A 72,089-nucleotide genomic window follows, 5' to 3' on the forward strand; every position below is an offset into this window, starting at 1 on the left:
TGCTCACTCAAGCTTTTTGAGATCACCCCTTGGGGGCCTTAGTGAGAGCAATGGCAAGACTAAAAGAGTGGGCCAGCCTGTCATTTTAGGGGGCATGCTCTCCCTGTGGGTGGGATGACTGTTGACGCTAAAGTCTCTGCCCAAATCTCGCCCTGCTACTCTCACTCCACAGGCTGCGTGATCTAGGCTAGTTCAGGCCCTAAGGCAAAAATGTACTTTTTTTCTTGCTTACAAGGCTATTTTTTTTAAAGATCTTTTCATTTTTATTGGTGTATTATAATTATACAGAACAGTGGGACTCATTGTTCCATATTCATACATGTATATGATAAAACAATATAATTTGGTCTCAATATAATTTCATTCTCCAGAACCTCCCCTTCCTCTTCCCTCCTTCCTTCCCTGAGTCCCCTTCCTCTACTCTATCCATCTCTCTTCTCTTTTCATGAGATACCACCTTCAAGCCCATATTTTTTCCTTTTTTCTGTCTAGCTTCTACATATGAGAGAAAACATATGACCCTTGACTTTCTAAATTTGGCTTGTTATTATAATGCTCTCTAGTTCCATGCATAATTTCATTCTTCTTTATGGCTGGATAAAATTCCTCTATGTAGTATATAGCCCATTTTCTTTATCCATTCATCCATTGACAGACACCAAGGCTGGTTCCATAATTTTGCTACTGTGAATTGTGCTACTCCAAACTTGGGTATGCATGTATCACTATGGGATGCTGATTTTAATTCTGTAGGATAAATACTAAGGAATGGAATAGCTGGGCCATGGTTCTATTTCTAGTCTTTTGAGGAAATTCAATACTGATTTCCATAGTGGTTGTACTAATTTACAATCCCACGATTAGTACATAACTGTTCCTTTTCTCCATACCCTCTGCAGTATTTATCATTATTCGTATTTTTGATGGCTGCTATTATAACTGGGGTGAGATGAAATTTCAATGTATTTTGGTTTGCATTTCCCTGATTGCATTAGTATGCAATATTTCCATATGAAATGTAGCTCTATAAGAGATTTTAATGGTGTTCTCATGGGAATTGCTATAAATTCAGTTAATCAAAACTAACTTTCATGGAATGGACTCTTTTTCTGATACAGCATCATCCTATCCAAGATCATAGAAGTCTACTTTTGTTTCTTTAGGTAGGTTTTCATATTTTTCTCAGAAATGCTTTGCATTTTTTTATGTTTTATGCTATCTTAATTTTCTTTGCTGTTATTTAAGTGCTTTCTACCATTATTATCTTATGACTGCCTTTCTCTGTGTGTACAAAAGTTATTGATTTCTGTATGTTAATTTCATATTGTGATTAACTTTACAATTTTAATTTGTTTTGTCACTGATTCTCTAGGGTTTTACAGGTATATTATTATATAATCTGAAAGAAGAAATAGATTTATATTTTCTTTTTCTTTTAAGGGAACTTTCTCTTGTTAATTTTACTGGCTTTTATGCCTCCAGCTCAAAGATTGTCCTACTGTGGCCATCTGCAGGTGGGAGATATGGGGAAATATAATCACTTCTAATTGTGTAAGTCAATTTAATCAATCCCCATTAGTGTGTGTGTGTGTGTATATATATATATATATATATATATATATATATATATATATATATAATTGTTATATATTAACTGATATATATGTGTGTGTAGACATACCTATGTATGTTTTGTTCCTCTGGAGAACTCTAACTAATATACTTCCTTTGCCTGCTGGATTTGCCTTATGCTCAGAATGCCTTGTTGAAGTCTTTTATTATTTTCATGTTTCTATTTTTGTCTCCTTGGATCACTTACAAATTTTGCTTCAAAACATATTGCTATGTTATTTGTAACTACTCTATTTTTATTGTCAATTGCATCTTTTAGAATGAAAAAGTGATCTAGTCACCACATACAAGTTGCTGCTGTTGTAGTTAAACTCTACTTTGTACAGCACCAATTTCAATATACTTGGTTTCTGGTGGTTTCCATTTATTGGAATACTTTGTCCATCCACATTTATTTTCTGTAAATCATTTGTTTTAGAGTTGTTTTTTGAACAACAATACATAGTCGGTTCTTGTTTTTTAGACAGAATAAAAAATATTTTAATAGGTGAATTAAACCGATCCCATCTTTCGATAAGAATGATATGTTTGGTTTAAACTTTGTATTATTGATATTTTGTCAGAACTTCCAATTCATAATCTATGGAAAATACTATACAATATCCTATTTTTTTTCCTCATGTTCTTTTTATCTTATATTGACAATTAAATAATACTTAAAGTTTACTATTGGCAAAGTTTCCCTATTAATCTACTATTTTGATAAATTCCATTTTCAAGTATATTTTTCATGAAGAGCTCATGGATATAAAACTTTCTGACACTTCTATGATTAAAATTTTTTTATAACTTTGATATTTAAAAGCTTTTTTGCTTATCTTTGAAATATGATCATTTTGATAGGATAATTTTAGTTCCTTGATTATATTCCTGATTTAGTTTAATACCCCTTATTCTGTTATCATTCAAATTTAGTCTTCCTTTGGTATCTTGTAATTTAGTCTCTTTTGTATATGAATTTTCTCTTTGTCTTCTATTTCTTTCCTGAAGGCAATAACTCATTTCTGTCTGGTTTCTTTTCAATTCCTAGTTGCTCTTTGTATGTGTATTTTATGTTTCTGATTCCGGGTGGGCTTTGACAAATGTTTGAGGATATTTGGTTCAGCTTGGAGAGCTTTTTTCTTCGGCTTTATCATTGTTTTGTCATGGAGGAATTTTCATCAGCTGCAATATTTTGACACTTGTTTTCTTTTTTCTTTTGAAAAGAATTTTGTATACACGGAAATTGTTTGCGCCTCTACATTTCTGTGGATGAGGCTGGTGACTTGGAGTGGTTTATGAGATACATTCAGGAATGCTCCCATCTGTCAGTGTAATAACACAAGGCTTCTATACCAGTTGATGTTGGGGGGCATAGTGGTGGAAAGAGGGGTTGTGTATCCTTCCCTTTTAAAATTTATCTTTATATTATTTTTTCTTTTGACTTTAGTCATCTTAATTTTTCCCTTTTCTTTTTACTATGAAACTGGCTTCCCAAGTCAGGGTGGCCCCTTTCTTCTAATGTACTTATTTAAATCTCTTCTCTGTGCTCTGTCTGTAGTCGGGGTTCTATCACCAGGTTCCCAATCTCCTCCACACACCCTTGGTTTACATTCAGGGTAGACTTTTTTAATGGTGTTTTTTCTTTTCTTTTTATCAGTTTTAGCGTGAACAGTAGCTTGTTTCTCTCATTCATACAACTTTTCCCTGAATTTTATTTGATTTCTCTCAAGAATTGAGATGGGAATTTAGTTGATATTTTACTGGGATGTGGTTCTAACATTTCTGTGTACAAGCAATTCTAAGTTTGAATCTCCTTGTCTTTTAGTTATGTTGATATATAGGTTTTTCATTTCTTTTTTTTTCTTCTTTAGTATTTTTAGTATACATTGGGAATTCCAGATTTATGAGTTAGCCATTACCTAAACTATCCACTTACTAAATATTTTAAGGTCCTTTTTCATAGATGTTGGCAAATTAATCTAACAAAATTATTCTGTATACTCATAGAAGTGTATGAGAGTGCCCATCTCATTATATCCTATCAAGAAGAAGGATTCAATTTTAATCTTTCAAAATAGTAAAGTTAGACATGTGGTGAATAAAGGTTTTGATCAATTAACAAATAGAAAAATATTATTTCCCCAAATCATATTTGTCTGAAATAAAAGTCAAATGTTATTATCATCAGAAATTAAAATTTGGGAACAAAAGTGTTATAAAATTTTTCTTATAAATGTAATTATCATAATAAATTTTTTTATTGAAATATGGCAGTTAAAGTTTGAGTACAAGAATGGTAGTTTAGTCAGCTATTATATAGCTCTTGAACTCATTAGCTGGACATTTGTTAAACTAAGTAAAACCTCTCATTCATGATTGTTGGGAAGTAATGTACTCTTGGTGTATGTAATTTTTCTCTAACATTTTCCTTTTTATTCAAATTTAAATTCTTTATTATACCAATATAGAGCCAAAGATGTTGTTCTTTTCTCCTTAATATATTTTAAGATGACAAAGTAAGCATTCTGCTTTTAATCCAGTCTCATAATGTATAATAAATAAATAAATCATATGATTTGTGACCTAAATGAAATTTAAAACTAAAATCAATATAGTTTGTAAAGGTTATTTGATTTGGCTTCATATTAATTTATTTTTAATGAAACTATACCAAAAATTCCAAAAAGATTAAATTATTTTCTGTTATATACCTATTCAGAAACATACATATTATAGTGATTCTTTATTACTGAGACTTTTTAAGTGCATGGCCTCAAAAATATACAATGCTCTTTCTACATTTATCTGGCTAAGATGTGATTTCAATACAGATGTTCCTCCACTTGTGATAGTGTTGTGTTCTGATAAATCCATCGTAAGTTGAAAATATTGTAAGTTGAAAGGAATTTGAAATATCTAACCTACTAAACATCACAGCTTAGCCACACAGCACACTGGGGTATCACATTAGTTGCTTTCCTTCAAGATCACAAGGCTGACCGGGAGCTCTGGCTCACAGCAGAGGCCCAACATTAGAGTACATTATGCTGCAAATCATTAGCCCAGGAAAAGATCTAAAGTCAAAGCTCAAAACAGCAACTCTACTAAATGTTTTTCACTTTTGCACCACTGTAAATACAATATATATATATCTATATATATAATCATTATAAATCAGGGGACTGTCTTTATTCATATTAACTGCAAATATATTTTCCTATTTATTTGGCTCATTGGATGTTCTGTGTAATTGTTTTGTGTTCATAAAATCAACAGCTTTCACAATCACTATAATCACTACAATATTTTATTCTTTCAATTTATCATTTATTTGTCTACTTTGAACAAAGTACAGTTACAACATAAAAAGCACACAAAAAAAATCATCATTGAAGGTCAGACCTAGAACTTTCACCTGTTTTGCACATGAATACACATTGTTCCTATTACCAGTGCTCTGCTGATTTTCAGATCTACTACAGTTCAGGCATGCAGGATTGATGTTGAAGAAGGAAGAAATTGAAGCCGAGTTGCTGATCTGGTGAAGAATATCAAGGCTCAAGTCAACTTTATGCACCCTTACAATAGATTATTTCAACTTAACTCATTTTTTGCATACTGGTAAAGTTTGAATTTATTATGTTTAATAGCACTATTTAATTCTATCACCTTCAAATTATATGCATACCTCTTTTGTTTGAATTCTATACTTACAGATGTTTGGAGACAGAGGCAAGCAGGTGTCATTCAATCTGTGGTACAGCTCTACAGACAGAGCTGATGGAATCTTGTAAAGTGGACTGTGATGGAAAAAGCAATTCTGCTAATGGATTAAACTAGAAAGCTCTGGATCAAAGAATTCTTGTATCATTAAAATACGAGGGAAAGAGTATTGTAGTTTCTTGAAGCAGGTGCCCCGGTTACTTTCTTAAGGATTTTCATTTTGGAGTGGATTAACAAATTAGCCATTCAAAGTTGAGTTTTCCCTAAATCATTCAAAGAAAAGAACAAAACCTTGCCTGGTAAATCTAAAAACTTGACTGATGAATAGAGCTGCATAAGACTTTATGCTGTTTGGTTTTCTGCAAGCTTAATGTAAGTCAATGTCAATCTAACCACCAGTAATTAGTGACACAGAGTGGAATGTGCTGGGCTTAGAGTGACGGCTTCCAACTACATGTATGTGTGCATGTGCACGTACACACACACACACACACACACACACACACACATACACAAACACACCACATCTACAGTATTTGCACCACATCTACACTATTTGCACCATCCCAACACCATGCTTAAGTACTATAAATTCTTTTGAATTCTGAGTCTAAAATACATGCTTTTGTCTGCTATGGTTAGTGATGTGGGGAACATTTGGGGAACATTTAAGAATTTTAGTATCTCTTCTCCAGTCAGGTTTCTGAAAACACCAATAGAGAAGGAATTCAAATTTGAGAAACTACGACACAATTTGAAGGATAAATGAGTTGAGAGAATGAGAGACACAGAGACGAATCTTTCATAATTACTGCATCATGGCAGGAGGAATTGGAAATGCTCCCCATCACTTCCCAGTGGGGAACTGTTAATAGGAGTAACTCCTTTGGAAGCAGCACTCCCCCAGGTACCCAGAAAGCAGCCATTCAAGACCACAGCTGCTCCTTTGTGATAATGGCAGCCCAAATGGAGTCTGAGGAATAAAAATACAGGATACCAGTGAAATTTAAATTTCAGATAAGCAATGAATAACTTTTTAGTATAAATATGTAAGTCTCATGCAAATAATGAGGTTACCCACCCCCATACAACATTTAAAGGAAATATTGAATGGAACATGGTCCTACTAGAATTTAGCCTCAGTTTATCCAAAATTCAAATTTAACTCTGTCTCATATTTTATCTGGCAACCCTAATCCCAATACCCCTCCTCCAGCCTTTTCGTCAAGAAAAAAAAGATAAAAAGAAAGAAAAAAAAGAAAAGGTGAGGGCTTTTTTATGCAATACAGATAAATCCAGGTTTTTATAACTAAAATAACATTATTTTATCAATAAGGATTAACCTGTATACTCTCTGAAAGAAATGCATGGGCTTAAAAAGATTAATCATTTAAAGTGTTTTTAAACAAATGTATGCTTGGACAATTCACACTCTATGCAAAGAAATTTCTTATCACTTACTACTATTCACTGACCTCCAATCCCACAGCTTCAGAGTGGCCAATAGTCACTGGGTGTGTACAAATGCACGTCTTTGCTACGCAGTGCATTGTGTACACATGTATAATTCCCTTTATTGGAATTGTGCTACTCTGAAATCTGATGTGGCCTCATGCTAGAGGGGCTGGCAGATTGGAGTTCACCCTGAGGGCGGATGCTGGGATTAGCATCCTTGTTCTATCATTCTGTGCCTCAACTGTAGACACATGTCCAATGTCCCCTGCTACTCTCATTTCTCCTGGAGTCATAATCCTCCAAGCCCATAACGGCCAAAACAGTTGTCACTAACAAATTGAGCATTCAGAATGTGACTTTTTCCAAATGGAGATGAGCTGTGAGGGTACAGTACACACCGGGTATAAAAGTTTTGTTGTGAAATAAAGAATTTAAAATATCTCATAAATAATTTTTATATTGAGTACTCATTGTAATGACAGTATTTGGGATACATTGGATTAAGTGCAATGTACTATTAGAACATATTCATCTTTTTTTATGTTTTTAAAATGCAACCAATAGAAAATGACATCAGTGAACCCTGGGGGGTGCATAAAGGGTATGGGAAGAGAAATGTAACTTACATTCTTGTGTCTTTTATCTTACCCATTTTAAGTCGTATTTTTGTGAAAGTTTCATAGTGTATATATCAGCATGGGAGCAAGTGTGGATAGCCCAGCATCAATAAACATACATTTATTTGAGGATGTATCAAATGCTTACTGACAAGAATACGCAATAAGAAGTTAAAACAGGCAGTCTTGGCTCCGCTTGGTGAGGGTGAGCTTAGGATCTTTCCTGGTCTCCCTTGCATTTCTCCTTTTTGTAGTGTCTCCCTGGGGAGGTGAACACCCTTTCACTCCTCTGCGCTATCTTTATTCATTTTCTCTCCTGTGTCATATCCAAAGACTTCCCAAGGAGGAGAAAGGGAGCTATACACCATTGGTTTCCTGGTTTCTGGATCTTTGGGTTTGATGTCTGCTATGGTTTGGATATGGCTTGTCCCACCAAAACTCATGTTGAAATTTGATTCCTGATGTAGCATTATTTAAAGGTGGTGGAGGCTTTAAGAGGTGATCAGATCCTCAGGAGGAATTGATTACAGTAGTGGGTTCTCACTCTGGGATCTAATCTGGGGCTGAATCAATTACAGTAAGAACAGGTTGTTATCAAATGAGGCCATCCTCATGCTTTGTCCCTTTCACATATGTCTACCTCCCCCTCCTCTGTGTCAATTTCAACACAAGGCCCTTGCCAGAAACTGTGGCCATGCACTTGGACTTCCCTGTCTCCAGAACTATGAATTAAATTAGTTTCTATTCCTTTTAAAGTATCCTATCTCAGGTATTATGTTATAGCAAGAGATAACAACCTAAGACAATGTCCTTCAGGGCTCCAGAGATGACCTGGACATTCTCTCTCAGAAGGTCAGACTGCCACTGACCTTTCCTGCATCACTTCCTCTTGGAGAGACTCGTTCCCACTCCAGGACACATCTTTTCCCATCAGAGTCTCCTCCAGCACCTCCTCCTTCTCCTCCCTATGGGGTCCCACTTGGAGAGTGGAATTAACAAAGGAGAAAGACCAATTGAGATGAAAAGATAGATTGATCCCAGGGACTCTGACCATGGGATGATTCACTCTCAAGTCAATTCCCATTGAATCAAAACCAACATGGTCTCAACCAAGATCAGTAATGTTAGAAAGGAGTACGTGAGTTCATTAGGGCTGTCACACTTTCTTCAACAGAATGCCTGTTCAATCATGTCTTTCAAAGGTGGTAGGTTGACACTGTAATAAAAGACAGAAGGCTACTCGTACCATAGTCTAATCAAGTCTGGTGACCACATTCAGAGAATTCTGGGTGGGTATTTGAGGATAAACCCTATGTAATTGCTGGTATTAGACAAAATGGTCATTCCATATGGTTCGACTTAATGTCATTTATGCAGACATAAATATTTTGGGATTCATAACTATATGGAATAGTTGTTAAGAATACCACTTTTGGATCCAGACTTATTATTTACTAGTTTTGCAAACTTTTCTCTTTTTTAATTTAGATGGAATCTTTCTATGATACCAGGCTGGTCTCAAACTTGTGATCTCAAGTGATCCTCTTGCCCCAGCCTCCCAAATAGCTACCACTCCTAGCGTGCATCACCATGCCCTGCTTAGTTTTCACTTAAGTGACTTTTAACTATCTAAGCCTCATTTTCCTCATATGAAAATGGAGATGATAATAGTCTCAGTGGAGTCATAGTGAGAAGCAAAGACCTCATCTTTATTAGGAATTTGACATAACGTCCCACACAGAGTAAGTACTCAATAAATGTTACCATTGCTATTGGGAGGTACTATCACTGTCTCCTGAGGTCTGTGCATAAGTATTTCTATTTACAAAACAGTAAAATATACCTGTTTAAATGAGAAAAACTTTCTTATTTGACCCCATATCAACAAACACAAGAGTTCATCTGAATCATAAAAATTCAACAAAAGTTATTTTTTAAAAGTAGCCTAGTGTTTGAATTTTTAATAGAGAAGAACAAAATGGAAGTGGGAAGGGAGCCAGGCACAGGGGGCAGGAAGACAGGAGGCAGGTGCCCTGCTGGCTGCTTCACGGGGCTGGTTTTAGCAGCTACAGACTTGCCTGTGTACTCTGAACCAGGGCCAAGGGCTAAGTGCCCTTGCAGGGAGTCTGTTGAGTTCTGTGTCTGTGCAGGGACAGCCTGAAGGGCACAGCAGCCGGGAGACAGACAGACAGATAGATAGAAGCATCTAGATTTATGATGAGCAGCTGATGACCAGCTCCGATGCTCTGTTGAGGACACACAGTTACTTCCACACATACCCAAAGCCAGAAGTCGAAGAAATCATTGGTGCCATTAACAATCTCCTGGCAGGAAGGCAGCCCTGGTGCCCTGTCTGTGCCAAGACAGCAAAGATTCTCGGGTGTGACTTCCAGGGGCACATTGAATCTGTCCCTACAGACACGCTGTACATTAGAAGCCCCTTGTCTCATCGCCACGAGAGGCCACCAGGCAGCGTTATCAGCCACTCCAACAACCAAGGGGCCAGTTTACTAGCGAGAGAGTGAAGCAGACGAGAATCAGACACATAAACGCTGGACTAGATTGGCTGGTGCAGCTGAAAGGGTGGATTCCGAGGTGACTGAACAGAGCTCAAAACCAGACTGAGAGCACCGGCAGCAGGCGAGGCGGGCGGGGCAGAATCACATCTAGCATGGACTTCCTTTGTGCCCCAGGGCCTATCTTTCCACCTTTGGCCTCAGTTTTACTCTCTGAGAAACAGTGATGAAAATCTGCCTCCTGGGGTAACTGTCACGAGGTGGACAGGCAATGGTGAGTGTGCCCATCCCGGTGCACCCGAGTCATTTTCCTGTTCCCCGTCAGGAGAAAGTCCCTCCAGGGAAGAGTCAACAATTCTGGCCCTGACAGGCACACGCAGCCGCCCAGCCTGTAAAAACAGCTCCCCTCCTCCTCTGGCCCTCCCTCACTCTGTCCTCTCTACTTGGCTTTTCCCCAGAACACCCCAGGGCTCCCAGGCCAACTGCCAAACCAGGAGGATGCTGCAGTTGGCTTTCAGAGACCTCCTCCCCTACCCCTCCAGAATCTGCGTGGCCCTCCTGTCCCGCTCCCTCCCAGGGAGGGAAGGCCTGATGGCGGCCCCAGCTTGCTCTGCCAGAACTTGCAGCAGGATTCATCTGAAACCAGCAGCAACAATCTGTGTTTATTTGGGGCATGCAGAGGAGCCAAGGGCTAGGAGAGGAGCTGCCTTCCAGAACTCTCCATGATCGCCATCAGGCTCTGTCAATCAGGACCTTTACCTGGAAGGAGAGCAGGGCTTTCTCTTTCCAACGTCTCAAAAAGGGGACCACACATTAGCTGCAATCTGAAACTCTTCTTTTCACCCACTGACAGTGTGGCAACCCTATGCCTTATAAGGAACAAGAACTATTTGAGAAACGATGATGAGAATCAGGGACACGAAATCTTATATATTTGTGGTTGCAAGGAATAGAAAGATTTATTGGTTTTATATTGCTTAAATATTTCAATTTTTATTAAAATAGAATATGTACACAGAAAAAAATGTACAAATTATAATTGGAGAGGTGGGGATGGTTGGCAGGGAAGAATTTCCCTAGAAGTGGATCCCACCTCTTTTAGCTGCACCATGCAACATCTTGAGGAACAAGAACTGGTGGAAATCTTTAATAAGCTTTTTAGTGTATTTATTACAGCCAGCAGTAAGTTGGAGCTGGCTTCTGGCACTCTGAGGACCCCATTGTTCACCTCCCTTTGCAGTCCCACATCCACTGACTTCGTATAAGTGCTTGAGATCAGGGTCCATGGGACTGTTCGCACCATAGAAATCGGTAGATGATGAATAGAATACGTAAGGATATTTTTCCCACTCCCTTGAAGAGACAGTTTTGAAATATTTACTGACAAAGCACTGCATTTCCAATCCTCAAATTTGAGGATAAAATCTAAATAAGTTTATGACTAACTCAGGCTTAATCAACTCCTGCCTTCTTTCTCAGAAAAACTAGCATTTCCAAGTACATGGCCTTTGCAGTCCTCCTCTGGAAACCCTCACACATTTGACAACTGCTGAGCTTTTCTCCTCTTTTCTGCTTTCTGTTAAGTAATTGCTGTTCTGCAAGTATGTTTAAGTGATTCTCCAGAGGGACATCCAGGTGGCAGATGTGCAAACCCCAGCACTTCCTGGAAAGAAGCCCCTGCTCTGGGGCCCACCGTGAGGCCTCCAACAGCCTCCGCAGCCCTCTTTGGTTGCAGACATTTTCTGACTGCCCCTCGGTCAGCAGCTTCCCCTAACTCTGTGCCTTTCTCAACTTACCACATTGGGCAACCTGACTACAGACGTCCCTTGGGAGAGATAGGATGCCTATAACCTTAAGGCGATAAGGTAAGAGGCCAAAGTGACAGCCCCTTTCCTTCCTGGCCTGCAGTCCCCTCTCTTGTTTGGGCAGTGTGGTCCCATGATGCCTGCACCCCTTCTGATTCAGATGACCGGTGTCTCCGGACAAAGTGCTCCTTGCTACAACGTGGCTGGGCAGGGAGTTGGTTCCCACCCCAATGAGAGAGGATGGGCAAACATTGAAGGAATCTCTCAAAGACCCTTCCCCTGACCCCTGTCTGAACAAATCATTAATCTCCAGAAAAAGCAGCCTGCTGATGGGTCCAGGCTGTTCTTGTGGATTTATGAGGTGACATCAGTTTGAAGACGGGCATGCAGGGCCTGAGTGTATGTGACACGCTCCTCAATTGTTTTAACGGGCCTGCTCCTGAAGGACTCCAAATCTCTCCCCAGCTAAGCTTTATTAAAATGGCAAATATGGAGAGTGCTTTTCCAGATAAATCCACTTACTCCTTCTCGGCTCTCTCTCTCTCTCTCTCTCTCTCTCTCTACCCCGCCCACTAGAAAGCACTCCCAGAGGGAAGGAAATGAAGAACTACAAAGTACTTGCAGGTACATGCTTAATGCCTTCAACTCTTGCATTGTGTTAACAACTACTCATGGGTTGGGCTTTAAAGAAATAGATGGATTCTCAATCTGACCAATTTAAATAATCCCCGAGAGAGAACTAAGGGGAAGATTTATGTCCTTAGTAACTAAAAGGTGTATCAGAGTTTAGCCCGAAGGCTGGTTCCCTGCACTCAAGAGTATCACACACAATTCCTTGAAAGGATCCAGATAAAACTAAGTTTAAAGAATGAGTAGAGGAGGGGGGGGATAGGGAGGGGTGGATGTGAGCAAGAGAGGAGGGCAGCAGAGCTTTTTAGAGAAGTGAAGGGGGTAGAAGAAAATATACTTCTGCTTTATATTTTTGTATGAATAATGGGTCTCCATCTATATACAGGTAAGCCTACATGTGTGTGATGCCCATATGGACACATACGTGTCTCTCTGTTTATAAACTGTACAGATATTTGTTGTATGGTTTGGATCGAGGTCATCCACAGAGGCTCATGTGTTGAGGGCTTGGTTTCCAGTGCAGTGGTGTTCAGAGGGGCAGCCTTGGGGAAGCAATTAGACCATGAGGACTCTGACCCCATCAGCAGGTTAATCTATTGATAGCTGAATGGACTACAGGAGGTGGTGGAGGCTGCTGGGGGGAGGTACCTTCTTAAAACAGGAGAGTCCTTAGGGGAGTGACCTCAGGGACTATATCTTGTCCCTCTTTCTCTCTCCTTATTTCCTCTCCACCGTGAGGTGAGCAGTTTTGTTCCTCCATGTACCTTTCTTCCATGATGTTTCTGCCTTGGAGCAAGCTGACCATGGATCAAAACCATGAGCCAAAATAAATCTTTCTTGCTATAAGTTGTTTTTCTCTGGTATTTGTTACAGAGATGAAAAGCTAACCAACACATCCTTGTCTATTTCCAGAACTAAAGAAATTTAAAGGCAGAGGTTTAGAATTCCAGATATGTATATTAATTATCCAGATGAACCATTTCAGAGGCTATTCATGGGAACAAAATCAAAACTACTGTTGCAGCTGGGTGTAGTGGCACATGCCTGTTATCACAGATACCTGGGAGGCTGAGGTAGTAGGCTCAAACATTTAAGGCCAATCTGGGCATTTGCACCACCCTGTCTCAGAATAAAATGAAAAGGGCTGAGGATTTGGCTCAGTGGGAGAGTGCTGGCCTTGCATATAGGAAGCCCAGGGTTCAATTCCCAATACTGAAAAAAAGAGAACTGTTGCAACTTAACATGATTTTAGAGAGGTGACAATGGCAGAGGAATAATTTCAGGCAAAGTGAAAGGATTTCATTGAGAAGTGAGAAAAAGAAAGGTGTGTGTGTGTGTGTGTGTGTGTGTGTGTGTGTGTGTGTTGGGTGAATCTGATGGGGCTGCTAATTAGGGAATGGAAAAAAAAAAACAAGGAAAGGCTCTAAGACTTTATTATTCAGTCCCTACTTGCCTTCTTGGTGTGTATTAGGAACATAGGAGGCGAGTCACCGAGACAAACTTGACCAGCTCTATTTAAGCCGTATGAAATTTGGATTCAATCACTTCTAAGATGCATCTCTTTGTGGAGTTACTATGCAGTCTCAAAGGGTGTAAGTGTGATATAGATGACATACGTGTGTATGTATATACATGACAAAGGTTTTGCAGGCTTGTGAATCAAAAGGTTAGTGAGGACAATTGGGATGGAACCTGTGCTTTGCACAGTTGATTCTTCTGACATCCTGGCTAGTAGCAACTTTCCCTCCTCCTGTTCCCCCTTCCTGCTCTATAGAACCTCTCTGGAGCTTCCCTCAAAATCAAAGGGAACACCTTTCCAGATGGAAAACACCCAGAGTGTGAATCCTTAAGAGCTGAGAAAATTCCTGCTCCAATGGATGTCTGCCACTCAACAAGGTCTGGCTCAGGTAAGATTTCAAGAAGCCGTTTTATAGAAATAAATGTGCTTCCACCATGTAGAATGCAGAGCAAGATAAGGTCTGCCTTTTAGAAATTTATAATCTAAATGAAATTAGGTCTATGCCCAGAGAGAAAGAGAGAGAACTAGAAAGAGCATGTAACCAATAAGTTCTGTACATTTTATCTTAATATCACATACCAACCCTTGTCAGAGACACGGAGAAAGTGGCTTTCTATAGGGAATCAAGATTTTGCCATGGTAGGATAGGGTGGGTACAGTCTTTTAGAATCAACTGAAATTGGGGGTTAGGAGCAACTAGACGGTGTTATTTAGATACCCATCCTGGTGACAAAAATACCTGAGGAAATCAACGTAAGGAGGAAACATTTACTTTGGCTCACAGTTTCAGAGGTTTAGTCTGTATATGCTTCCCTGCATCTTGTGGCCAAGGCAGAACATCATAGCAAGAAATGCCTGGCAGAGCCCAGCTGTTCACCCTCTGGTGGCTGGAAAGTAAAGAGAAGGAGCCTAGGACATGATGTGCTTTTCCACGGCATGCCCCCCTTCCCTACCTCCTTTCACCTCCTATAATCTCCACCATCTTCCAATAGTCCACTCAATCATGACTCCATCAATGGATTAGTCCATTGTTGAGATTAAAACCTTCATCATCCAGTCATTTCTCAAAAGCCACACTAAGGACCAAGCCCTCAATACATGAGCCTTTGGGGAATGTTTCATATCCATACCATAACATAGGCCTTCAGAGAAAGATACAAAGAACCCCAGTAGATCAAAACAGATTTTGGCACTTCATTCCAAAGTCTACATCAACACAGACTTAAGGAAGTCCCTTAGAAGCAAGTGTCTGGTTATTATCTCTGTTCTGGCTCTGGATTTGTTCACCATCCACCCCTCCCTCCACTCCCAGACATGGGGTTACCAGGAGAGCACAGCTGATATCTTCAAGGAACTTCTTATCTATAGAGAAGATGGACACACAATTATTGCCTTTAATAATTCATAAAGACAGTTAAGGGCCAGGTATGGTGGCACATGCCTATAATCCCAGCGGCTTGGGAGGCTGAGATAGGAGGATTGTGAGTTCAAAGCCAGCCTCAGCAAGAGCGAGACGCTAGCAACTCAGTGAGACCCTGTCTCTAAATAAAATACAACATAAGGCTGGGGACATGACTCAGTCATCAAGTGCCCCTGAGTTCAATCCCCGGTACCAAAACAACAACAACAACGATGACAACAACAACAAAAAACAGTTAAGTCATATGTATAAAAAGAACACAACAGAAGAAATAAATAATTCTCTCTGTAAGCATTAGGAAAGCTCTTCAGAAGACGTCTTGCTTAAACTAAGAATTGATAGAATTTTCCTTAAAGATTACCCCAAAATAAAATTACCCAACCTATAGATGGGGTTGGATAAGTATTTTCCTGGTAGACACAGAGGGGTTGGAGAATCTGATTTGTTGAGGATAATTGCAAGTATCACCATGGAATTAAGAAGTAAATGACGCAATAAGGGCAACAGGTGCCTGGTTACAAATGCCTTGTGAGTCACAGAAGAGTGAATATTTATGTTACAGTGGAGAATGAGGAGTCACTGGGAGCTTTTCATCAGGAGGCTGGCGTGACAGGTCTTACTTTCATTATGCCATTCATTTATTGAGCACTCTCTAGTCCGTGATTAGAAACATCAAGTCAATTGGGGGAGTCCCTCTCCCCACACTGTTCTGGCCTTGTAATGGCATCTCAGATGGAACGTTCTGGTGGTCAGTTTGGAGCTCTTTCCAGTTATCAGAAGTAATCCAAGTTAAAGCTGTGACCTCATGTTCCACTCAAGGCTTTCCTCTTTCCTCTTTGCAGTTCAGTATGTGTGTGGAGGGCTCTGCTGTTTTACTCATCTTCTCCTTCCTGTTTTGTAAGTAGGTTTGAGGAAATGGTCTTCCCCACATATTCCCCTTCACTTTCCAAGACTCCAGCCAATGCAAGGTATTAGAAAGGAAAAAACAAACAAAATCCAGGAGATAGTGTGTTTTTTAAGTAGCTTCCGTTGTATCCATTTTTTCCCCCAATGACTGTTTCTGCCTTACTTGCTCAGGTGGCTGATGGTAGATGTCTTCTCCAAATGCTACCTCTTCACCTCTTTGTGGGGAACACTTGTCTCCCTTGGAAAGACCAATTTCCAGCTTGATTTTCTCCCTCAGTGCTTTTCCCTGACCCATGGTGTATGGACCTACTGCTGCTGGGTGCTGGGGATACTGGCTAACCCTCTTGAGAGCAGGAAAGACAGCTGAACAGCATGAACCCGTCTCCATTCTGTGGTATCCACTTGGCCCTAAGATAGCTCACGTCTTTTCACCAAAATAAAAGTAGGGTATTCAGATATTTCCATTTTCTACCTAGTTCTCTTTATTTTCTGCTTGGGGGTAGTAATGGGAGGTGGGGAATGTTGGAGGGGGAAGAAATGTAGACAAGGAAATTCATCAAGTGTGCTAACCATGCAAACCTGTAGGAAGGCACGGGGATTCCTGTGTTCTGTCAGAGCACCCTCAGTGTCTCTCAGCTCTTATCTTGGTTGGCCCTTCTACAAGATGAATATACTGTACTCTCTGTTCATCCTACAGGTCATCAAATGATTCCCCCATCTATTTCTCTGCTGTCTTCTACTTATATAGATCTGGGGTCAGGCAGGAAAGAAGGACTGATGTTGGAGTATTGACAGCGAAAGGGTTCATGGTGAAACCAGGAGAAAATTCCATTCAGCATTCCATTGCTTAGTACCCACTTCAGAGACAGCAGAGCTGAGAGACGATAGAAACAGGCTAGGAAGGAAAGAAAAGGAAGCAGATCTGAATGAAAATGATTGATGGATTTAGGAGAGTAAGGAAAAGAGGGGTAGCTAAAAATTTCTCAGTTCTCATTTTAGCAACAGATTTTATATTATTGTTTATTCAGTGAGCTGAGGAATCTGAAGCTGGGGGTGATGGGACCAGGTGGAGAAGAGCTGGGGGACTGGGAGAGAAGAGAGTTCAGAATGGGGCATGTAATAACAGAAGTGCATGAGATTAATTCCAGGCAGAAAGAGCTATATGATCCAAAATACAGAAGCCTGAGAACAGAAATATAAGAATGGAAAAGAGTTGGCTATCTTAGAGGACATCCTCATCTTTCATGGCAATGCAAATCATTCTAGAGTAAAAGAACTCTAAATAATGTGACGGGCAAACTTCTTGACTCTGAGATGATATAGGAAGGGCGTGTGGCAAAGAGGGTAACAAATATGTAAACTAGAGCTAGATGTAATGGCCTGATCATGAAGTATATAGAGAGTACCTATGTGCCTAGGACAGGAACAATAACATAGTGTGTCCATGCACTGAATCAGCAAGTATGTTGGGAGAGGGCCTGTACTGTAGCCAGGAAAATATCTCTCCAGTCAGCATAAATAGGAGATGTTCTTTTATTTATTTTCAGATGAAATAATCAACCAAATAATGACATTACTAAACATGCAAGGCTCTTTAAGAGGATTTGAGAATGTCTGGTTGCATTGAAAGAGGATCTAAATATCATCTTTCAGAATCATGATCTCTGAAACTGAACATGCATGCCTGATTCCCTGGCCTGCTTTCTCTGAGGCCATGTTTGATAGCATAAAGCCATTAATATATGATTTAGTATCTCAGGACTAGCATGTGCCTGGATCCGCCTTTCCCCAAACCTGTACTTTCTTGGGAAAGACTCTCTTTGGATTTGCAAATGTTTAGGGGAGTAGATGTCATTATTTTTAAAAACATGGTAAAATTTTTCCTGAATTTGCTCACATATTGGTTTTGATCTCCTGTAGAATATTACCACCTATTCTTTATTTTTGAATGTATCTTTTAATTTGTAAATATTTATTGATTTTAATTGACAAAGATTATATATGTTCATGGTATACAACATGACATTTGTATGTATATATACATCATGGACTGACCAAACCAAGCCACTTAACATTTATATTACCTGATGTACCCTTTTGTGCAGAGAAAACATTTAAAATTTACTCTCTTGGAAGTTTTCATGAAAAAATATGCTCTTATTAACTACAGTCATCATGTTGTACAGTCATCATGTTTTGAACTTACTCCTCCTATCTAACTGAAATTTTGTGTCATTTCACCGTGACCTCTTTGGTCCCAGTGTTCCATCCCACCCTCCTGGTAATCCTCATCCTACTCTCTGGTTCTATAAGTTCATCTTTAAAAAAAAAAAATCCACGTATAAATGAGATCATGCAGTATTTATCTCTATGCCCAGCTCAGACACATTCATGTTGTCATGGATGCTGGGATTCCTTCTTTTCTGAGGGTGAGTAGTTTCCACATTTATTTAGACACCACATTTATTTTATCCATTCATCTAAGTGGATGGACACTTAGGTTGATTGCTTCTATTGGCTTCTTTGAATAATGCTGGAATGAACATGAGGGTGCTGATAGGTATCTTTTTCTACAAGATGATTTCATTTTCTTTGGAGACACAACCCTAAGTGATATTGCTGAATCATATGGTAATTCCATTTCTAATCTTTTGAGGAATCTCCATGCTATTTTCCATAATGGCTGTACTAATTTACATTCCCATCTACATTCATTCAGAATGAATTTTCATGTTCTTTCTTCGCAAGAGGCTAGTATTTTCTAGTGTTGGTGACTAAACTGTCATTTGATAATTTTTCAGCACAGTACCTGCCATCCCTATGGGTAAATCAAGCTGCAGAGATCTGGTCCTTTAGTGCCATCTATTATTTTTGAGACCAGACCTCTCAGCTTGGTTCTCCCAAAGGGGTGGCGAATCTCCCTCCTTCCCACCCATCTTCTACTAAAACAGGTTTGCATTCTTGAACACTTCAGAGAAGGGGCTTGGTAGAAGGGCTCTGGTAATGTGTATATTCTTTCCCAAACGCCCTCCTCCCACCCTCAGTTCCAAATCCATTTATCTCCCCTGTAAAGTGCTTATTGACAGAGAACTTGAGTGCTGAGATTGGTGCCAACTAAAGACAGGCCTCTCCAAACAGAGCAGTCATGCCTTCCTTCATCTCCCCAGGCTGACTCCAGAGAGGCCATGCTCCTGCCTCAACCTCAAGGATTAACTCAGGGACTCCCCCGCCTCCCAACACCAACTGCTTTCTTGGGTCATTGATTTTTTAGAGAGAAAATGTCTGTAGCAGAGGCATGAAATAGCACGGCTCAGACTCAAGAAGAGCTTTGCAAACTCATGCAGCCAAAAAGTAATGTTATCCGGCCTCCCAGAAGGCCTCTGCCCCACCCACATTTGCAAACACTCCCTTACTATGTACCCTGCATCTCTTAAGACTCTAAATCTGATCTTCTTTTGTTGGGTTTAGAAGAGTGTGTATTTACAGGTAGGCAACAAAGAAAGTCCATCCAAAATAGGCCTGAACAGTCCCAGCGCTTAGCACGTGTTTTTCAATCCAGTGTCGTATTTTAGGTAGGATATAACCTTATTTCTCCCAGGTCATTTCTTCCTTAACTTGGGTCTCCCTAAGTGATCTGATCTGGTTCAAGCTTATCATCCATACTGGATTAGATATTGCCTCCCTTCTACAGCAACATGACTTCCAGTTTCACAGTCCTCTGAATTCTACTATCAAGCAGAATTCTTATTCATTCTAGTTCCTAGTGGTCAAGCACTGGGCGATAATCACATGGTCTGCAGATCACTCCCAGGACTCACAGAACACTCAAGGAGATGACATAATATGGACACACAGTATTGCCTTTAGCTATTATTATCATAAGAGAGCTATAAATAGATAATGACACATAGAAAAATACTATCACATACAAAGGAGAATTGGGTCTTATTTATTTTAGGGTGTCAGGGACTAGAAGGAAATTCTCCTTCAAAGATTAGCCTGACAGCCCCCTGGGAGACATCCTGCCCGGGAGGCATCCTGCAGCTACCTATCTCCCTGGAACATCCTGCGGTTATCAGGATCATCAGACATCTTGCACCTGGCAGTTTTACCACCCACATCCAGCAATTGCTGATTAGAGAGCTTCCCCATCCCCAGCATATAAATACCCCTGTGTGAACAATAAAAGTTTGCAGCTTGATCAGAACTTTTGTCTTGCTGTCACCTTTCGTGTCTCTTGTCCCTTCATTCCTCCCCATCTAGGTTCACTGCCCACGTTGATGTGTCCTGCCGGACGGGACATTAGGGAGGATAATTTAAAGAGTATGGATACATTCCAGATAAAAGGCTAAGCAAGCAACAGTGGATGAGGACGTGAATTCCTATAGCTTATTATATCAACTGTACCATAGCTTACCATACCTTAGCATTGCTAAGCAAAGTTGGGGGACATTACTTTCAACTAGCTTCTTTCCCTAGGTTCTAGCAGACCAGACCCCCACCCCATCATGCTAAGTGACAGAGAATCAAACTGAACTCTGAAATGGGCCAGTTTTCTAGGAAATCAGAAGATTCACACCAACCAATCAATAGGGGCCCAGTTTATCAGAGCCATCCTGACAAGGAAGTCCCCCCTCTTTAAATCCAACAGGAAAGTAACTTTGAAATGACCAATACATGTTGTGTTCCGTTTCTGCTTTCTCTAGTTCTTTTCTGCCTATAAGGCCAAGCCTCGGCTCAGCTCATCACAGCACTCATTCTAGTTTATAGAATGAGAAGCTGCCTGATTGTAGAATTACAAATAAATCCAATTCAATCTTTAAAGTAAATTAGCTGTAATTTTATCTTTTGACCCTCTGCTGCACTACACTACACTATGCTTACAGTATTCTACATACCAGTGTGAAGAGAGAGATTCCACCATCTTTAAAAGGCATTGTAGTAGTATAGAATTAATGTGGTTTTGACATAACCACTAGATGGAATGTGCAGTTGAGAAGAAATCAGAGATAATTCCAAGGGTTGAGTCTTGCCAAGTTGAGGAATGATGGCATCATGGACAAATTGGAAAGTAAGAAAAAAAATAAGGATGTTTTAGTCTTGATTTTGGCCATGTGGGGTTTTAGGTGCTGCTAGTGGAATATCCTGGTAGTGATGTCTAGCTGGAAGTTGGAAATTATGTTCAAGGGAAAAGATGAGTTCTTGAGATACTAAAATTTGAAATTCATCAGCAAAACATATAGTTGAGAGTTTGGATAACATGGCCAGAGGGAAGATATATATATATATATAGAATCTTGGATTAGGTGTGTATGTGAGTTCCATAGTAGAAACAACAGCTGACAAAGGAAAGGGAGACTTATTTGTTTCTTGGAAGGCAATGCACCAACTAGCTGATCAATTGAAGTATTTCAGGCTTGTCAGCAATATGAATGTCACTGTGGATGGATTTCTCAAGCAATTGGTCATTGATTATTTCTTTGGTAAAAAACATTGTACCGGTTCACTTGGAGTCTGACAACCCTGGGTGAACAGATCAAATTGTCTCTGAGATAGGACTACACACTAAAGTGGACTGGAAAGTCTACCCATGCCCAAGTCCAAGTTAGACAGTCTGTGTCCTTTTCTCTATCATACTCCATTAATGATCCTAATACCTGTGTCTAGACTCCTTGATCATCTATATTCCACACCCATGACTTCCTCTAGAAGGCTGTAGTCAGAGCAGCTCTTCCCATCTACTCCACCCACTCTCACAACGAACCTTTTGTCTTAGAGAACTATCCTCACACTCCCAAACTCTTGCCATACCTCCTATCCTGTACCTCATCTTTCCCTGTCCTTTGATCAATCCAGCTACTCCACTGTCTCGTTTAATGTTATTCAGTTGGCAGTTTTATATTAACAATACCCTTTAATGTTATTCAAGCTCATTTTCTATCATGCTACTCCCTTCAGCCCTTATACAACAATCCTCAATAGTTCACTATTGCACTGTCCACTGTGTATGGACTCCTTAATCTGGCATTCGACGTCCTCTCCAATACTGCTTATCTTCAGTTATTTGTGATTTGTACTCCAGCCCTTGATCCTTCCTGAATCCCATCATGGATCTGTACTTCTATAGTGCTGAATCCAAGCTGAAATCTGGTCCACACTTTGTATAGCAGGTGGATCTTACACCTACATCTTACAGTCTATTTCTACTCCCTCTACTAATTATAAACTTTTCTAGTATAACATAGTGGTCCAAAGCTTGGATTATAAAAACCACGTTTCTAAGTTCAAATCCCAGCTCCACCATTGCTAACTGGGAGGAAGTCGCTTTTCACTCTCTATCTGTATCCTGGTCTGGAAAATGGAGATCATTAATTTGATATTAAATTAGATGACATACATTTAGTCTGGTGCCTGGAACTTTGTAAGCATTCAGAAATTTGAACTATTGTAGCAGCAGCTGCTGTTGGTGGCCCACCCACATCCCCTTGGAATTCATCTACATTCTCAAAGCTCTTTATAGAAAATATTTGTAACTCTACATAGTCAAAAGAACATGCTTAACTTTCATATAGGACATGCCAGAATTATCTGAGACATAATTTCCCAAGAAGCAACGCTCAACCAATGAGAGATGGAGAATTGTGGATGAATACCCCTTGTCTGCAATAACTCTGAAACATGTTTCATAGTGTATAATGAAATTTGTGTAGAATCTATATTGTCTCCCAGGGCTCCCCAGCAGGCTCCAATACCAGCCTGGTGACTGGCTCGCTAGGCCCCTGTTATACGCTTCCTGGCCTCCCTCAATCTGCTCTCCTCTCTCCTAAACGTGTGTCCTGGGATCATCTCCCAAATAAACTACTTGTGCCTAGATTCTTATTTCAGGGTCAGCTTCAGGATGAAATCTCAAACTGTGACAGTTCTTATTATTAAGAGATGCCTTTCTCTGAACCCACCCAAATGCTTTGTTTGTATGAACTACTCTCATGTTAGCTGGACTCTACTTTCATGGGACCTAGAATCTGACAGAACAAGTAAACCCAGAATCCAAATAACCCTAAAACGTTGCCTAGCATAGCATCTCTCATTTAGAAGTTATTAAATCTGTATCTGCAAAACAAAAGATAAACAGAGATGAAAAGTTTACTTGGACATAAAAAGAGAGGAAAGACTATTGATTGGTTGCTAAGAATATTTGACAAAACTTTCAGGTCTAGCACACTTGTCCTCATGGGGACCCATCTTCCTTGTACTTCTGCGGCCCACTGAGGTCCACTCTCCTTAAAGTGAGGACTCCCACTTGCCTTCCCTGCATCCTGATAGGATTTACCATGACCTCATCACTATTTTCTCCTGACAACATACTTGGGCAGCCATTTATATTTTCCAAATACGGCAAATATTTTACAGAGATTACATTTGGGGCAGTCCGCTTCCTGCAGACCTGGGGGTTCTCACCTTAATCTTATTAGCACATTCTTCAGATCGCAGTGTCGGGTGGGTGACTTCTGAGACACTTTTCTATAGATGGCTAATCCAGTCATGGTTGTGGTTTCTTACAACAGCCAGTCAGGAAAATCTTCCTCCCCAAATGCCTGTCCTGACCTCTTCTTGAACTTTGCCTCTTGGATCTTGCAGTCTGTCTTATGAGGAAGATAATTCTAGAATCAGTGAACTGAGAACTAAAGTCCTAGGATTATCGACAGGTAAAGGTGATACTGCATGAGGTGGCTGCCTAACATTCATGGTTTGTACACTTGAGAAAGGCTGGGACCTTTCTGTATTTGAGGTTCAAAATAAAGAGAAAGTACAATAATAAAGCAAATATTATTTGCAGCATCTTTCAAAGCTATCTTTCTATGTCTTGGTTCCTCAAAGTGTGATCATGGACTCTCCCTATCAGAAGGGCTTCTGGTGCTACTTAAAATACAGATTCTCAGAGCAGCTCAGGCACACGGAATCAGAATCTGTTGCGAAGGTGCCTCAGTTTCCATTTTTAACAAGCTCCCTAGCTCTCTAAACCTTATCAGGTTTTAGTATGAAAAGTCCCACATTCAGGAGCCAGGACAGGTGGTTACCCACAGGTGCACTGCACGTGTACTAAATTTTTGAACTGTGTAATAGACTCCAAGTTATTCCCACTGACAGAGATGCTACTTTTATTTGAAAAAAGTCTGTGAGCACTTGAGGTAACTTTAATTCAGTGTGATAGTGGGGTGGGGAGCTCCCACAGACTGCATCTTAATGAGACTTCCATGGGGGCCTGAGTATTTGGGTGGTCCAGAATATTTGCGTTATTATTTTACTTTCCCTTTATGTTGAACTTCAAATTCATAGGTTGTACTTGGTCCTGGGTTCATGTTCCATAATTTTATTCTGCATCCATCAGGCCACATGAAAGTTTATGTACTTATTTGTTTTCATTTCCCCAATTCTCTGCACCATAAGAGGAACATTAGAGGGATTGCTCTATACCCTTGAATTGGTCTAAATCCATGTAAGGCAAATGGCATTGTTTCCTATGTATTTTAATTTAAGCAAATTGTATCATTCTGTAGACTTCATTTAACTTTTGCATTTTTCTGTGAAATATCATACTTAATGCTGTGTGACTCTTCGTTTTGTTGCTGCTTGTGATGGGCAGCTCCTAAGGTGACTCCTGATGATGACAGCCCCTTGGTATTCATGCTCCTCTGCCATCACCTGTCCTTGATCATGGGTTAGACCTAGTGACTTCTCCTGATGAATGGAATGTGGGAAAACTGATGAGATCTCACTTTTAAAATTACATCACAAGAAAGCCCTCTGTTTTTTTCCCCTGTTTCCTCACTTTCTCCTTTGGTAAAAGCCAGCTGAGAATTTGTAAGGTGCCCTATAGAAAATCTAATAACAAGAACCGGAGAGAGACCTCCAGCCAACAGCCAACAGCCAACAAGGAATTGAGGTCTTCAGTCCAATAACAGAGAGGAACTGAATCCTGCCAACAGCCTGGTGGGTGAGCTTGAAGCCAATCTTCCCCTAACCCAGATGAGATACGAGATGACTGTAGCCCTTGCCAAAACTTGATTACAGCATTGTGAGAGACCCTGAGCCAAAGGACCCAGCTAAGCTATGCTGGCTCCTGACGCATAGAGACTGTGATATAATAAATGTTTGTTGATTTAAGATGTTGAATCTGATATAATTTGTTGCACAGCAATAGATAAATGCTATGCTTCTAGTCATTGCAGAGTATCCATAGCACGAATCTACCAGGTTTCATTTGTCTGCTTCCTTCTAGATAAAGATTCCAACTCTCTCTATACTGCTGCAAACACCATACTGTGAATGCCTTGAGCAAGAGCACCTTTGAACCTGTGCTAACATTTCTCTGGGATATGTATGCACAATGGGATACCCAGAAACTAAGGAAGCACTTGGAATTTCGGAATTAGAGAAACAGAGTATTTCTACTTTTAAAAGAATATATTTTTCATGGAAGCATTTTTCTCTAAGATTGGGAAGTCCTTAAGAGGAAATAAAGACCATCTGACTAATGAATATTCTAGATATGAGGTGGTAGTAGATTAAGGAATAGTAAGGGTGGTCTATGGAGTTTGTGTTTTATCTTGAAAAGATGCTTGGGTATTTGACTCATTAGAAACAAAATGTTGGAACAAAATGTGAATAGAAGACAAGTAATCCAAACCAACTTTTCTTCCTCCCTTCCATACAGGCTGACATGCTTGTCTTTGTACATGAGGGGCTAGGAGGAGGAGGAAGAGACAAGTTTTGTTCAAAGCTGAATGGACACATGTGGATTCTTTAAAACATTGTTTCTCTGTTTGGATATAGTAAATGGTCTCAAGTTCCTGGAAGTGTATGCAGAGATCCTGTGGCCATGAGAAGATCTGTCATTTTATTTTTTATAGTAGGCTGAAATATATTTGGAAGTCATTTCACTGTGGCTGTCCTATATCAAATGGTGTTTCATAACAAAACACCATCATGCCCCATTTATAGTAATAGCATGCTGTGCTCTGGCTGCTGTGGGCAAAGGAAATGTGCTCCTGTAACATAAACAGCTTCACCTCCCCTCTGAAGACTAGAGGGTCATGAAAGATTTATTGAAGGAGGCTTTTGGAATACAAAGACATGTGTAAAAACACGTTAAATATATATACACAGGAATATAGATAGATCACCTAAGAGAGATTGTCATAAATGATATTTGAACCCTGAAGTCTAATAGATAACATTGGAGAAGAGAATATCAGAGCCACGGGGGACATTAAAAATCATTTAGTTCAGGCACCTTATTTATTGCTTTTTTCCAAATTGTTGTCACTGTTATAAAACATATGTGACATGAAATTTCCTATCTCAAAGTATCCAGGTCAGTGATGTCACACATATTCAGTAATGTTGTACAGCTATCACAATCATCCATCTCTAGACTTTTTTTTTTTTAATCTTGTGAAGCATAAGCTCCAGGCCTGTTAAGCAGGAACTCCCTATTTCCCATCAACCCCAGCTTCTAGAAACCTCCATTTAACTTTCTATTTCTATGATTTTAACTATCTTAAGTGCATTACGTAAGTGGACTCTTATAGCATTTCTCTTTTTGTGACTGGCTTATTTCATTTAGCATAATATCATCAACATATTGATCCATATAAGAATTTCTTTTTAGGACTGAATCCCATTGTATGTATACACCGTATTTTACTAATCCACTTGCACTGCTATTGTGAATAAACTGCTATGAACATTGTATACAAATATCCCTGAAGGCTCTGCTTTCAACAGGAGCAGAATGCTCACATATAAACCCAGCTACTCGGAATTGAGGCAGGAGGAACCGAGGCCAGCCTGGGTAACTTAGCAAGACCCTGTCTCAAACTAAAATAAAAAGAGATGAGTATGTAAGACATCCCTGAGTTTCATTCTCAGGACCCAAAAAAAGACTCCACTTTTGATTCTTTGGGGTACATGTCCAGAAGTAAAATTTCCAGATCAAATGGTAATGTTATTTTTAATTTTTGAAGGAACCACCAAAATATTTTCCATGACGTCCGTACCATTTTGCATTTCTCAACAGCATGTACAAATTATTTTTTAATTGGGCTGATTATGTTTCTGTTGTTGAGTTTTAGGAGTTCTCTACAGTTTCTGGATATTAAGTCTATATCAGGTATATGATTTACACATATTTTGTCCTTTTCTGTGGGCTGACATTTTACTCCACTGATATTATCTTTTGATACACAATTCTTAAAAATTTCCGTGAAGTTCCATTTGTGTATTTTTGCTTTTCTGTTTTTTTGCCTGCTTTTTTTGATGTCATATCCAAGAATCATTGCCGAAGTCAGTGTTACAAAATTTTCCTAAGTTTCCTAGGTTTCTTCTGAGTTTTATAGTTTTAGATTTTGTAGGTTTTTAATCATTTTGAAATTATTTTTTTGTATATGATTATAGATAAAAATCCACCTTCATTCTTTTGTATGTAGATATCCAGTTTTTCCAGCATCATTTGATTAAAAGGCATAAATTTCATTTTACAAATTATTTTTGAGGCCCACAAGAAGAAATGGCATCCGAGGTTTCTGGCATGTCAGAAGTAGGATGTAAAAACAGAAGCTGAGCCTCTGACTGCTGGTTAGTGCTATTCTGTACACTTACAATCAACATAAATTTAAATTGTTCAGAAAATGAAAAAGTTATTTTCTTATTTCTCTTGGATTCACTAATGGTATGATTTAAACAAATGTATAATGCTGACGCTAATAGAGAACAGAGGATTTAAAAATAATTCCACAGATTCTTTGATATTCTTCCCTCGAGAGGTGAGGCTTAATTCTCTATTAGGTATAAACTGAACTTAGTAACTTGTTCCTAAAGATTAAAAAATGGTAGAAATATTAGGTAACTTCAGAGTTAGGTCATAAAAGGCATTGACATTTCCTCCTTTGGTGTCTCTTTGAATAACTCCAGCTGTGGGACAATTGCTTCATGTCTGCCGCAGTCTGGCTGGGCACAAAATAACCGAGCCACCACAAAAAACTTGTAGATTCCAACAGCAACTCTTTATTCCCGAACTCTCACCGGCACTCTACACACACGTTCTGGGAAAAATACACTCCCTCCACTGGGCTCTGCGTACCAAATCTCTCAGAACCCCTCGAGAAAGCCAGGGGAACTCAAGGATCGGGTGCCTGAGGCAGCAGGATACGCCCTATTCCCAGCAGGATCCACCCTAAACCTGGAGCCACCCTAATCCAGCAGGATCCACCCTAAACCTGGAGCCGCCCTAATCCCTGAGCAGGGTCACCTTTCAAACCCAAACTCTCAAACATTCATGCAATGTCACTGCAAATGACCTGGGTCCAAGGCAAGCCCATTTCCACAATGGAGAGTCCTCCCTCTAAGCAACATTGGGTAGGCTGACAAGGAAATTGCCATGCGTCATTCCTACTTAGCTATGGCTCTCAGCACCTGTCTCTTTGGCATTGTGATGAATGAGCTTTCTGCCTATAGCCATCAGAGTGCGCCATCTTGGGAGCAGATCTCCCAGCCATAGTCAAGCCTTCAGGTGATTGATTAACTAGAGCCCCAGCTGACATCTGGACCGTAATTTCATGAAAGGCCCTGAGCCAGAACCACCCACCTGAGCCACTCTCACATTCCTGATTCACAGAAACAAAGATAAAAAGTTCATTGTTTTTAAGTTTTGCAGTAACTTGTAATGCAATAATAGAGAATTAGCCAGTCCTCCCTTATTTCATGAAAAGGGTAGCCTGTGGGAGAACATTGTTTCTATCAAGATATTGGCACTAAGATTCAATAGCAGAATAGAAGAACGAGGGCTTCCTGGCTGCCATCTGGTTGCCTGTGTCTGGTTGTCTGTGTCTGGTCTATAGCCCGAGGAGCCTGGGCTCCTCCATTAGCCCACCCCAAAAGAGACAGATGTGGAAAGAAATTCATCCCTTCTCAAGGTCTGACTCTGGAGGCTTAAGGAAACATTCTAGACCAAGACCATATTAAACCAGGCGTGAGGCCTGGGTTCTAATTCCAGGTCTGTTCAGACTTAGATGTTTCATATTGTCAAAATCCCTTTCCATTTGTAGGTATCAGGTGTAGCTTTATGAAATAAGGGAACAATCCCCACTGCTTTGTCTTCTTACTTCCTGCATAAAACAAGGAGCTGAGAACATTGACCAACATCAAAGGACTAATAGATCATTCCTTTTACTTCGATGGAATTTGCAGTCTGGCCTTTCTTCATCTCCTTCCTTGCCCTTCCTTGGCTCTGTCCATTAAGCCTTCTCATCTGGGGATTCATCAGGGACAGCTCAGGCAGAAGCTCACCAGGGGAGCTATGGAAGGCAATGCTATTCCAGGGGACTGAAGTGTGAGTCGGATGCCTGGGGACAGGTTGTCTTTCTCAGCTTTGCCTGTGTGATCTTTGATATCTCGCTTCGCCCCTTTCAATTTCATCAATTTCTGAATCTTTTAAAAAATAAATAATAATTATCATAGCCAACATCTTTCTATTGACCACATTCTAAATAGTAGGTTGTTACATTCATTGCCTTTAATACAACCCTATGACATAGGGACTATTTATCCATTTTTACAAATCAGGAAATGAAGGCTGAGAGTCGGCATGAGACAAATCTAGGATTCAGACCCAAACACTTAGCTATACCACTGTAGTGGTGATTCTGCGTCATTTCAGCTTTAATTGAGATTATCTGGATGCTCGGGTTTAGAAGAGGTATGGCGTGTGTAGAGAATGGATGAAGTTATTCTGCCAGGTACAGAGTGAAGTTAGCATGGGGGAAGGTGTATTTGCTAACAGGTTACAGAGACACTAGTTCTAGAGGAAAAGGAAGATTCTATCTACCCTTGCTACTGGTCACTGTGACTTTATAGAGCCTGCAATCAAACAAGGTAAAATTTTTAAAAGGGCCAGGATTTGTATGTAGGTTGTCCGCAGAATGCTATCTGCCAGCATTTTCTGTAGTAATTGCCGGGGAGGCCCACCACGGACATCATCCACCTCGGCATGAGACACGGGAACTGAATTCCTTAGGTAGATGTCAGTTACAGAGCTTCAGCAGTGACCAGTTATGGCCCTAAATGAGCCAGGATGGGAGAGAAGAGGAGCACTAGATGTCACACCATTTTGCAGAGCATATGTGAGACACCCTTGGAGAGTACCGATGGAACACCAAGGAATTCAGAAACCCAGGAAAACTTGGATGAAATGTTGGAGACGGCTTAAATTTCTACAGACTAGAAATGCATTTTCCTGAAAAAATTCTGTGTTTGCTCTCAGGATACTATTTGTGTCCCTAGACTTGGGAGGTCCGGAAAGTCAAAGCTACTGATGAAATGTCAGGGTGCTACTCCTCTGCTCTGTAAGGTTCTTTCACTTTGCCTCATGATCCCCAGAATCATAGAACATCAAACTCAATGGACAGAAGCCCAAGAGCTGGCAAATGCAGATCCACTGGGGGAAATGCCAGGATTTCTGATGCTAATTTGTTGCCCTGGAGACTAACTGATTTTCAATTATAGTAATCTCTAACCCAGTGGTCCTAGTGCTACTCAGAAAGAAAAATGAATGTTGTCTCTAACTGGCCTCAGGGCTTTCCAGGGAGAGGTGTCTGGTCTGGGGTAAAGAGGTATTGTTCTATTGAGGAATTTGGAGCCTGGCCCCACAGTATGTAGATCGTAGCCAACTTTTTCTTCTATCAGACGCCGTGTCTCTGATTTGATATCAAACTCCTTGATCCATTTTGAGTTAACTTTTGTGCATGGCGAGAGAAAGGGATTCAGTTTCATTTTGTTGCATATGGATTTCCAGTTTTCCCAGCACCATTTGTTGAAGATGCTATCCTTCCTCCATTGCATGCTTTTAGCCCCTTTATCAAATATAAGAAAGTTGTAGTTTTGTGGGTTGGTTTCTGTGTCCTCTATTCTGTACCATTGGTCCACCCGCCTGTTTTGGTGCCAGTACCATGCTGTTTTTGTTACTATTGCTCTGTAGTATAGTTTGAAGTCTGGTATCACTATACCACCTGATTCACACTTCCTGCTTAGCATTGTTTTTGCTATTCTGGGTCTTTTATTTTTCCATATGAATTTCATGATTGCTTTCTCTATTTCTACAAGAAATGCCGTTGGGATTTTGATTGGCATTGCATTAAACCTATAGAGAACTTTTGGTAATATCGCCATTTTGATGATGTTAGTTCTGCCTATCCATGAACAGGGTATATTTTTCCATCTTCTAAGATCTTCTTCAATTTCTCTCTTTAGGGTTCTGTAGTTTTCATTGTATAAGTCTTTCACCTCTTTTGTTAGGTTGATTCCCAAGTATTTTATTGTTTTTGAGGATATTATGAATGGAATGGTTGTCCTCATTTCCATTTCAGAGGATTTGTCGCTGATATACAGGAATGCCTTTGATTTATGCATGTTGATTTTATATCCTGCCACTTTGCTGAATTCATTTATTAGCTCTAATAGGACACCCATAGCACAAGAGTTAACATCTAGAATCAACAAATGGGACTTACTCAAACTAAAAAGTTTTTTTCTCAGCAAAAGAAACAATAAGAGAGGTAAATAGGGAGCCTACATCCTGGGAACAAATTTTTACTCCTCACACTTCAGATAGAGCCCTAATATCCAGAGTATATAAAGAACTCAAAAAATTAGACAATAAGATAACAAATAACCCAATCAACAGTTGGGCCAAGGACCTGAACAGACACTTTTCAGAGGAGGACATACAATCAATCAACAAGTACATGGAAAAATGCTCACCATCTCTAGCAGTCAGAGAAATGCAAATCAAAACCACCCTAAGATACCATCTCACTCCAGTAAGAATGGCAGCCATTATGAAGTCAAACAACAACAAGTGCTGACGAGGATGTGGGGAAAAGGGTACACTTGTACATTGTTGGTGGGACTGCAAATTGGTGCAGCCAATTTGGAAAGCAGTATGGAGATTTCTTGGAAAGCTGGGAATGGAACCACCATTTGACCCAGCTATTCCCCTTCTGGGTCTATTCCCTAAAGACCTAAAAAGAGCATGCTACAGGGACACTGCTACACCGATGTTTATAGCAGCACAATTCACAATAGCAAGACTGTGGAACCAACCTAGATGCCCTTCAATAGACGAATGGATAAAAAAAAATGTGGCATTTATACACAATGGAGTATTACTCTGCATTAAAAAATGACAAAATCATAGAATTTGGAGGGAAATGGATGGCATTAGAGCAGATTATGCTAAGTGAAGCTAGCCAAGCCCTAAAAAACAAATGCCAAATGTCTTCTTTGATATAAGGAGAATAACTAAGAACAGACTAGGGAAGAAGAGCACGAGAAGAAGACCAACATTAAACAAGGATGAGAGGTGGGAGGGAAAGGGAGAGAGAAGGGAAATTGCATGGAAATGCAAGGAGACCCTCAGGGTTATACAAAATTACATACAAGAGGAAGTGAGGGGAAAGGGAAAAATAATACAAGGGGGAGAAATGAATTACAGTAGAGGGGGTAGAGAGAGAAGAGGGGAGGGTAGGGGAGGGGAGGGGGGATAGTAGAGGATAGGAAAGGCAGCAGAATACAACAGACATGAGTATGTCAATATGTAAATCAATGGAAGTGTAACTGATGTGATTCTGCAATCTGTATACGGGGTAAAAATGGGAGTTCATAACCCACTTGAATCAAAGTGTGAAATATGATATATCAAGAACTATGTAATGTTTTGAACAACCAACAATAAAAAAAAAAGAGGTATTGTTCTCCTGAGCACTGTTACAAGGCAAAGCTCTGTAGGAAGGGGGTTTGTCTCACTGAGATGGGTTCCTGCAAGGGTGAGCCATGGGGGACAATCAGTGGGGACCACAAAGGGCTGGCTTCCTTCCGAGAACTGCTTTCTGCTGGGAAGGGGCTGGGTGAACCATCTAACTCCACCTTTTGCTTGGAAATGGAGAGCTTTTCCAAAGGAAGGAGGGGGCGGGGAGAGGAAAGAAAGCTGTAGGGCATGTTCCTCCTCTTCTCTAGAAGACAGAAAAGCTGTCTTCAATTAGGAAGGGAAAGGGGATTCAACGCATCTGGCAGGAGAAGTGCTTGTTCTGCAGGGCCTTGGAGAAAAGGGTGAGATGAAGGAAGGAAGGGCAGATGGGAGCAGCGTGGTGGCGTCACATCTGGGACAACCAGCCCCCCTCACAGGCCTGACACCCCGTCCTAAGATTCCAGCCATATTTTCCCCCTGGCTTTTGCCAGGTCTCCTCAGACTGAGGCCTGTGGCTGCCTCCTGGTCCAGGCTGACAGGAGCTTTCTTCTGGGGGTCAATAGGAAACTTGCACAAGGGTGGGACCACCCGCTGAGGCAGTGCGCAGAGTTCACCCCCTCTAGCATTTCGACTCCTAATCAGTTTGGTTTTGCCTATGGAGAGCCTCCTTTTTCATTTCAAAATCTACCAAGTTGTCTTCCTCACGCTTCTTGACAATACTTCCAGCCTCCTAAGAAGCCTCCCAGGGTGATCCAGGTGGAGGCTGCATGCACCTCCTCCCCAGATGCGCACAGAATGGCGGAGCTGTGGTTTCGCTGCTCTTTCCTGTGGCTGCATCTGCTGTGAACTGCCTGCCTTGCACACCAGGCAGCGCTGAAAGCTGAGGGATGTTGGTTGCAAATAGGGTGATAAGGCAGTGGCCGATTCCCTGGAAATCTACCTCTGAACCCGAGACAGACGCTGGTTTCATAGAGTCACAGGCACCACAAGTCTCCTTAGGGGATGTCTGCTGGGTGGGCCCTCTTACAACAGGCTCCAACCAGGATTTCCTTGGGGGAAGGCAGATTGGGTCTTTAAAGGAGGCCAAGGCAGGTCTCTGATTTTCCCAATGGCAGACAAAGCTAAGAAGTTGCACATTCAAACTGTACAAATGTGGGTCCAACTTCTGTTTTCCACCAGCCTGCTTCCTTAAAACAGGGTAGTCTGTTACAGGTTTACAGCTTACAGTAAATATTCAGGACCGACAGAGTCATTTGTCTCAGGGAAGGTGAATCTCACTCTTCAAGCCGCAATCACACACCATGTTCCAGGAGCAGCCATTCAAAGCAATGCCAGAGCTTCAGGCCTGCCCTCCCATGACTGTGGTTTCCAAGGCTCCCAGTCATGATGGAAACCACCAGTTGATTAGAATTTTTAAATATTATCTGGCTCATGAATAATAATATATTGCTATAAAGTTCTCAAATCATGGACTCAAAGAGCTGAAAGGGATTTTAAACACTGAAGCCCAGTTTTACTTGACATGAAAAGAAACTTAAGATTTAGAATTATATAACATGAACAGCTGGGGCACAGAAGTGCTGGTCCCTCCTCTGCAAGGACCTCTAACCCTATGCTATTCCATGATATGCAGGGGTAGAGTAAGATACTAAGAGGTCTCAGACATGGGGGGAAATTGGTGTGACATTCACATTTAGATAAGATTTATAAGTTTTACTAAAGTAAAAATCAGTTGGTTTTATCCTCTGTAGATATTTTTATTGTAAAATTATGCAAAACTTCATTAGAGATTAGCTTTTCTCTTTTCTATTGATTTCCTGCTTAGCCTTCTGTCTTGGAGCATATGCTCAGTCTTGCTGGTTGGGAAGATACCCAACAATGATATATGCCACGTATTCTGAGAGTAAGCACATGAAATGATCAGAGTCTCACACTCTCCTTTTCCCTTTGGTTCTTCTGTGAGGGCTCTGTGAAGAAGGAGAACTTTCAGAAATTCTTGGGGGCCTGCAAAGGGACACGAGGCCAGGCTCTCCCAGCTACGTGAGGATAAGGCAGTTTCTTGGAAGCAATAGCCCTATCCACTGCACGCTCATGCCCTGCCTGTCTTCCCTGGAACTGCCAAGGGTATGTGGCGCCATCACTTCTCCTGCCCTGCTGGCTTCCAGCTCCACCAGCCAAGAACCACACCCAGTGAGTGAGTGAAGCCAGGGAGGTCAGGATGAGGAACACAGGGAAATGGGCTGATTTTAGATCTAGGCACTGGGAGGGAATCAGATTCATGCTACATGCTAGACCCTAAGACTCTCCAGGAACATGTAAGAGGAAGACATTCTGGGCCCCATGGAGCAGGCATACCCCAAGGCAGCAGTGATGGTACAGGTGTGCGAAAATCTCCTGGATAAAAGTAGAAAAGATCTTTTCAGTCCAGTCCATTGAGATTTTTAACTCCCTCTACTCCCTTCCTCCATTTCACAAGTAGAGTTATTCTATCTTCACAGTCTTTTGCACTAACATTTTTAGAACTGAAAGGCAGCTAGGATTTCACCCAAAGGATTGAGGAAAGAAGATAGACACAGACAGAATAAAACCAAGCTCAAGGACTGACCACCCACCATTCAAGTGACCACCCACCTCTCCAGTGAGAGCTGGCTGTGAAAATACGAGATTTGACCTTTCCTTTAGTCTTTTGGAGGGTTCCCTCTCCCCCAAAGCATTTTAATTTGGAGATTTGCTTGCTTAAAATCTCAGAGATGAGAAATTCAAAGCAATATGCAGCACCTATGGAAAGTCAGTGTCACGGTCAAGGTATGAGTTGAACATATTATGGTTTTCATTTCCTTACTTGAAAGTGTGCTCAGAATTTGGGAGTTTTCCCTCTGATTTTGACACCATGAAAACCCAAAGGCATGTTCTGGTGTGGGGCCAATTGGTACATTTATAACTTTGAAACAAGCCGATAGTGATAAGATGTGGGCTGGAGAAAATAAAATTTCTCCCTGAAGAAAATAAACAAATACCTTCTAAAACATTATGTAGATGATCGATGATAATCAGGTTAATGTTATGTTGAGACCCCAAGAATCACACGTTGCCTGAAATCCTGACACAGAATAATGCCATTTTAGGGACACAGAGTTGAATTTGAGAAGTCACACTTGGGAAGAGGGTGGAAAGATTTAAGAGAAGGAAGGAAGTCCAGATTTTCCTTTGTTCCCTTTTAAAATAAAGCAGGAAAGTGCTGAGAATCCCTTTCTGGGCTGGTGAAAATCAAAGGTAATCTTGGGAAATTTCTAGTCCAGTGACTGACAGGTAGGAGACTGGGCACAACAGGCACTTCAGGACCTTCAGGAAGCTAACAACTCCCATCCTGAAGTCTCTGCATTGACCCCCACCTCTTCACACAGGGACCTGGGAATTAGAGAACTGTGTTAGCTCACCTCTCTGCGACCTCCCAATCCTACCGGCTCCCCAGAGCCACATCTGGGGCCCAGCTGAGCTTAGAGGCTGCAGAGGCTTATCACACCTCTGTCCTGACAATTGCTGGAGGTGTCAGGGGAAATGTGATCACCAAGGCAACAAAGGGACTCCCCTCCCTCTTGGGTCAAGCTCAAAGATGAAGAACATATGGAAAATGAGGTTGAGGAATTGTGGGCCAGCAAGCTTTTCCAAAAGGGTGTTGTTCATCCATCTCTTTAGGATTTAAGGGACCATTCCAAGGCTACCACCTTGAGATTCTTCTAGAAAATAGTTCCACCAAATGCAGGGGATTTTTCTTTTTCAAACTGCATTTCCATTGCCTAGCATCACGCCTGGCATTTTTTATCTTATTTTTTGGTACATATTTGTACCTTGACCGTGACACTGACTTTCCAAAGGTGCTGCATATTGCTTTGAATTTCTCATCTCTGAGATTTTAAGCAAGCAGATCTCCAAATTAAAATGCTTTGGGGGAGAGGGAACCCTCCAAAAGACTAAAGGAAAGGTCAAATCTCGTATTTTCACAGCCAGCTCTCACTGGAGAGGTGGGTAGTCACTTGAATGGTGTGGTCAGCCCTTGAGCTTGGTTTTATTCTGTCTGTGTCTATCTTCTTTCCTCAATCCTTTGGGTGAAATCCTAGCTGCCTTTCAGTTCTAAAAATGTTAGTGCAAAAGACTGTGAAGATAGAATAACTCTACTTGTGAAATGGAGGAAGGGAGTAGAGGGAGTTAAAAATCTCAATGGACTGGACTGAAAAGATCTTTTCTACTTTTATCCAGGAAATTTTCGCACACCTGTGCCATCACTGCTGCCCTGGGGTATGCCTGCTCCATGGGGCCCAGAATGTCTTCCTCTTACATGTTCCTGGAGAGTCTTAGGGTCTAGCATTTAGCACTTATTTAACACATTTGAAATAAGTGCCGGAATGAAGGAGCAATGCCCACAGGGCCTGGCCCTCCTGCCAGCACTCCAAGCTTTGGATTCATCACCTTGCTCCTACTTCCCACTCCCTTCCTCTTCAGCTAGGCCTCCTGCTTCAAGCACCTCTCCTGTTCATACCACACGGAAGGCAAACAGTGAGTCTAATAAGGGGTGACTGCACAGGCTTGCACTCTTTCCTAGGCGCATTAAGCCATGAGCTGCCATGACAAAGCACCATGAGCTGCTGGCTTCACAGCAGAAAGGTGACTCTTCCCAGTACTGCAGACTGGAAGCCCAAGCACAGTTCAGTTCTGGCGAGACCTCTCTCCTTGGCTCACAGAGGGGACACCTCCTGGCCTTTTGACTGTATCCATACATGCATTTTTTATCTTATTTTTTTGATACATGCATGGGGAGAGACAGAGAAATGTATTGTCCTTTCTTTTATAAGGACATCAGTCTGTGGACCTAGTCAAACACAGTCACATTGGGGGTTAAAGCTTCAACCGATGACTATTGAGGGAGATCAACTGAGTTCATAACACCAGTCAAGAAGGCTGGCAGTAGGGGGCATTTCTCTGGCTCTCTTTGGTCATCTCTCTCTAAGAGCATGAGAAATCTGTAAGACCATAGGATCATACCCACTCCTGGCTGGTGTTCCACCTTCTAGAGCACATTCTGGGTACATAGGGCCCTAGAATTCTTTCCCTGAGGAAGGGCAATGTCTCCTACATCAGGGAGCCAGTGACCAAGAGGAGCATGAGCTTGGAATGTGAGCTGATTTATCAACACATGCGCATGAGCAGGTTCTAAGGGAGAGAACAAAGGAGGTGTTCCAGGGGCCAGAGACTGAAATCTGGAGGTCAGGTCACCAAGAGCCACCATATTGTATTAGAAGGAGAGTACATATTTACTGAATGCTTTCTTAGCTTCAGGTATAGTTTCGATATGTAGACTGTTTACCTCCTTCTCTTTTCTCCTTACTGCAATTGCCAATATCACAGATGGACCCCATCTTATACTCTGGTTTTCCCTGGGGCAGTTCCCACTTATACCTGATGTTCCACAGTATTAATTCCATCACATTTGCACTCTTGAAAATGTTCAACATTGGGACAATAAATTGTATGCTCTCCTCAGTCAAGAAGTGCAACACTCACATAGAAGTTTGGGGACAGACAGATGAGGTTGATCCAGAACAATGAAATAATTGTTTGTCTGCCCTGCGAGGGTTGTGGGATGTACAAGATGTACAGACATACTTCCTCCCCGAGGAGTGTGCTGATTATATATAGGACACAAGTCTTGTGCATCGCAGTCTTGGAGAACAATACAGGAAGGTACACAGATGTAGTTCAGTAGGTAATTAATCAGAACCCATACACGTGATGTGGATGACAGAAGAAATAAGACTTTGTCCACAGAATTCCCAAACTGAAGCTTCTAGTCTGGGGCTTAGAAAATGTTATAAAATGAGTTCAACAAAGTAAATAGGAATAAAAAGAATAAAATATAATAAAAATAAAAGGAGTATAATAGGAATGAAAAATATATGTATATATACCTATATACATTCAATAAATAATATAAAAAGAAAAATAAAAGAAGCTTGTGAAATTTAGTCAGTGTCTCTCATAGCCCCAGGTTAAGTCCTAGCAAAAGTATGAGAAATTTTCTTCTCCTGTGTCCAAGTCCTCCCTTCCAATTAACACTCTGGTCACATCCCTTCCTGGGGGCAGAAGCATGAGGAAGCTTGAAAACAGGTGTGACCATCTGGCGAGCTATCCTGACCTTTGACGCTATGTTTTAGATCTCCCTTTGCTCCATCCCGCTTGGACCCTCAGCTTCCTTGTCCTGATGCTGCTCTTTGCGCTCCTCTACCTCGTGGAATCTCTGAAGCTCCTTGGCCTCTCCTGGAAGCAGCTCCCTCTGTGTCGATTGCCATCTGCAGGAAGTGCCGCCATCATGTAGATTGCAGTATCCAGGGTCAGGTTCATAATCCTGAGTTTGCAGGGAACTCCAGGGTCATTTCTTCTCTTACTGTACCACTATGGGGAATGGTCTTATTGGGGGTCTTTATTATTTTTAATAGTTAGTTTAAAAATAACAACATATTTCCATGGAATGATCTTTAGAAGGTTACAAGAGAGAATACCACAAAAACTTTGTATCTCTCAGTTTCTCTTCAGTTTTGTGTATTGTCTTCCAGAGAAGTTTGGGGGTTTTCTTTTCAGGATTTTTCTTCTTTCTTTGTGTCTCCTGTTTTACCGTTCAAACAATGCCAAAGGGAATATACAAAACATATTGCTCTGCACTGTTTTTATGTGGAAATAATAAATTCTGTATTTATAACCACCTTTGGTTTTGTTCTCAGTTATTTAAAGCCTTTTTATTTTTTCCATATGTTTTACTGGTTCATTATCGACACTTGATTTTAAATAAGCTTTTTATTCAAGAATAGTTTTAGATTTCTCAAAAAGTTGGAAACCGCACAAGAGAATTCCTGTCACCCCTCATAGATTCCCAACAAATAACATTAGTAAAGTACATTTTGTCACAATTAATGAACCAATATTGATATATTATTGTTAATGATTGTTTACATTTATTTCAAAAGTATTTGCTCTGAATTCACTAGTATTTACCCAATATCCTATCCTGTTGCAGGGTCCCAACCTGGATAACACCTAAAATTGAGTGTGTCTTCCTAGGCTCCTATTGGCTGTAGTGATTTCTCAAATTTTCCTTGCTTTTTTCTTGATGATTATGAAGAATTGTGATCATTTTGTAGAATGTTCCGCAGGTGGGATTTCTCTGACGAGTTTCTCAAGTTAGACTGCATTTATGGTTTGGGGTGGAAGACCACGCAGGTATTGTGACTTACAGGTCTTGAGAATTACCTTGATCACTGGACTTTGAAGGCCTTGGCAGGTTTCCCTACTGTAATTTTTGCTTCCCTCTTTACATCTGAGTTCTTTGGAAGGAAGTCACTATGTGTAGCCCACACTGGATGCAATTTATGCTCTGCCTCCTTGAAGATATTTACAAAAAAAATTATTTTGACTCTTTTGCACATAAGATTTGTCTCTTATTTATTTATTCAATTATTTATTTGCATCAGAATACACCCACACATATTTATTTTTTATTTTGTGTTATAATCTATATTTGTTTACTTGGCCATCCATTAAAAAAAATGTTACATACAGAAAAATATTTCCTCTTGGTTTTGGAGCCTGGGAAATCCAAGATCAAATTTGATTTCAGGTTAGAACATTTTTCCTGTTGAATGGACAGCCCCTTCTCATGGGGCCCTGGTATAGTAGAGAGAGAAGGAGACCTCTTCTGTCTCTTCTAATAGGGGCCCTACCCTTTGCCCTCATTTAATCTTAATTACTTCCTAAAACCCAATACCCCTAGAGTCACATTGGGGATTAAAGATTTAACCTATGGATTTTGGGAAACATAGTTCATTCTTTGGCATAATCCAATAGTACTTTATTGTGTTGCTCAAATAATTTCAGTTTTGTCTTATGCTAAAGAGTGAATTATGTTCCCAAAACCCATAGGTGGGCTTTGGGAGCCCTCTGAGGTTCAAAAGAAGCACAGGACATAATAGGACTTACAAGGAACACTCCCTCTGGCTTCACAGCTCCACATCAACTTGAGCCTGGACTTCCTCCTGATCTAGCAAGGAGCACATTATGCCTGTGCAACTGGACTTTGGGTCTTTAATCTTGTACAAAAGCCACTTGGCATGCTTTTGATTTGCCCATACCGTACCCCTGCCATACCAGTTGTTAAATACTGGGAATATTGCCCCTGGCACAACCATCAGGGCCTTTTCTTTCCTTGTCCTTGCCACCCATGGCTCTGGAGACCCTCCTTGTTCCTATTCACCATACTACTGAATTGACCCAAAGGATCCTCAGCTCTCCCATTCCTTCAGTGAAACCAGAAAGCAGGAGAATGAGCTAATTCACATCCAGTTGTTAATTGCACGTACCACCTCCAGGATTATTTGTGTTTTAAGAATAGACTCTAATTTAAAGGAAGGGTTGGCAAACCATGGCCCACAGGCCAGATTCAGCCCACACCTGTGTATGTACAGCTTTAATAAAAAATATCATTTATATTTTAAATGCTGAAAAAGGAAAATAAAGTATGTGATGGAGCCTCTTCATAAAGAGTAAAATTTATGTTTTTTTTGGCTCTTTATGGAAAAGGTTTTCTATACCCTGATTTAAAACAAAGGCTATCCTATATTTAAAAAAATAAAATAAAACACCAGAGCATTAATAACAGATTAGGGGCACTGATTTCTAAAGCCTAGAAAGCCAAGAGGGTAGCTGGTAGTCAGAGGGTGCAGAATTGAAAGGCCCGAGCATGCTAGGGCACAAAAGGTGGTCCTGGAAGAGGTGACAAACTCATCCCCTGGTATGTACCATTTCCTTCAAGAGGCCCAGAGCCAGGATCCTACAGGAACTGGACAGAAGTTGATAGCATGTACAACAATGAATGAAAACCACAAAACACTGACCCAGCTGAGGGCATAGTTTTTATTTCATCTCCTACCCTTACCTGCTGGTAAAAAGAAGATGATGGAAGGTTTGACCAATGTCTTCACATCAAGATATATTTTCTTTGAAATATTAAACACTGGTGAAATGAGCAGTATATGGCCCAGGACTGAGATGCAGAAAAGAGGTTACAGGGGCAACATGCACAAAAGCCTCTTTCCCAGAAAGAAATGGAAAGGCAAGATAGTGAGTTCCTGATGGAACAAGTGCAGTTCTCATCCTAGGGCTGTCAGGCAGAAGACTGCTGTGCCCCGGTCTGGGACTTCCTGGTACCTGTCACTCCAGTGTGGCATGTCTGCCCTTATGGAACCCCAACAGCAAGTTTCTGCCAAGTTTCACTGCCTGCCCTTTCTGCTACGTGCTCACATGCATCTTTGTTCCGAAGGGAAGACTAATGGGTGGGATGCTCTCATCTGGGAGACAGAGGGTGGTAAGAGTTTCCAGGAGGACAGAGACAGGCTGATTGGCTCAGCTAATCAGAGCATGGTGTTAATGAGGCCAGGTCATTTCCTGGTCCCCTACCACACCCAACCAGCAGTCTCCTTTCTGAGGTCACAAATTACAGTCTTCACCGGAAAAGGAGGGACCAAGGAAGAGGGTGGGGATAATTCCATGCAAAAGCATCCTCTCTGCTGAAAAAAGACTTATGCCATTGGGGGGTTATTGGCATTTTCTCCGCACATCTCATCTCTTGTTCATTTGGGACATGAACACAGAGGAACACTGCACCAGTTAGTTTTGGCTGCATAACAAATCACCTCAAAAAAATGATAGTTGAAATCAACAATGCATGATTCTTTGGATCAGCTGAGCAATTATGGTCTAGACCAGCTTAGCTGATCATACCTGAGCTTGCTTATGAATTAGTGATTGACCAAGCAGTCAGATAGAGGGTGGTTGATTTCCATGGTCTGGTGGTCACCATGCTGGTGGGCAGGTTAATGGAGGACACAGGACTCCTGCCTCTTCTTCTTCAGCAGACTAGATGTCTGCCCATGACTCTAATAGATGAGATCACAAGGAAAAGGAAGAGAGGGAAAACTCCCATTTATGCTGGTTTATATTATTGGAATATTTTGAATCATGATTGTATTAGATTTATTCTAGAAACAGAAATGATAAAACAGCATTAATACATTTTAAATGAATGGTGGTGATTTTAATGCAGAAACTGTACTGAGTGCTTTACACACATTAGCTCATTGAACCCCATGAAACAGGCAAGAAACAACTGCTCCAAACTCCTCCAGCCAGAAAATGTCAGAATCAGTATTCAGAATCCAAACTTGAGCCACCATAATGGACAGTCGTCACTCATGCACTCTGGGAATTCCATGCCTATGCCAACAATGCCTCTAGGGTTAAAAACTTTGCTGGAATTCTGCTTTTCAAGTCCACAGAGTTTGGGTACTACTGAGGGAATTGGTCAGAACAGGCATTGCTTCCTGTGGCTGCTGCACAGAGATCAAATTTGGCCCAGATATATCAGATGACTGAGGTGAGTGATCCAGCTGGATTAGATGGATGACAACCAATGTGTGACAAGAGAAAAAAATGATTCAGTTGTCTAGATGACAATGTGATGTCTGGCTCCTGATCATTTTATGGACGGAATTTGGATTTTTAACTCTAGTTCAACTGCCAATTCTGCTTAGTCTCTCTGAGACATGGGGCTGATTCCTTCCTCCTTCCATGTTTCTATTTTCTCCTCTGCATAACAAGGGGCTTAGATTACATGAATTCCAAGATTCTTCCAGGTCTAGGAATAAATGACTCTGCAACACACTGTTCCTTATAAGAGATCATTTTCACTTAAAGTAGTGTAATTTCACATCTTCAAAATAAAGGCAGGCCTTTGCCACAACTTCCTACTCAGGACATGGGGACAGAGTTTACTGTGTAGCAACAGACCTCATTCCTTGGGAAATAAGTAATTTCAGGGAAGAATAAATATCATAATCTGGCCAGGAACTCAGGCTTGAATACTGTGCATCTTGCCTCTCAACCTCCATGCTTCATAATTTTTTATCATTTATGCGTTGACTTTCCTGAGCAGGAAAGAGACCAGATAAAGGAGCATATTAGACCTTCTTATTCCCATGCAGATGTCTGAGGCTTCCTTTGGTCAAATCTGATCTGTATTTCTTCTTGCTTAATACCCCCAGAGTGCTGCAGGCTGCTTTCTGCCTGAATGTAGGATAAATAAAAGTGTGTAATCTTGCAAGGGTGAGCGGAAGTGGAGAGCCAGCAGGGACCCAGACACTGAGGACAGGATGAGCCGTTCCATTTCCCCACTTCACAGACCTTATTCTTGCCCTCCTGCAAAGCCTTAGGAAGGCCTCGTGGGGGGAGTTTGAACTCACTCCCACCCAATCCTAATGGCTCCAGCTACTCAAGCGTTCACTAAATAGCTCCTCACAGCTGTTTCGAGTTAGGTGTCTGTTTATGATGTTGGCGTATGTGTGCTTATGTCCTGTGTGCATGCCTTGTCTCCTTGGTTCTCCAGCTACCCAAGGCCCCCAGCAAATCCACCTGGACTCATTTAGAGTCCCAAGTGGAGGCAGATCACAAAGCAACTCGATGTTCTAATTCAGGAAGCGTTTACAAAGGTTGTATTTCATAGAGCATGCTCTCTGTCATTCATAAACCCGAGAGAAGATAGAGTTGAAAAAGAGGTGTGCAGAGAATTATGGATGTCTTTGGATTCCAAAACAAGTAAATTACTCTCTTTTTACCATTGGAGTAAAATTCATTGTAATCTTCTTGAAACAGGTACCTTTTTCCTTAATGACTAGTTTAAGACTTTTCACTGACTTTTCCATTTATTTGTTCTTCCATTCATTCAACAAATGCTTATTAAGTTTCTCCATGTACATTGCCCTGTTCCAAGTCCCCAAGGAGATACGATGACGTGCTTGCTGCCTCTGAGTGGAGCAGTGTCCCTCCAAGCCAGTGGATTTGGCTAAGTTAGAGAGAGACTTTTTTTGCTTGTCTTCAGCTTCTAAGATCAGTCTGAACATGGGGTGAAATCACCAGTGTTTGTGGCAGGGGAGAGACCCTATTCCACACCCAACGCATCATCCTAAATGGTAGGTTTTTGACACAGTCCTATTAAGTATTGAGACGTGACTCTGTCTAGGTTTATGTAATTAGTGCTGCAAAACTCAGATGCTTTGCCTCTCAAAGGTCAATCAGCAAGTTCAGTGAGGTCCTATAAAGGAGTTTAAAAGCACTTACACTCTGGAGGCATGCTCCCCATTCTGTCAAATGGTGATTTCCTAATTTCATCCTCCCCTCTGTATTTATTAGTTGACTTTGTAATGGAAGGAAGAGCTGTCCCTTCTCCTCAGTTTGTCAAGTCAATAGGCTGTTGTTTTATTCAATAGGCCAGAATCATTTACAATCATAATTTATTCTGCTGTCCAAACTGCCTCAGAGTTGCAGGTGGAAGCTCCTTTCGGCTGGCTTCTCTCTTCTTTTGACATGTCCCCATCATTCTTTGGGCACCTTCTTCCTTTCAAAAACAAAACAGAATTCCAGGCTCATCTTTCACTTTCTCTCCTCCACTATGGATCCAGCCATTTCTTCAAAGAGCCCCAATTCCTTTTAATAGAAAATGGCATTTTGAATCTAAGATCTGGATGCCAGATGTGCTCATGTGCTCATTGCCATAGCTTCCATTGGTTTTAAGTCTTCTAAGAGAACAGAGCTAGGAAATAGATGTATGTACACACACACACACACACACACACACACACACACACACACACATCTCTACACCTGCAGACATTTCTATATTTATAGCCATGTTCATCCATCTCTTTCTATGTAATAATTGCCATGAGTTCACACTGAAGTCTCCAGTTTCATAACACCATTGGATTCATTCTATCTTTTCTCTTTACCAAAATATTTTCACAACTGCCTTTTCTGAAAATGAGAACATTATCTATAATATATTATTTATTTGCTTAATACACACACAGGGTAGTTTCAGAATGTCAAATACACCCATGCTTCTTTGAAAAGCAAGCTTTATTCTACAGTGCAATAAATTTTTAGCCTTTCATTCTTTAGCTTGAGGTCACGTAGGCAATGGTGCTTTCTGTAGCAACCATTTAGAGCATGAGCCTCATTTCCTCTCTTGGGGGTCACTTTGAGACATTTGCCTGAAACCTTGCCTTGGTCATCTGAAGTCTCATTCTTTGTGCTCTGGGACTGCATTGGAGACAGAACATGTCACCATGGAATTCCAAGAAAACATTCAATGTATGTTTGTTGACTCCCCCTTTTCCAGAAGATAATCCAACAAGTAATTGTACAAATATCTCCATTTCCACAAACACACTGACATGCTTATGGCAAGAGTGTCATCTCCCAGGGCTATCCATGCTCCCTTGGCCTCCCTACCTCATGTTTAAATAATACCAACAGCTTTCCTCTCTTCCAGAGAAACTCCAATTCATCTTCCTTATGAAGGTTTCCCAACACCCTTCTCTCTCAACACAGAGCGTGTGTCCACAAGTGCAGGGGCCATAGAAGCTTGTTTTATATTTATCAAGTTCTCACATTCTCCATCTTCCACATTTAAAAATATTTTCCTAATTAAATTTATGAGCTAGAAATTGAGAAACATATGGAGTTGAGGGGAGGAAAGAAAGAGTAAAAAAAATAGCCCATTCATTCAACTTCTCTCAGCTGCCACTCCTAGTGGGAAGACGGGCCGAGCTCAGGGAATGCCGGGCCATAAACCTTCCATAGGAGCCAAATTTAGGTCCAGTATGAAAAGAAAACAAAATCCCTCCTACAAGACAAACTGTTCAATTTGGAAATGGGAGTTTCTTTTCAAGGTCCTGTATTAATCCTTCATACTTGATCGTTTCCATGGGGCAAGAATCAGTGCTCCTCTTGGAAGCTTCTGAATGGAGCAATGCAGAACAATTTTCAGACCTTTTATTTCCCTCAATAGAGACCTGTTTCTCCTGGGGGCTCTGCTTTCTCCTTTCTGGACAGAATCCACTTTGCCATATCCTGACTAGAGGGAGAAAAGGTATGAAGTGTGGGGTCGGGGTTGGGGGGGGGCAACTCCAGGTGCTAGAAGCTTTGCACAATGAGTTCTATTCTCTGCTATTTACAAACCATCTTTCTTAAGGTTCTTAAGGTTGGCTCACAAAAACTCCATCTCCTAGTGCAGGTTAGCCCTTCAGACTAGGCTACCTAAAAATTTACATGGATACTTTCCTGGCACATGTAAGTCCAACACACTACAAATGAAAGAACAAGATGAACCTTCCCTGACCCACATGAGTATTATATGTTGGTTACTTTCCTTGTTGTATCTCTACCTATATACCTGTGTGTATGTGTGCATGTGCTTGCACGCACATCATGCACACACACACACACATGTATTATAGAAAGAGCAGCTTTGTTGTATTCTCAGTTTTAAGATGGAAAGTGCAACCCAGGAAAACCTCAGTCCTAAGCAAATTGGCGAAGTCACCCTGCGTTGCCAACTTCTTCAAATAACAAATACTAATTAGATCACACATATACTTATGTCCCACACTAAATTGCTCTGAAACCACATCTTCCTTACCAGTTGGAATTTCAGGCTTTCTCCAGTGTTCTGTTGAGTTTCTATTCCTGAGAACGTGCTAAGGCTGTGGATTCATCCTGCCCATCTCCTCTAAGCAGGGAAGGAGCCAGATGCTCCCTTGGAGACAAGATTGAAACAGACCTCGCGTCAGGAAGTCAGGCAATCTGCCAGGGTTTTCCAGATCTGCTATGTCAAACGATGGTGAACTGAGAGGACAGAATCAGAGGTCCCTCTCACAGCTCTTGTGCAATGGGCTGAAAAATGCTTCTCTGTTTCACATCACTGCTTGAATGCCAAAGCATGACGGTATTTATATTGAAATAACTGTATCCCTTCACTCACAGGACACATGTGCCTATTTGGATCTGGGCAAGGTCCCACTCAGGTGCCACGTTGTATTTGCTTTTGTATTTTTTTCTTATAATTCAACCCTGCTGTAAGCTTAGTTTACAAGGCCAGATTGTTCCTTCCCTTGGAGTGAGTTCCGTCTCAGAAGCCTCATTCTGCTGTTTTGTGATTTATCTTCAGTCTAGGGCACCATTAGACATGGGGTTGACAATATCCTTGCCCCCATATCTTTATACATCTGTGGGTGAGTGATACAAAGAGAAAGCAGAATGTTCTAGCCATCTGCCAGAAACACCTGGAGTTTTTATCACAGAGAATGGGGAAGGAGTTGAGGTGGCCTCTGCCATAGAACCTGTGCTGCAGGCCTTAAGACCAGCCAAAATATCATGTTGCCAGGCATTTTATTACATACAAATATCATCAGTCTTGGCTATTATGAAAAATGGCCATTGAGTGAATAGCTTTGAAACTAACATATTTCTCCCAGTTCTGGGGAAGTCCGAGATCAAGGTGTTAGTACATGCAATGTCTCATGAGGGGGGCCTACTTCCAGCTCAGCCAATGTCCACATTCTCAACACATCCTTGCAGAAAAGAAGTAAGATCTCTTATATCTCTTCATATAGGAGAACAAATGCCATCACAGTGATTCTACCTTCATGACCTAATTACCCTCCAAAGACACCCATCTCCAAATACCATCACACTTGTGATAAAGGTGAATTTGGGGAAGGACATAGACATCCAGTCCATAGCAACCATTCTGACTATGTGGGACTATGTAGGGATGCATGCTTTATTTAGCTGCAAGTGTGTCCTATACAAAGTTTCTCTTCTATAACATCATCAAGTTCTCTCTTCTTGCTTATTCTTTTCTGCCCAGACACCATAAACTGAACCGGTTGAAACTATTTGCTAACGGAAACATACACTATATACCATGGACTTACTATGGTCCTGTGATATTTGGATAATTCCCATAATGCTGGCCAACTAACCCTCATTGTTCTCATTATTAGCAGTGGCAGTAGTAATAAGAATAGCTAACGTGTGTTTAAAATCTTGACATTATCAATAGTCTTCAACAATCCTGTAAGAGTGAGTAGCTGAGTGAATTACATTTGATAACTTGGTTTAATAATGCATTCATAGAAGAGAACATGAAGCCTCAAGAGGTTTAATGACTCATTTAAGGTCACACCTAAGAAGCAGCAGGAGGGAGCATGTTTCCTTTCTCTGTTCTTGGCCCTGTGAGGCTACTGTGAGAAGATGGTACTTGCAAAGCAGGAAGTGAATCCTTACCAAACAGAACTATTCCCATCTTTACTGAATCATTGAGAGCCAGGAACCTCTCTGGACTCCTTGATCTCTGAGTTATTTAAACAGAGACCCTTGAGAGAAAGTAGAAAACCCCAGGGGAAATGTTGAGAAGAAACTTTCCAATGTCAGCAATTGGAGGCATCCCAGGGAAGGAGGATTTTGAATCCACGAGAACTTTACAGAGACCTTTAATATAGGAAAGGCAAAACAGATCTGTCGGAAAGCAGTCTCTACTCACTTCAGAAACAAGAAGAGGAACTCCAGGTTGAAAAGACAATGGAGCTGCAGTTTGATGTAGACGCTCCTGGCAGCATAATACTTTAGTAAACTCCTTTAAATGTTTATTTTAAATGTATGGGGAGACAGTGGAGGAAGGTGATCCTTGGTAGATGCTCCTCTCTCACTTTGTAAAATTTCCTGCAACCTCTCTTAGGATAATGAATTATATCATCAACAGATTCATCATCCTTGACAAGGAATTTTAGCAATCATCACTACTTAAGGGGGCCCTTTGAGGGTCTCACATTGTCTGTTTGCACCTGCATCCCCTCCCCCACCGTGTAGGAATGTCATAGTCTTTGATAACTCCATGGGTGCTTTCCTTGGGCAATATAATTGTATCCATTTTGCTGCATTTCTAGGTACATTTTAGCATCTCATATGGATGAGCTTCTTCATTTATCTTTGGATTTATATACAGACATCAAATCGTATTAGAATTGAAAATGGGAGGGGGAGGAGAGGGGAGCAGAGATCACCAGAGTCATCAATTTGGTTCTCTCCTGCCTTTAGGCCTTGTTGACACAGCTTAGCTCTCTCCTGCTCCTCCCAGGCAGGCTTATCTGTTGCACGCTGAACTCCATTAATCTTCCTGAAAGGCAGATGCATTCAGGACAATGTTAACACTTAGCTCTCCTGAAAAGAAGACAGATTCTGTGAGGCACAGAGATAGGGATCTGGGGCCAGCCCTGGCAGCTCAGACAGGCCTCAGCAGGATGGATTCCATGTGGAGAGAGGGTGACAGCAGAGAAATGGGCTGTGTGGACTGGGACATCTGCATCAGATCAAGTCAAACTAACCCAACCAAGTGAGAAAATATAAATATAAATATAATATATATATATATATATATATATATATATATATATATCATATTAATAATATGCATCAATAATATAGTTTAATATATATTAATAATATACATTAGTAATAATATTTTAACATATATTAATTATATACATATGTGTATTTTTTTTAACCAATCCAGGACAAAAACAACCAAATAAATACCTGTCCTGTCCTGTGGCAACATCAGCCAGGTTTATTTTGGAGGTTCTAATAGATAAAACAATTATTGATCATTATTATTTCCATTTTAACAAATGATTGATATTTTCTCAAGAGTCTACACAATATTAGTACATAATTTACAAGAAATAAGTAGTATAGAATGTATGTTTTTGTCATTAAAATGCCTAGCACATTTCACTTAGATCTCTATTGCGTCCTCTGCCTTTAGTCTGAATCTGCCCTGCACAGACAGACAGCCAATCGACCTGGCCCTGTTGAGGCTGCCTCAAGATGTTCATAGCAGCACAATTCACAATTGCTAGACTGTGGAATCAACCCAGATGCCCTTCAATAGATGAATGGATAAAAAAAATGTGGCATTTATACACCATGGAGTATTACGCAGCACTAAAAAATGACAAAATCACGGAATTTGCAGGGAAATGGATGGCACTAGAGCAGATCATGCTTAGTGAAGCTAGCCAATCCCTAAAAAACAAATACCAAATGTCTTCTTTGATATAATGAGAGCAACTAAGAACAGAACAGGGAGGAAGAGCAGGAAGAAAAGATTAACATTAAACAGAGACATGAGGTGGGAGGGAAAGGGAGAAAAAAAGGGAAATCACATGGAAATGGAGGGAGACCCTCATTATTATACAAAATTACATATAAGAGGTTGTGAGGGGAATGGGATAACAAACATGGAGGGAAATGAATTACAGTAGATGGGGTAGAGAGAGAAGATGGGAGGGGAGGGGAGGGGGGATAGTAGAGGATAGGAAAGGTAGCAGAATACAACAGTCACTAATATGGCATTAAGTAAAAATGTGATGTGTAACCGATGTGATTCTGCAATCTGTATTTGGGGTAAAAATGGGAGTTCATAACCCACTTGAATCTAATGTATGAAATATGATATGTCAAGAGCTTTGTAATGTTGTGAACAACCAATAAAAAAAAAAAGATCCCTACTGACTCTATATTGTCTCTGGATGAGGTCACTGCTCTGAAAAGAGGACTGAATTCATGCCTTTCTTCTGTGCCCTCTTTGTGCTGACCCTCTCCTATCATCCTTGTCCCCCAGCCGGCTGTGGCCACTAACAGAGTCTCTAATGCAAACAGAACTCTGGAAGCACCATCTGCCTCAAATCACGCTTTGGTTCACCAGGCCTCTCCTGGCTACAGATTTGATTTGTATGAATTTGGTGACTGTATTAAATACGATTGGGGTAAATTATGCTGTAGTTACACACAACCCCCAAATCACAGTGCCCACAACAGGAAAGTTTTGCAGAAAAACAGAAAGAAGAAGTGGGAGAACCAGAAAAATCACAAAACCTGGAGAATCTCTTCCTGACGTTCAAAAGGGGAAAATTGCAGATAACCCCTACGAGAGCCAGGATTAAATAAACAGATAGCTGAACATCAGTCCTAAATGGACTAGGATCACGGAGATGGGGAGACACCATAAATAGATTGAGGGACATTTATCACATTTAGTTTATGTATGCATTTATATGTTGCCTCACACTCAAAAGGATTTAACATAGTTATAAAACAAATAAAAGCAATGTAATAAGAAGAAACAGAATGAGAAGTAGAAAATCTAGACCATGACAAGCAAGAAAACAAATACAGAGATCAGAAAGACCAGCACAAATATAACAAGAGTTCCAAATTGCTCCTGAGTTTGTAGGCCTCACAAAGCAAAAGTGACACACTTATTATCAACTAAACAAGCAATAGAAAAAGCCTTTTAGTCCATTCTTTTAGATAAGCAAACTTAAACCAAACATAGAATTCAGAATCTCCCTTGTCAGCCAAGCTTTTGTTAGATGTTGACAGCAGAGGGTTCAAAGTCGCATTCATTGATGAATACTGAATAGTTGGGTATTTGTAGAAGTTTCTGAGAACAGTTCCCTAAGCCCCAAATCTTGATAGAAAAATAAAGTTGAGTAGCTTCCCCCAGGTCTTTTGCTGCCACCTGCAAACCAGAGGTCTCCACAATAGGCACTTTGGGACCAATTCCAGCACACAAAAGAGCTCAACTGATTTCTCAGAGTGCGCCATTGTGGAACTTTTGCCAAGATTTTTAGCGTTGAAAATATTCCAACCAGTTGCTCAAGTTGTCTGTTAAAATACATAATGAAAGCTTTAATAATGCTCTATGAAATGACTGATTTGGGGTATCCTGACTCTAGGAAATCTACCAGACTAAAGTAATTGCAAAATATACTCTCCTAAATCTTCAAATTAAATATTTTGCTTTCCAATTTGCAGCAAATTGATAGAAACCAATTGAAAAGTGGTTATTTGGCCAATTATGATAATTTTGGTTTTGAATGTGACTTTTTGTATTGACTAAGGACTATCTATTAATCACCTCTGATGTGACAATGAAATCATATTGTCAGCATACAGTATAGCATCAGAAATTACCTTCTATTCTTAATTGCAACAGCATTTATTTAAAGTTACTTATTTAGTAAAACTAGAAGCTAAAATAAGAAGGACCAGAACACAATCTACTTTAGACCACTCTATCAGAGAGTTTCTTCAACACATATTTTTTACAATAGGAATAAGGTGCAAGGATGCAGATTCAATATGAGAAACACTCTACAAAAGTTTATATTATCTAGGTTGACCCTTACTTTTATGGTGGTTTTTACAGGTCAAATAAAGACTAAAAGTTCAAAAAAGTTGCAAGTAGACACATTATATTTGAGGGATTTTCTTGGAAGATCTTAGAAGTAAAATACTCACTTCTGAAGTATTAAAAACTCAGTCAAAACTTATCTAGTAATTGATGCTAGTTATTAAATAAATGTTTACTTGTTAGAAAGAAACTGGATAAATATTGATTGTCTACAAAGATAAGGAGATATATAATTTTGAGAGAGTAGAAGACTGGCAAAAAATGAGCAGATGTGGTTTTGAGTTTGTTTACACATTATTGTCTTTATGTTTAATAATCACAAAAAATTGACAATGACTAAGTCAACCAGTTAGAACATAATTCAAAAATTATGGTTTGACTGCTAGGCAGGTCATTATGCCCACAGCATTATCACATTTGTGAAGGACTAGAGATCTGCAGAAATAAGGAATACTGTAGATTTGTTAAATGTCTCCAGTGGAAAAGAAATAGCTGATATTGATCACATCACCTGGAAATGGTTTTCAGTCTCTGCAGCTTTAGTGGTTCCAGTCCTCCGTGACCTGATGAATCTACTGCATCCTTCCCAGAAGGTGAGAGTTAGGCAGAAAGCTTGAAAAGGGAAGATATTCATGGTGCTAAGGAAACAAAGACCCACCAGGGGAGATTGCCTACCTCAAGACACTCACCAAACTTTGACTTTACATGGGGAAGAAGGTTAAAAAGCTGTGCTGAAAATATGTCAAGTTCAGAACTCATTCTCACATAGTTTTCAATCAAAAGCCTAAGAACCACACAGAACAAAGGGAAGAAAATTAAGAAGTAAACCGGAGTTTACAACTGTAGTGCAACCTACACTAAGCTCAATTTCTGATTTTATGGAAGAGATCCATGACTCACCCTTTTCGCTTAACAGAGGAAAGAGGGCCCCTCTTGGTAGAAGTCAATCTCATCTGGAGTGTCTGTGGTTATTTTACATACAACGTATATCCTACCATAGCAGTAGGCCCATAAATAATGCATACATTGGAGTTATTAGTTAAGGACTTTAAAATGTGTACAACTGATATTTTCAAGAAAACAAGGAAAAATATGGTCAGAAGAAATATAAAATATGAATACATTCAAGGCATTTTGATTTTACATGCTTTTTAAAAGCATCAAATAGACACTCTAGAAATAAAAGTACAATGTCCAAAGTTAATATAAATAAATAAAAGTAGAAATAGTTATGGTATTTTTGACTCAAGTATTATGTTTGTTCAAAGGTAGGTACAGAGGATGGAGAAGGGGTGTGGAACATGTTAAAAGGTATAACATATGTATGATTGGCATAGAAGAATGAGCAAAATGACCCAAAAGTAATATTGGAAGAAATAATGGCTAAAAATTTTCAAAAACTGATGAAGGTCATAATGATTAAAAAAATCTCAGTGAAACCCAAGCAAGACAAATACAAAGCAAATCATATCCAAAGACATAATGACCAAACTGCTGAAAACCAAAGGCAGAGAGAAAATCCAGAAGGGTAGAAGGGGAAGAGACAGGTACTTTCAGTAAAGCAACATAAGAATGATATCTGACATAGTAATAGAAATGATGGACACCAAGAGGTAATGGAATGGGTAAAGAGAAGACAAAAAGCACTGAGAGAATGAAATACCAAACAGAATTCTATACCCAGAAAACTGAAAAAAAAATTGTTTTTCAGAACAAAAGAGTAGAATTTGTTGTTTCTAGGTGTGTATCACATGAATAATGAGATGTTTTCCCAGGCAAAATAAAAATTATTCCAGATGAAAACATGGAAATTCAGAAAAGAATAAAGAGCACTGGAAAATATATATATGTGAGAAAATATAAATTAACATTGATTCTTAAAAAAATAATGGCAAATTTTGCAGAGTTTAAAATATATGTAAAACTAAAATTCTTGAAAAAAGTAATTGCTGACAAGGGAAAGGAAAGAGGTTGTAACTATGTCATGGAAGTGGTGAAAGTTCTAGTCTGTTGTGAACATGTTTCAATATCCAGGATAATCATTAAACAATATAAAAAATATGATCATAAAGGAAAAAATAATTAAATTATAAAAAAATTTTCTTACCAATGTAAGGCAAGAAAGGAAATAGAAGAATAGACGAAGAATAGACGAACTCTAGATATGCAGAGGGGTTAGAGGGGAAGGGAGGGGGCATGGGGTTAGAAATGATGCTGGAATGTGATGATCCTTATTATCCAAAGTACAGGTATGAAGACACGAATTGGTGTGAATATACTGTATACACAACTAGAGATATGAAAAATTGTGCTCTATATGTGTAATAAGAATTGTAATGCATTCTGCTGTCATAAATAAATAAATAATTTTAAAAAAGAACAAATTATATTTGGGCACATATAAATTCAAGAATATCAGTAAATTACTATAAATGTTGGTAATATTCTCCAGGGAAAGATTAATATTCTAGATGATACAATAGAGGTAATACAATATGGATTTGCAAGTCTTTACTTTTGACTATGAGAACTACGAGAAAATGTTTTATTGGGTCCTGTCTCAGAAAGTCTAGGCTCTGTCATATTTGACGTGGTTGATCCAGGATTACAAAGTTCCAGGGTGAAATACCATTATACAAGCCTAAGGAAATGGTCTGGATCTGAATGAGGCTTAATAAATGTTTGGAGAGGCCTGACTGTGTCATGTCTAGTTGTTTGTATTTCTTCAAGACTTAACCTAATATAGAAGTTTAATGTTTTATAAAAAGAGAAATCAATCATGAATCAGGCATGCAGTTTTCTGGAAATCTGTTCATAAAATATGGATCATCTATATCAATCTGAAAAACACTGAAAACCTGTAGTTGAAAAAAGTCTTTCCTGTCTGCCTCAAGAGCGAGGAAGGGTTGAGTCTTTCCTTGGAGGAGGTATCTCTATCCCCTACAGTACTTTATCTGTGAGTCTCAAAACGATTTCTCAGTCATACTCAGCTCTGTCAAGAGATGAGAACTTCATGTTTTCTGAGGGAAGCCAACAGGAAGACACGGAAAGGAAATCAGAAAGGGTGCTTAACACTTCTTGCTTATTTTAAATGGACTAGAAACCCTTGTTTTTAATCTGTAACTGTCCGTGCCATGATGAAGCGGACACACATGTCCTGCCAACTCACATTTGTCCCCGTCTGAGCTTAGGCCCACAATGAAGCCATGTTGCAGAGAGAGCAAGGATGAGCTCAAGACGTGCCCTGCTGGCTGGCTGCCTGGAAACCTCCACAGCCAGGACAGATCCTTTCAAGACGTTCTTTTTATTATGACTTTGAACAAGAGACTGGAGAACCAAGGCTGCAAACACTGTTGGGCATTGGACTCCAAGATAAGCCCAGATGGTGTTCCAGAGGAAATTGAACTTTGTCATGTCTCATTAAATAGCCTCTAGGGTAGAGACTAGGGTCGAGAATGAGGGGAAGAAGCCCACCCCTCCTGAGAATGTTCAGTATCTTGATGAATATGGGTCCAAGGAATTAAGAGAACTGAAAAGGCCATTCATTTCCTCTCACCCTGGCAGCTCCTTGATGCTAGTGCTCCAGGAAAAATCACAAAGGACCTGTTTTTCTGAGTTTGGCAGGTGTGGCTCCTTACATGGAAATGATTGTGTCAGTAAGGCTGGATTCTTCTGGCTAATTGTCTGCAATTTTATCTGAAATCTGAGCATTGCCTCACACATAAACTATTTTATTGTATGCTGATTTCTTGAAAATCAGGAATTCCTATACCATATATATATATATATATATATATATATATATATATATATATAATGGTATAGGAATATACATACATATATATCTTCAACTTCACTTGGTTATTCTGGAAACACACCAAAATCTTGCAGATGTCATCCTGAATAATAATTATTTACAGGATCTAAGGAAAAATTATAGTTAGCTACTTTCAAAATCTTCAGATTAACTAATTTTGCATAAGTGTGTATTCATCATATGTTTTAGTCAAACTTTTCACCACTATGACCAAAAAACCTGACAAGAACAACACAGAGGAGGAAAAGTTTATTTTTGGCTCATGGTTTCAGAGGTCTCAGACCACGGATGATCAATTCCATGGCTCTGGGCCCAAGATGAGGCAGAACATCATGGCAGAAGCATGTGGTGGACAAAAGCAGCTGAGGACATGGCCACCAGGAAGCAGAGAGGACAAAATACAAACCCCAAAGACCTACCTTCTCCAGCCACACCCTACCTGCCCACTCTTACCATCCAGCTAACCCATTCAAGTGGATTAATAAATACACTGATTGCATTAGTGCCTTCATAACCCAATCATTCCATCTCTAAACTTTCTTGCATTTTTTTAAACAGATGAGCTTTTGGGGGATACCTCATATCCCCCAACATCATGATAGATTCAAATGTCATCGAATATCCACATGTACCAGGTACTTTTGCCTGTGTCGTTTCTTTACTCCTCTTAGCCCTTTGGATAGATTTTTGTTATTCCAGTTTCACCAAGGAGATAACCAAAGGTCCAAAGGGTTCCACTATCTGATTAAAGCCACATCTCTTAGTAATAAGGATTTGAATTAGGACTAAACACAGTGTTCTTTTTACTACTCTCCTGCTTTGTCTGTAGTCCTTATATTTGCCACTTCTGATAACCACACACAACAGCAACAATAATTTAGAAAATGGTACTTTACACATCTTTCTAATCTCTGCCAGGTGATTTCATTTCATGAAGGGATTCTTTGGAAATTCTTGAAAAAAAAAGAAATCTAAACTGCCAAATCATTTAAACTCCGAAAAGCAAATCATCATCACTGTAATAAGTTTTCTAAACAAAATAATGATAATGATGAGATAGGATAAAGATGGGAATTGAATTCAAGCATTTATACTGTAAGGAACTCTGATTTGAAATTTTCTTGGTTCTTTTTAAAGTTCCATGGCCAGAAACTTATTTTGGGGACAAGGGCAGGAATTATAAAAATGTGTTTGGGCCTATGAGGCATGTGAGGGTTTATGAACAGGTGATTTAGCTTGTGTATATGTGCGAGTATGAGTCTCTGGGTATTTCACAAGACCATCAGCTTAGACCCACATGCTCAAGGGCAGATGGTCCTGATGGTTAAGGCAGAAGGCAACTGGAAAAACAAACTGGAACTGCTAAAGGAAAGATGGCTCAGAGCTCAGCTTTTCCTGTAAAGTGGCAAGTGAATTTAGTATTTGTGAAAATTTCCAGTGCTGGTTGGATTCCAGAAGGACCCAGGGTGTGCATTCAGCTTGCCTCTGCCACCTTCTTGCTCTGGCTGGGGCACAAATTGCCCTGACTCTGGCCTGGCACCGCATTACACCATGTCAAGGTCCATGCCCCTCTGTCCTCATCTGCTCCGTCCAGAGATGCCCCTTCTGTTCTGCTCCTAAGGACACCAGCCAACTGAGCTGCCAGGAAATGTAGGCAGTAGGCAGAGCAGGTTCAAAGAGACTTGGAAAGCTGAGCCAGAGAAAGAATCCGTGCTCTTAAGGGCAGAGAGCAAGGAAGAGAGTAGGCAGGATGAAGAGGGTAGATGGGAGCTCATGCTCCTCTCTACACCTCCCAAACCACTACCTTTTCCCAGACAGAGGACAGACCAGCCCTTTCTGGTTTTTCCCAACTGTAATCACACAGCTCAAAGGCCCTCAAGGACCACTTAAGTCAACCTCATTTTATTGAAGAGGAAAACTGAGACTCAGAGCAAAGAAGTAGAATTCCAGGGCCATATTGAATTAGCCAACACCTGGGAATGGGGATCGTGAGACTCTAATCCTTCCTTCCATGAACCAATACTTTTGCCGTGTTATTCTGACAAAGTTGAATTCTCTTGCTCTGAACACTCGGCTCCCTCTTACTCACTGTCCATCCCACCCTCTCTATTTTTCCTTAGTTTTTCTTGATTCATGAGATCCAAGCCTCACTCGGTTTAGTTCTACATCCAACAAGCATTGTTATTGAGCACTTTTATGGAACAGGTACACAGTGGACAAAGTCCATGCCCACCTAGGGAAGCCTTCTAGAAGGAGATTTTCCATCCTCATGTGGCCAACACGTCAGAGGAGCTTTTCCACATCTCCTAATAAACTCCACTTAAACACTCATTCACCTGATGAATATTTTATGAAAACCATCTGTTTTTCAATTTAAATTTTTAATTTTAATCTGTTTACTTTAATGTCCTTACCCTTCCACTCAAATATCCCAATATGAAATGATTTAAGTGTTATTTGAAAGAGCAATTCTATTTTTCTCATAAAGACCCAGAATGCTTTAGTGAAAACCTTGCAATGGTCCCAGGTCCCCCAGGCACGGTTGAGGTTTGGGGCATACCGCATTTTCCCACTTTTCCAGTTCAAATGAGCACGGGGGTACATCTTGACTTAGCTGTGTGAGAAGCAAATATCAGTGAAACACACGAGAAGTGCCATGAACAACCTGGACAGAAAGTGGGGTGAGTGGCCATAACAGGTTTCTAAGGCATTCCCACATCCAGCCAGCTAGCCGTGGAAACACCAAGGCATGGTCCACAGATGGATGGCACGGCCAGGGAAGGTACACAGCCCAAAGGGCATAAGAGGAGGATCACTCAGGCCAATGAGAACTAGAGAGGCACCCAGCTTTCTTTTTCCAGTTCTCAGGCAGTGGCATTTGGTTGTCCATTTGTTCTATTTTAATAGTGGCTCATCTAAACCTGTGTCTCTCCCTTGAAGTGATTTGCTTTATTTTCTTGTTACTATGTACCTAATCCTTAAGAGACAAGACTGGAATCTGTGACTAAGAAGTAAGAAAAATGTGACAAGTCAGTTTAGCTGGCAGCTTAGAGCTTGGGCTTTAGGGTCAGACAGGCTTGGGTTAAAATCCCGACCCTCTCACTTGAAATTTCTGTGATCTGAGAAGAATTGTTAACTCTCCTGAACGTTTGTTTTGTTTTCTTATATATATAAGGTGGGTGATAGGCATCCTGCACACATGTCACTTTTACATGTCCAGTGTGTTGTTCAGGTTTCAGTCAGGACAACAGCCACTGCAAGGACGGTAGGAATAAGAGAATTTATTCAGAATCAGACCTTCACGGTGCAGAAGAGTGGAGACATACAGGAGGTATTAGAGGATTGCAGAACTGGTCACTTAGCTGCCTACCTGCGTCAGCGGTGAGGCTGGACACATCAGAGCTTGCCAGAGAAGCTGAGAAGCAAGGACACACAGCAGAAGGGGACCAAGGGGAAGCCTGGGGAGGGTCCCTGGAAACCACTGCATCGGTGGATCCACAACTGAGCACTTGGTGGTGGCCTGGGATACTGTGTGTCCAATGGGTATCATGTAAAGCCCAGGCAGAACAGAACCCAAAGCCCAGAACTAGTTTTAGCTAGTTCAAGATTCTTTCACTTGCACTTGAAGGGGTCTTAACTAATACAATAGGATTAACAGAAGATCAAGTAAGCATGAGCCTGTCAGACAGTAAGTGACATCATCGATCAGTGTTATATAGATTTCCATTCCAGGCTGTTCCATTTATACCCCCTCTCTTCTCTGTTCTATGTAAATATATTAAGGAGAGTTCTTTCCAGAGACATCAAACCATATAAAATGGCCTCAGAGGCCTCCTTTCTGTCAGTGCCTACAAGCTCAATCATCATGATCAGTACACAAAAATGGCTAAGATGGAGTCAGTGTTTTTATAAAGAAACAGGAAATGAGTTTACTTAGGAATTTTATCTCATCCTCCAACTTCTGCAACCTGTCACCTTTCTATGACACTCTCTTCCTGACCTTGAAGATGTCATGGGTGTCTACCTCTGTCTTTGTCTTTATCTCACTAGCATCGCCCAAGGAGAAGTGCAAGAAGAGGGCTGAGGTTTGAATAATGTCTCTTTTCAGAGAAAAGTATTTGGATTTCTCTGAAAAGAGACACTATTCAAACCTCAGCACTCTCAGGACACTCCAAATCTGGGACTGGAGGGGACCGAGGGGAGAAGGATTTGTAGGTTCAAATAGTGGTAAATTGGATTTCCCTCCCTCTTTCTATCAGAACAGGGATTAACTAAACTTGGGAAGAGATGACTTTGGTAGCAACTGATCCCCAGCTTTCAAAACTATGAGAAACCGAGATGCAGAGAATAGGAATCACCTAGTTAATCAGTCAAAAACATATTTGTAAAGTCCGTGGGGTGCCCAGCACATAACAGCTGTTCTCTCTCTCTGTTGGGTTTGACTAGGAATTGGGCTTAGGATACAGCACAGGGGCTTTAGAGTGTTCATTTGCAAGGAATTCTAGATAGTGACCACAGTTTAATAGCATTAGATAAATAATGAAAGTCACTTAAATACCTTCTCTGGAAAATGTTAGAAATTCAAGTTAAGTGGCTTAGAGGTAGAGGCAGAGTGGGGATGACTGTTAGATCTAAACCAGTACAAGGAAACCATTTTTTTTCCTAGGATGATGACTTCGTGTATCTAGTAATATGTGGTCATAGTTGTACACACAGGGAAGACTTAGGAGACAGTGTTCATTTCTTCGGTTTTCTTACTGAGCTTCAAGATTCATTCTCTCTCTCTCTCTCTCCCCCTCTCTCCCTCCCTCCCTCTCTCTCCTTCTCTCCCCTCTTTCTCTCTCTCTCCTGTTTCTCTCTGAATCTTCATTATTCTCTCTTTATGTTCCACTCCTGTGAATGTTTTAGAACTTCTGCTTAGTAGAGCACATAAACATATTTGTACTTGTTCAAGCTAATATTTATGTAGCTTTAGTCCCAACATCAAATTAAGCTCTGTTCACCAATGGACTGCCTGGAGACTACCTCTAAGAGTACATTTCCATAACTGAAAAGCCTCCTGAAAAAAGGTTTTATTAAAATGGATGAGTTGGGAGTAAGAATTCTAGCCAAATAACCAAGCCCTGAAGTTGTAGAACAGGAAGAATTTTAAGTGCCGCATGGTGTCTAGGGTAGAGCTGGCAATTCTTAGCAGAAGCACAAGTGGCACCCCGCAGAGGTGACTGTGCTCAAGGGGAGAAGCAGTCTCCAGCAGAAGTGGTGAGAGTGCCCAGAGGATCGTCTGTTCAAGTGTATGTGCAAAATTATCAGCCACAAAGCTTTGGGGTGGCAGTGAGAGGAAGTGAATTTGGGTCACCATATTTGCATACTGTAAATCCTGCTGTTTCGCTTCTTATTCCCCCATGACTATGGAGATCAGTTCCTGAAGACTGCATCAAATCTCATCCACCAATCACCTGAGAAAGCCTCATCCTCTTGCTTCACTATCTGAAGCTTTCTGCTGTCACAGCATGGGAAACTGGGAAACCTGTGGCCATTCAGTTAATGCACTAGCTCAAAAAGCTAGAGAATTAACATTTACAGAGTAACCTATGACCAGTGGGAAATGGGAACTAATGGACAGATATCTTTTTGTCCCCCCCCCCCACCCCAAGTGAATAGTTCTAAAATGTACTTTCTAAAATTTATGCTATTCCCACAGGCCACACCACTAGTTGTCCCTAGTGATGACCAGCTCAGGGATGCATCTTTGGAGCCACTCTTCCTCCTTCTCAGTCCACTCTTCATGTCCCTACTCCTGCACGCTGAAGCCACATTCCTGGATAAGTCACTCATACATCTGGCTTATCTCAAATTCTGCTTGTGCCAGAATCACAGTAAGAATTGGTCATTTTGAGGTAAGCATTGTTCTCATTCTCAGTGTTCTTTAAAACTGAGCCTCGAATCCAGATTTCTATAAGTAGAAATTTTTGGAGTTCTTCTTTTCTGCCATCTCCTTGGTGACTTGACCTCCCCGCTTCTGGGTCCTATGACATCTATAGCCAGTACAGCAAGAGGTTTGTTGTTGCTCTTTGCAGCTCTGGGGATGGAACCCAGGGCCTTGTGCATGCTAGGCAAATGCTCTGCCACTTAACTACATCCCTAGTCATTTCCGCTGTGTTTTAACTGGTCCACAAACATATAATATCAATTGGAAAACAGGAATACACTTGGAGGCCAAGGGAAAAAAAAACATGCTAATATGTGTCATGGAATATGTTGCCTAGGGTAAAGGAAAATGAATGCAATGGACAAAGGAAAATTAACAAATTAATCCCTCCCTGGTGATTTAGACTTGGAGGAAGAGCTACTTGCAAGTTCCTCTTTTTTCAGATAAGGAATCTGAAAACCAAGAAAGTTGGCTAATTTTCCTGATTGAGCATGGCAGATACATAAAGAACAAAGGAATCTGTCTTCCTAACCTTGTGCTCAGTCTTTGAGAAGATACAAGAGGCTGAAATGTATGGATTTAGCCAGAGATTTATTCTCAGTGTCTTCACTGAGGACAATTATAGACATAAGTAACATTAGAAGACTAATCTACTGGAATGGAATCTGTCAGGTCGAGATTCCCAATTATAAAAAGGACACATTTGAGGCTGGAGTTGTGGCTCAGAGGTACAGCACTTGCCTAGTATGCATGTGGCACTGGGTTGGATCGTCAGCACCATATAAAAATAAAAGTATTGTGTCCACCTGCAACTAAAAAATAAATTAAAAAAAACTACACACCTGACTCAGTGAGACAAGTTAGTTTCTTGCTTATGCAATGCCACTACAGAGGGACCAAGTTCATGAAATCAGATCCCGCTGGTCTCCGCCTACCCTGACTGGATTCATCCTGCTTCCCGTCTGTTCTACCCTTCCCGTTTGGTAACCCATTTGTGACATACCTGACCCCCAGTACTTTGGTCCTTTTGCGTCAGTCCTTGTTTTAATATCTGCTTCCCTTCTCTTGGCACAGTACCCAAGTATCCTAGTACCAGGCACCGCTCAGGCTGGCTCAGCCCCAGACTGCACCCACTCCCTGGCCCAGGCCCCAGAGGACCAGAGAGAAGAAACTGGCACAATATCCCTGCAGGTGGCCAGAGTCTCTTTCTGAGCCTTGCTGATAAAGGGGAGCAGGCTGTCTCACAAGAAAGTTGTGTGCTCCATTAGAAATCTTTGTTTAGAAATCACTCCTTTTACTACATGAGAATTTGATGTCTTGGTGCTTTTGTGCATCTGACCTGATTCAGCTTTGGGAAAAAAGTGCATCCCTACTCCATTTGAAATCTCTTTTAATAGCTCGGCATTTCTGACAGTTAGTGAGCATTTCTCAGATCTATTCTTTGTTTCTCAAGACTGACATCATATTCTTGGGCCCTTCAAGCTTTCCTCACTGTCCTACATTCTTCCTCTGTGTTCCATTCCTGTCCACCCGACCCAGGTGCTTTACCTGGGATGAATCTGCCTAGGGAAAGCACCGTAAGGTTACTACTTTTGGATCATGTTGAATTGGTGGGCTAAGAAAATTCATAAGTCTTTATATCATGAATCAAATCCAAATTAGATCTCTTGCCACAAATCACTTTTGGAACAAGGTGAACAATTAAGAAATACAACCAGAAATGAATAAGAATAATTTCCTAAGTGTGCTCAATAATTTCAGCCTCAGTCTGATCCAGGCTGTGTGCTTCAAGAAGGACACTTTATATGGCCAAATCATTAGTATCATGATGCCATGTTCCACAAGCCTTCACAATGTCACTGCCAGGCTCTTCATCCCTAAGAACTTTGAAGCTTTCATATTTTTGGAAAATCTTAATTGTAGCCATAATAGGATATCTAGGAAAAGTGCAAATCAGGATCGCTTCAGACTCCTGACTACCAGGAGTAGTGGAAGAATAAGGATCATTCTTCCAAAATAGTTTTTGTGATGTAAAGGAAAAAGTTGGTGATCTGTTTAGAGATCCATCTTTTTGTGATTCTTCTTTATGAACCCGGGCATGGTAAAGTTTAATAAAAATGTTGCAAAAGGCTCTTATAAGATGAATTTATCATATCCACTTCAAAGAATCACATTCTCTAACAAAATTGTGAAATGGAAGTCCAGAGCAGCGTTATGGGCATCAATCAAGATGAATCCCAGAACTAGGCATGAGGTCAATAGTTACAGGGCTCCACCATCTCAAGACAAGTGTTTCCTGTTAGATATACATGGATGGTACACAATGCTTTGATGGCCTCAGCTACATCCCAAAGAGCACTGAGATCATGCTGAAGATGGAGTGCAAATCCACAATGTTGAATGAGTGTTAGAGTAAGGATAAAGGACACATGGAAAAGATGACATCCAACTGGGCCCCGAAAGAGTGAGTAGAATTTAAATAGAGAACATCTTGTACATTTGGGCTTATGATGTACTCTCTCTTGAAGAGAGGTTTTCTGAGAGTCCCACACAGTCCCCTCTTTTTTATCCACCTTTCACTGGGTAACAAGGCAGTTCAGTCCCCTTCACATGTACCTCAATGCTAAGGTGGATGAATGATGGAATAGAACCAAATCCCAGGGAGAAGGTTCTGCAGATACCTGCCTTCCCAGTCTCTCACATAAGGTCCAGGTCACACAAAGCCTAGATTTAATTCAGGGTTTGGGCTATGAATTAATGTCAAATCTAGGGAAATAAGGAGCTGGCTTTCTGGACTGGGTAAAGAGGGCAGTTTTAATTTTAGTTTGGCAACTGGGTAAAGAGGGCAGTTTTAATTTTATTTAGCCAGGGACTAAAGAGCACAGGAGCATCGACATTGGGGGTGGGGGTTAGACAAGTCATCTCACCTGGGCCAATGGTTCTGACCTTTATTAGGCAGTTCTATTCTGTCATCCCATGAAGATAAAGTGTCCCTTCTCCTGGAATAGTCCAGATGGTCCTAGGTGTTCTGAAATGAAATTAAGGCCTATGTGTATGTGGCCAAAGCAGACATGCACGGGGGCCTTTGCTTTCATTTGAGGTCTATTGAAACACTACATGGTAATGAAGAAAACTACCTGGCCTCATGGACCATTGGCCTTCAGGGTCAGAGGCCACTTCTGGGGACACCACATCCATAAAGGACTCTGTGAGTGCTATTTTTTATGGAAATGTGTGACAGAAAGTGGGGAGTATATCATTGTCCTTCCTTAGCCTAGACCTTAGCAGAGCCCTTAACCAAAAACTTAAGATGACAGTCCCCTTGGCATAAACAGTGGTGTTAAACTGGAGATTAACCTTGGTGGGGGTAGGACTGATTGCCCTGCAGGGATTTGGAAATGGAAGAAACTACTCTAGGGAACCAGAGCAGGAGACAGAAAATATGACAAAAGCTAAATAATGAGCTGGTGTTGACAGAGAAACACGTGAGTGAACCCAGTGAGAACCCAATAAGCGCCTGAGAGCTGCGGGATGCACATGAGAAGGCAGCAGCAAAAGCAGAAAATCTAGGTTATTACTGATCATATGTCCCCTTCACAGCCTCAGAAAAACTAAAGACTTCCAGCATTTTCAGGGAACCCCAACCAATTCCTAAAAAAAAAAAAAAAAGAACCTTCTGAATCTCACTGGATTTAAAGTTTAGGGATGTTAATGTCATATAATGATTGATGCTGGCTGACTATGGAGAGCCAGAGTGATCCACTCCCAGTACCTTATGATTTGCTAAGCTCTGTGAATAGTTAGAGCTGTCTGGGTGAAAGCACAAGAATTTGCTCTAAAATCTGTAAAGAGAAGAGTGGTCTTCTTTGCACATGGGGACCTTGCAATGAGGTGGACTCTAATGTTGAGTCTGTTCTCAGACAACCAGCCATCCTGGTGTTTAGAACTCAGATGGTGATAATTCCTGGATGCAAAGCCTGGATGTTCCCTGGAGCTTCCTTTTCCAACACATTCATTGGGTCTTGGGTCAAAATTGTCCTCCAGATTCTGAGTCAGCTGAGCAGGCAGGAGGACCCATGGAGAGACACTGTATATTTTCAGAGGTTAAAGCTGACAAGTGATCTGTAAGGGCACTCAACAGCAGCTCAAAACTGTGGAGGATGAATTTCTGGGGGCCCAAGGGAGATGATGCCTCTGAGCACAGTCAAAGCTCTTCCAGGAGCATGGTGTGGAGAGCTGACTGAAATACACGCCGTAGGAATGGCTATGAGTCCTATGAAAACAGCCACTTGCCAAACTAAAATTAAAACTGCCCTCTTTACCCAGTCCAGAAAGCCAACCAGATTGATTTCCAAAATGAAAGACCTTAAAATCACCACCTAAGAAAGAGAGATAGGATCCAGACATCACAGGTTCCCTGTGTCCATGACTTGCCCTACTCCTGACTTTTGACACATGATGTTTAGGTTTAAAATCCTTACGAAGAATAGAGTGTATATGCTTTAAGGAAAAGCAAAGCACAATAGGGAAGATCTGAGCAAGCCGTGCGCTGGTTCACAGATGGTCTTGAAACCAGAGGGTAATCCTAGGAATTCAGATGAGCTGGTGGTGGTTAAATAGAAAAGAATGCAGCAAGCTGTCTCCCTGAGGCCTACCAGCAGCTGAACTGTCTTGATCAATAAGAGGCCAGTCTGTGTGCGCCTGAGAAAGCCATGCAGGCATCCAGGCCAGGGTGATGAGCACAGACGTGGCTGGAGAACAGAGCAGAGAAGACTGTGATATGAAAAATCAGCCTGGGCCTGGAACCAGACCTCTCCATTGCAGAGTCAGTGCCTGGGTGGCACCTGGCACACAGAAGAGGCACTGGGTGACAGTGGGCTAGCAAGACCTGGGGAATGCTGATATGAAAAAAACATGTCTGCATCTGTCTTGGAAGCCTCTATTTTTTCTACTCACTTGCAGCTGATAATGAAGAATAAGAAAAAGTGAAATTTGCTCATTGAAATTTTCTGCACAGAGAAGGTAGATTACCGATAAGGTACACAGTACATGTTTGCTGAATGAATGAATGAACAAACAAACCAAGGGACAAATGAATCAGTGAACAAATTGTCTGTGAATGGATCATGTTCATCTTACATCTAATGAAAAGGAAATAATACTAGCCTTGGAATCAGAGTCAGAGTTCTTATTTAATTTATTCCTTCCACAAGTACGTCTTGAGCACCGAGGCTGTTTGCTGGGCTCTCTGACTCTTCCATGACATGACAGAATGTGGAGCTATGGCACACACATACCAAGTTCCTTTTTACAGACAGGAGGGAGACACAAAATAACAAAAGTCAATAGTAGTCCAGCTAGCACAGTGGTATTCAGAATTGGGTGGAGGGTACTTATTTCAGTCAGCCTTTTCCTACAGTGACTAAAAGACTTGACAAGAACAATTTTAGAGAGGAAAAATTTGTTTGGTGCTCTTGGGTTCGGAGGTCTCAGTTCAGAGACAGCTGACTCCATTGTTCTGGGCCAGAGGTGAGAAAGAGCATCATGACATTAGGAAGGACGAGGCAGAGGAAAGCAGCTCAGGACATCACACCAGGAAGCAGAGGAAGAGACTAAGCTCCGCTCACAAATATAAACTCCAAAGGCACCACCTCAATGACCCAGCTCCTGCAGCCACACCTACATGCCTACAGTCATCACCTAGTTAATCCCTAGCAGGGAATCAATGCACTGATTAGATCAAGGGTCTCACAACCATCATTTTACCTCTAAATTTTCTTGCCTGTCTCACCCATGAGTTTTAAGGGGACACCTAATATTCATAGAGGAAGGTCAGGGAAGGACTCCCTGAAGATGGGACACCTGAACAGAACTCTACAAACTAAGAAGCAGAATAAAGGCCTGGTCTGAGTACCCTAGGCAGGAGGCACAAGACATGCAAAGATTCCAAGGCAAGAATGAGCACAGTCAGCCAAAGTAGAGAAACAAGAAGGCACCCTGTGAGTGGGGCAGGCATGGGAAGGAGAGAGGATATAACGTAAGAGTGGCAGGTGAGCTTCCTTTACCCAGTTACGGCTGTGGGTAGTGAAAATAGCAGCTCATGTCTACTGGGAATTTACAATGTGCCAATCATATCTGGGCTCTCTCACTTTATCATCATCACAACTTAGGAAGATGGGTCGGGTGAGTCAAAGTATTTAAGATCCAGTAAGTCACAGACACCAAACAACCGGATAATATGAGCCCCAACCAACTTCTGGCCAACTAGTGCAGATCAGCTTGATATTGGGTACCATTATTGCTCCCATTGAATAGGCAAAGGAAGTGGGATCAGAGATATGGGGGTCATCACCTCTAAGTACTACATCGAGCCATTTACCATGAACTGTACCTTAAGAGTGTCAAGTAATCTACCTTAAGAGGTGTCTTCAGAGAGACTCAGGAAATTCTTTAAATAAAGGGAAAACTGCTAATTTGTGGGTGTACTACCACACCATGGGAGAAAGAACACTAAGCTAGGTGTGTAAGATCATAGAACTACTCCTGGTACAGGCACTAACTAGCCACGAGACTTTAAGGAAATTGCTTTGTGTCTCTGAAGCTCAAAACATTTTAGCTATGGGTGGTGCATGGGGTACCAATGGAATCTAGTGGGTGGAAAGCATGGAGGCTGCTAATTGTCCTACAACCCACAGGAAAGTCTCCTCTACAAAAATTTATGAGTACTGGATTTGAGAGAAAAACCTGCTAGAGAGACCTGGGAGATAAGAAACACTGTGATGTTAGGGCGTGGTGGGGACGGCAGCAAACAACAGTGTACACCCGCTAACTAAAGGCATTTCATGTAAAAATAATTTATAAACTTATGTGAACAAAAGACAGAACATATCGACAGGCCAGTGTCAGCCTGCTTGTGGCCTTTACCAGACCTGGTTACCCATAATTTTCTTTTTATAGAAAAGAAAGGATGAGTCTCTAGTGGTGCAGAGGTGTGTGTATATGCACACACACACATTTGTGCTCATATGTGTGCAGTGGCAAGAAGATGTATTTTTAGTGTTTTCAGAAAGTGAGGCTCTTCATCCCTCTTAGAATCTAGCCTTGGCTCTTTCTCTTTTCCTTGGCTTTGCAATTTTTCCCTCTGTCCATTAGACCACCCCCTTCCTCTTGCTTCAGCTTTAGCAAGATGAAGTCCAGCTGCCCCACTCCACCCATAAGAGAAACTTCTGCTTGAAGTTTTGATCCCTTCCTGCTGCCTCAAGTCCTGGGAAAGAGGCACCCTTGTGCATGTTACTCCTTCAGCCTTTGGAGACAGACAGGCTAGGAGAGACAGGTTGGCCCCATGTTTATGATGTGTTCACAGAGTTATTTACAGTTTGTTTATCCATTCAGTGTGCAGCAATTATGGCCTATGGCTTTCAGCTCCGGGACACATGAGCAGATTGGGAGGGGGTAAGTTGGCAGTGTTGAGCTCTATCCTTGTATTGAGCCTCTCCCCTCAAAGCAAATGCAGTAGCCATCCCAGATGCTCAGGCACTGTGGCATTTCACAAAGACGCCAATGACACCATTGGCCTCAGGGTTGAGAGAATGCCCACAGCAGGTGAGAAGCTGAAGAATTCAGGACAGTGCAGTTCTCTGATTGCCAGACTCAGAGGAAGAACAGGAGAGCTGTGGACACTAAGTTACAGATGCTGGACAGGAGTCATCACCATGGTTTCTGATACAGGCAGACTAAAGGCTGATGGGCAAAGTTCCCAAGATCCTATGAGCATCAGGACATGCTGCTGAAGGCTCAGCGCTGCCCCCAGGTAAGTACACTTGGAAGCCACATGACACAGACCCTTGAAAACCCTGCACCCTACAAATGACAGGGCCAATGGAAAACTAGGGTAGGACATTCTACCTAAATCCTGCCTAGGTGTCAGAGCATGAGCAAAAACACCTCAGTGTGGCCAGACATCAAACATGCATAATGGTAACCAAGTGGGTGTGTCAGCCGCCCTTCATTTAGAGCAAGTCCAGTGGGTACTGGGCGGTGCTGATGACCAAGGAGCCTTGAGCTGTTGGGTCTGCTCTTAAGGGGGCCAAAGAACAGCCGCAAACCACACACCTGGGGTGACCTTCCTGGGGAGGAATTCCTAGCTGCAATAAAAATTCTTAATTTTCTTAAAATGCAGTGAAAACATCCCTGTGCCTGCCCCATGGCTACACTGAGAGCTTGTCTTCTTTCCTCCCACTGCTCCATGTTACGCCAACGTCACTCTCTCATATGTCAAGGGGAGACATCAATGTGCATTACATAAATGCAAGTAGTAGCAGAAGAGTTCCTGTAAGATAAGTATGGCCTGAGGCCCTAGGAACAGAAGCACAAGTGCTTACAAAATGTAAGACTCTTGGCCCTGGGTAGTTTTAGCTTGGATGGAGGTTGAACTTGAGCTTGAGCCTAATAGGCTAAAGTGAAACTGGTAAGATCTTGCATAGTCTTAAATGCAAAAGGGTGAGGAGGGCAAGGGATTAGTTCCAGGAGCTGAGGAAAATGGAGCATTTACATGGACTCACTCCCCAGACAGAAGGAGAAGCAAGATGTAGAACAAGGGTAGTCAGAACATTAGAGTTTCTACAAAGAGCTGTCTTTTCTCCTGGCAGGTTGAAGAAGGTGGTGGAAGAAATGACATCTGGATAGTTTTCATGCAATCAACATTATTCAAATGTTTTTACTACATGATCAAGGAGTTAATTTAATTTATATCTTTACTAAATAGAGGAAGTAGTTATAAAGAGTATTAAAAGAATCTCCATGTACTAGGATCCAGAGCCCAGGAAACTAGTAGCCACCCAATAACTAAAAAAATCAAAGAAAGAAAGAAAAGAAATCCACCAATGATAGTATTCACCAGGTACAATTTTATTAATACTTCTATTTAGTTATCACCACTAAGGTTTCTGCTCTGCCTTCTACTTGAACTTATTCAAACCATACCAATATGATATAAAAGAGATATTGTCCCTCCATAAAATAATTTATTCACTGAGAAATATTGGAGACAGTAATCTTAAGAAGGACCTGAACCTGGAAAGGACCTCAGTAGATTACAGAATCTTAGTCCCTGCCTCCTGACTATATCCTTAGAGGGATGA

The 72,089-nt window shown here is 40.9% G+C and overlaps 1 long non-coding RNA gene across 1 annotated transcript; it reads left to right on the forward strand.

Annotated features, from left to right (window-relative positions):
• The first annotated feature begins 9,870 nt into the window (after positions 1–9,870).
• Positions 9,871–25,614, forward strand: LOC308630988. The gene is made up of 5 exons (XR_014018078.1): positions 9,871–10,049; positions 12,307–12,354; positions 13,832–13,952; positions 14,135–14,267; positions 25,486–25,614. It is a non-coding gene; the product is annotated as an uncharacterized lncRNA (long non-coding RNA).
• Positions 25,615–72,089: the final 46,475 nt, after the last annotated feature.

The sequence above is a fragment of the Spermophilus citellus genome (genome assembly GCF_964194105.1).
Source record: "Spermophilus citellus genome assembly, chromosome: 11".
In the NCBI taxonomy this organism is placed as follows: domain Eukaryota; kingdom Metazoa; phylum Chordata; class Mammalia; order Rodentia; family Sciuridae; genus Spermophilus; species Spermophilus citellus.